This window comes from Lepus europaeus, chromosome 16, assembly GCF_033115175.1.
Source record: "Lepus europaeus isolate LE1 chromosome 16, mLepTim1.pri, whole genome shotgun sequence".
Taxonomy (NCBI): Eukaryota; Metazoa; Chordata; class Mammalia; order Lagomorpha; family Leporidae; genus Lepus; species Lepus europaeus.
In genome coordinates, this window is record NC_084842.1 from 69,501,781 (window position 1) to 69,573,869 (window position 72,089).

Genomic DNA, 72,089 nt, shown 5'->3' on the forward strand with positions numbered 1-72,089 from the left:
AATATTTTTTTTAAAAAAGAGACAGAATAGCTTACATATGAAAAAAAAGATACTCATGCCTTAATGCCTAGAACCTATGAGGATATGGTCTTGCATGGAAAAGGGAACTTTATAAATATGAATAATGTCAAATGCCTTAAAATGAGGCATTTACCAGGTTATCCAGACAAGCCCAATCTATCCACACAAAACTTTGAAAACATAGGATCTTTCCCAGTTTGCCAGATATGATAAGACTGATAGGGATTTGACCACAATGGCTTTGAACATGGAGGAAATGATCCATAAGCCACAGAACACAGGTGGTCTCTAACAGCCAGAAACATCCTTAAAATTACAGTCAATAAGAAAGCAGGGCTTTCAGTCCCTACAACCACAAGGAACAGAATCTTTGAAAAATGAAATGAGTGAGGGAACAGACTCTCTTCTAGAGTCTTCATTCAGAAAGAAACACAATCCTGTTGAATCCTTCACTATAGCCTAAAGAGATCAATGTCAACCTTCTAACCTGGAGGAGTATAAATTAATAAATTTATGATGCTCAGGTCACTATATTGATGACCATGTATTGTGGCAACAATAGAAAACTAGTACAGATTCATAGGCAAAAGTGAGATCTAGATGATTTTCAAGAAGAAAGTGAAAAGCAAAAGAAGAGTCCTCCAGGCAGATTGAAAATGATCAGGGAGCTGAAGAAGAACCAGGAGAAGTCACAGAACCAGAGTAGAAAAGAACTCCAAGGAAGGAGTAACTCAAGCTGACAACAAGTAGTACCAGGCTGGTAGCCTTTGTAGAGCCAATCTTCAAATCTGTGAACTGAACCTGTAAAGCATCAAACCACAAAATGGAATTAATGCTGTCCTTCAACCCCAGGGCCAGTGGACAGAGTCTTACAAACCAAGCTCCTCATTTGTTGGAGATGATCTGACCCTAATTTAAGTCTACAGAGAAATTGTCCACATAGCAAGTAATGACCAGTAGCATTGTCTTGTTTTGTGAACGTGTAGCCTAGTTAGTAAAACTTGTATTTCAAAGCGCTGAAAGTACTATTTGCAAAGCTAAAAGGGAAGTGAGTTTCCTTATTCTCTGAGAGTCCAGTAGTGGAAATGTGTCTGTCAAACTATTCAGAAGCCTGTTAATTACTCTGAATTCTCCTGATTGCTTACAAATTTTGAATGACCATTTAACATTTTATTTAAAACAGTTGCTGTAGACCTACAATGTTTTACAAATATACTTAATGAGATCTGTCTTATTGATCTTTGTAGACAGAGCAATTAACCAATGGTGGGAACATAGTTTGTCAGGAATATTTCTTTCCTGAGTGCATTGATGAATTAATGAGTTTGAATAAATGGGTGAACTCACCACAATTCCCAAAACACAATTCTCTGCATGACTTTCAAAGGCTCCCATCACTATGCATAATATTCATAATATGGGAACTTAATTCTTTTAAAACTTGTAACAAAAAACTACATTAGCATAGAGATAAAATTCAAAGTACTACATGCTCCTGCACACCTCACAGAGCTTTGTTGCAGGAAAGAATTGTTCCCAGAAAGTACCTTATCCTGACAAGGCTGGTTCGGCACACAATTATGATGTATGTCCTTGACTATATTCAAGTTCACAGAACAGTACATGTTTTCTTTTTCTGAAATAGCAGAGCATTGTCTTGCCCCAAGCATCCCTGGGAATATTTGGGTGTTATTTGAAAATCACTTTGAGATTCTCAGGCAGCCTTTTGCAATATTTCCCCAAGTAGGTCTTCAATTGTCTGCTTTGTCCACATTGTCCCATGCCTGCTCCTTTTTTCATATTATGCCCCAACTAAAGGCTCCCCTACAATTAACCTCTGTAAGAGCCTTAGTGCATCAACATAGCTCAGCGGAGTTTCTAGATAGGTAGGGGACTCAGAAATCATTTTATCAAATTCTCCCAGTGAGAAGGTGAGAAAATGGAGATTAAGGAAGTAGATGAATTACCCAGGGAATCAGGCTGATTGGTGGCAGGATCAAACCCCAGTGCTTGCCTTCTCATTCAGAGGTGAGGGTTCTTTCCACAACAGCACAAAGATATCCAAGTTGCTTACAGGATACAACTAAGTTAGGCAAGGCTTACCTTCCTGGCCACCTGCAGATCTTAGAATATTAGGCTGAGAGTTGCAGTTATCTCTTGTAAATCAACCCATAATTTCTTCTAATTTTTGGATTTTTGATTCTTTTAGGTTCTTTCTTTTCTGTATTAATCACCTTTGCTTTACTACAATAAAATACCTGAAAGAAGCTACTTAAGAAGAGAGGTTTATTTAACTCACTGTTTTGCAGGCTGAAAGACAAAACAGCACAGTGCAGGTTCCTGCAAAATCCCCAGGCCACCAGCAGAAGAAAGGCAGATGGAGGGAGAATCACATGGCTAGCCCAGAAGAAAGAGAGAGTGGATGCAGCCAAACTCGGGCTTTCTTAACCAACCCTCCATGAAAACTACCATCTAAAGGCAGCTCCTAATGACCTAAGGACCTCTCCGGAGGCTCTACCCAATACAGTTTCACCCACCTCCCAACAAGGAACCACGCTTTCAACATGGAGTTGGTGAGAGGCAGGCATTCAATGCAGCACTTTCCCTTATCACTTCCATCCACACCAAAACTATACCATCACATTTTTTTCTTTGAATTCATTCATTCATTTGCTAACTGTTTATTTATTCAGGTATTCATTAATTCAACAAAAAGACATAAACCATAGCATATTTGCCAATTTGTTTATAGGCCCTGAAAATTCAAAAGTGAAAACAGAAATACTCATTTTTGAAGTGGAAGGATGTGGTCAGTAAAAGGTTAGGGTTTATTGCCTTTATATGTGATTTTTTTTTTTTGACAGGCAGAATGGATAGTGAGAGAGAGAGAGAGACAGAGAGAAAGGTCTTCCTTTTTGCTGCTGGTTCACCCTCCAATGGCCGCTATGGCCGGCGCATCTCGCTGATCCGAAGCCAGGAGCCAGGTGCTTCTCCTGGTCTCCCATGCGGGTGCAGGGCCCAAGGACTTGGGCCATCCTCCACTGCCTTCCCGGGCCATAGCAGAGAGCTGGCCTGGAAGAGGGGCAACCGGGATAGAATCCGGCGCCCCGACCGGGACTAGAACCCGGTGTGCTGGCGCCGCAAGGTGGAGGATTAGCCTGTTAAGTCACGGCGCCGGCCTATGTGATGATTTTTGATAGCAAAACTGATACCATGTTCCCTGCAAGTTTGGAAGCCTGCATGAATAGAGAAATGGGAAGGTAGTTTTAAATAGGTAAGTATAAATAAGAATTTTACTAACTCATTTTTATTTCCTCAATAAAAGTGACTTAAACATCATTTAATGAATGCAAACAGTTACATCCTAAGACTTCTTTATAATAAGATCTTCCTTGGATAGTCAGCACAATTCAGGCTGGAAAACAGATTTTTGGATTGATTAAAAAAATTTTCTTCTACATTTCAAGCAATCTGTGTACTTCTCATCACCCTTTGTAACAGTTAACTACTTAAATATAAGGAGATAAAGAGAGAGGGGAAGAGGAGGAAAGAGAGAAAGGCAGAGGAAGAAAACAGACATAGACTCAACTGTTTCAGATATGTCTAACCATGAGTACAGCTAGATGCTTCTTCCTGTTCCATGCTCCAATTACTTAACTGACTCTTCTTAAATTACAGGACAGGAAGAGGTTCTCAAAGGTGTACGTACCCCTCAGCCTCTGATCAGGCAAACCTGTTACGAGGTCTCCGGGCTGAAGAGCTGTGAATGTGCTGCGGCCCTCAGGCCTACATCATGTTCTCCTGGGGATGATTCTACCATGGACTGAGCACAGCAGGGACACCAGAGCTTGATCACTACTGCCCAACACTGCCATCTCTGATGGACAACCTGTGCTCTGGGACCCCTATCAGCCTGACCAAGACTCTCGGAGCAACAATCTTACGCTCTGCTTCCATGGTTGCCCACGTCTGTCTCTTTTGTTTCACTGGAGTCATTCCTGCGAATCCTTTAAGGGCTTTTTCTCCTAGTCATGCTCTTGTCCCCCATTTTATTCTAAATTGGAGAAAATGCCAACCACAGAAACCTCTGTGCAAAGATAATTTTAATAATGATCAGTACTATCCTCATCAGTTTCTAAGAACTCTTTTAATAAGTTGTCTTTTTCAAAATTCTGAGAAAAAGACCCCCCTCACCAACAGACATACAGCAAACGTGGTTTAAGAAGAAAAAGGAAAGAAAATTCACCCCTAGACAAGCTTTTGGACACAACACAGCTACTGCTCACCAAAAGGGGAGATGAACAAAAGATGCCAATCTCTTCTGTTTCCTGAGAAATGTTGCAAGGAGCAAGCAGCACAGATCCTTAGACAAAAGGAAAGACAGTAGTTTTAACAAGATGTTCTTGCTTCTGCTTCGCCCCCTTGTCATAATCACATAAGTCACCTTTTATGATGAAATGGCTAAGGTCTTCCAGGAAACATGTGATGCTGTAGGGATAGTGCCATGGCTGGAATTGTAACCCCCAACACCATGCACAAACTCTTATGCTGAAAGCCCTAGGCCCCTGTGTGTCTGCATTTAGGGATAGTACCTTAAAGGGAGTGACTAAAGCCAAATGAAGTTCTAATTCAAGAGGGTGGTGCCATTATAAAAAGAGGAAGAGACAAGAAAATGTCCTCTCTCTCTCCATCTCTCTCTCTCTCTTTCCCCTCCCCCCCATCCTGGTCTCTCCTCCTCAAAGCAGAGGACACAGGAAAAAAGACAGCCACCTGTGAGCAAGAGATGAGGCCTTGGAATGAGACCTACCTTTCTAGTACTTTGGTCTCGCATTCCCCAGAGGACTCCAGACTGTGAGAAATAGATGTCTCTTGTTTGAGCCTCATATTCTTTTTTTTTTTGACAGGCAGAGTGGACAGTGAGAGAGAGAGAGAAAGGTCTTCCTTTTGCCGTTGGTTCACCCTCCAATGGCTGCCGCGGTAGGCGCGCTGCGGCCGGCGCACTGCGCTGATCCAATGGCAGGAGCCAGGTGCTTCTCCTGGTCTCCCATGGGGTGCAGGGCCCAAGCACTTGGGCCATCCTCAACTGAACTCCTGGGCCACAGCAGAGAGCTGGCCTGGAAGAGGGGCAACCGGGACAGGATCGGTGCCCCAGTGGGCTGGTGCCGCTAGGCAGAGGATTAGCCTATTGAGCCGCGGCACCGGCCAAGCCTCATATTCTATGATATTCTGTTATGGCAGCCTGAGCTGACTAGTGCAGATGCTAAGTACAGTTATTAGATCCATCTCTTTCCAAGTGAAATAAGCATTGTCACAAGGCAGATAGATAAGGGCTGCCCTGATACAATCAAATACAGAGGTATAATTTAAGGAAAAGCATTAATTCTTTGCCTTTGGTTAAATTCTCATTAAATAACCATTTAAATTTTTTTTTATTAATTATTCATTTTATTTGAAAGGCACAGAAAAGAGAGACACAGAAATACATCTTCCGTCCACTGGCTCACTCTTCAAATGCTTGTGACAGGCAAGACTGGGCCAGGCCGAAGCCAGGAGGCAGCAACTCCATCCTGGTCTCCCACATGGATGTCAGGGACCAACCACTGGGGCCATGACTTCTGCCTCCTAGGATGTGCATTAACTCAAGCTGGAGTAGGGAGTAAAACCAGACTCAAGGCCGGGCACTCCAATATGGAATGTGGGCATTGTCTTAACCATTGAGCCAACTGCCTGCCATCCTCATTACAAAACTTTTACTAATGTTTTATATTGGTTAACACTTGTAACTTAGGAAAATTTTTTTCTTAAATTAATACCAAAGCAATTACAAATTTTGTCATAACTCATACAGTATCTCAGCAGGAAAAAATGACCAAAAGGAATTGAACTTTCTTTCTTTTTTTTTTTTTTTTTTTTTTTTTGACAGACAGATTTAGACAGCGAGAGAGGGAGAGAGAGAGACAGAGAGAAAGATCTTCCTTTCCATTGGTTCACCTCCCAAATGACCGCTTTGGCTGGTGCACTGCACTGATCCAAAGCTAGGAGCCATTGGTTATGAATGTTCAATTCCGGCCAGTGCTGTAACTCACTTGGCTAATCCTCTGCCTGCAGTGCCTGCACTCTGGGTTCTAGTCCCAGTAGGGGTGCCGGTTCTGTCCTGGTTGCTCCTCTTCCAGGCCAGCTCTCTGCTGTGGCCCAGGAAGGCAGTGGAGGATGGCCCAAGTGCTTGGGCCCTGCAACCTCATGGGAGACCAGGAGGAAGCACCTGGCTCCTGGCTTCCGATCAGCGCAGCACACTGGCCATAGCAGCCATTTGGAGAGTGAACCAGCGGAAGGAAGACCTTTCTCTCATTCTCTCTCTTTCTCTCTCTCTCACTGTCTAACTCTGCCTGTCAAAAAAAAAAAAAAAAAAGTAAGGCATGTGAGAGACGAGAGACAGAACCATATAGATACACAGAATGAAAGGACTCTATAAAGATGACACCAGTTCCCTGTTCATTTTCTTAATAGAAAAATGTTGCAAATACTGCTAAGGAGTACAAGGATAACTAGAAGTGGCTTATACTTCCTAACAGACACCTCTCTTATCACCAAGTGAAAGTCGTGCTTTTATCACTAACAAAGCAGGGTCCACCCAGAAAAGCTCTTGGCTCCTGGATTTGGATCAGCCCAGCTTTAGCCATTGCAACCATTTGGGGAGTGAACCAGCCAATTGAAGAGATCTCTCTCTCTCCTTCTCTCTCTCTCTCTCTCTCTCTCTCTCTGTAACTCTCTCAAATAAATAATAAATAAAATCTTTTTAAATAAAGAAATAAATGAGAATACTGAACCTTAGCTGCAAAGTAAACTGCAGACTCATGCAAAATACTCTAAATGAAGAGAGGTGTCAGATTTCTCCCAAAGGAATGAGCACCTCCATAGGACCATTCTTTTCAGGTGTTGCACCAGAGTGCTCAGCTTTCCTAGAGTAGGACTACTCCATGAAGATGAAGATACCATTATTACCTAATGTTCCCTTCTCAGGCAAATACTGATTCATTGAAATGACTTAGAACCAACTGCGGTGGGTAATTCATTGCCTCTCCAGAGATGCCCATACCCTAATCTCCAAAGCATGTGAATAAGTTACCTTCCAAGGCTTATGTGCTCAAATTAAAGAATCTCATGTGTGAAGTTATCCTGGATAATCACAAATATCCTTATAAGGGAAAGTGGGAGGAAGAAATAGCCAGTGAAGGAAGGGTGATGATGGCAAAGCAAAAGTCAGAGTGTTGGAAGGGTAGCCTCCAAAGCTGGAAGATGCAAGGAATGGATCCCCCCTGGAGCCATAGGAAACACAGCTCTGTAGACATCATGATTCTAGTTCATGAAATTCACTTTGGACTTTTGATCTCCAGAATTGTTAACAGTTTGGGCTGTTCTAATCACTAAGTTTGTGGTAATATGTTACAGTAACAACCAAAAATGAATACACTAAAGGACAAAAACAAGTATTTCTCTAATACAGTTCTGTATGCACAAGCTTTATTTCAGATGTTTGTCAAGTCTAATTAGAAGGTTCCACTCTCTCAGAATCCTAATATTGTTTGTCTGCTAGGAAGCCCAAGAGCTGCATTTTTAATGAATACATCCTCCTTCCCCCAAGATTCTGATTCCAGCATTCTGCCAACCAACCACACCTTAAGCAACATTGAATGAAACCAACTCACCATAAAAGTTTCATGAGGTACAGGAAATCATGATGCTAGCCGGAATGACACTGCAACAAATCTCCCTCAAATTGTCAGCCATTGTCCCCAGAAACGATTGATTGAATTCTGTCCCATGTTACACAGCACACTTTCAGTGTATCTTGTAAATTTATTCATTGTATCCTTGCATTTCAGTAGAACAGGTAGTATTTACTTCACCAAATGTATATTAAGGTATTAGGGAGAGGAGCATATTCTGGTCTTATGGTCACGAAAACTTGAATTAAGTACTCATTTCCATCCCTACCTGGATGAACAGCACTGGGCAAGAAGCCTTCTATCTCTATATCTCAGTTTCCCCATATAATAAGAGAATTTTATTGAACAGTCTCTTAAGTTCCTTTAGTTCAAATACCTTCTAAATTAGTTATCCACTTGAGTTTGTTAAAAAAAAAAATAGGATTTTCTGTTATTTTTTTCTTCATCTCTAATCAACTGTAGTTGTTTACTAAGAAAATCTAAGAATGTAGGGTTTTCTCATCTACTTTTAGATCTTTATTTTCCTGGAAAAATGATATTCTTTTAAAGAAAAGCATGGATACATCCAGAATATGCATGTCTTCAATGAGTTACTTTACAATCACACTCTCCCCTCAAAGTCAATTTAAACAAAAGCATGATGGCAAGGAGCCCAGCATCTCAACATGCAGTCAAGACATTGAGTGCTGGTAGTTGCATCCCTACTCCCCCAGCCTTTACTGCCCTCATCCCAAAAGCAACGGACAGGCACACAATGCAGTATGCACATTTCCTGAAAATGCTGCCAAAGAATATGCTTTTTAGAGCTGGATTTCTGATTGGAGCCTACGCTGGGGATTTGCTGCAGAATCTGTGGTTTTCACCTGCCAACTTTCCACTTCAACCATTACGTATGTAGGACTTGCCTCCTCACCTGCCAAACACATCATTTTCAATTGTTCTGAGGTTCGTGAGCCATCCTATTAATCATCCAGATCCTTTGTTTCCCTCCTCTCCTTCTGGCTGGCCTCATCCTTATCAGTTCTCTGGTTTGGCATCACTTCTAGGGCGATGGAGGTAACAACCTTTCTCTACTCTGAGTTGCTCAAATCAGACCTTGAGTATTTAGCTTATTTTGTAGTGTAAGACAGTAGTTATCACATCTCATTTAAAGAGATGATAATGTAGGGTTAAAGACATGCCCTTTGGAATCAGTAAAGAGGTCAGCTCAAGTCCTGTCTCTGCCAATTGCTATATATGTAGGTTTACAAAACTGCTCAAATTGTCTTTATTCATGGTTTCCTTATCTGTAAAATGAGGATGAGATTATCAAACCATTGTAGATATTAAAAATAAAGTTTGTAAGACACCTGGCACATTTAAAAGCTCAATATGATAGTTGTATTATCATTGCTGTTCTTATTATCCAATTACAATATACACAGAGCTGAAGCATCCAAATGGATAGACTAAAAGTCACATCATATAAGGAAATCTCAGCATGGAGAAACAGCATAGGCTGAAGATAGGACGGCTGTCTTCAAATACTATGCTACTTCTAAAAATTTATAGGAAATATGTTCTGAAAAAACTATGTGTGGATTTCAAAAATGTTTGCATCAAATTAAACATCTCTTAAATCCATATTCTACAAGTTTTTTAAGTATCCCTGTATGTGAAAAATAAAAGATTGCACATATCTTTTGTCTGCTTACTGAAAACAGAATAAAATTCAATAGGGCAATTTCTTCTCAGCATAGCATAACAAATTTCTAACCAACAGAGCTGTGGGAAAATGCAGCAAACTCCCTTAAGAGGTAGTGAGTGCTCCATGGCTGAAGAAAATCAAGGGGAACATGGTTAACCCTTGGATGAGATTCAAGCATGGGATGAACTACTGGATTTTTATGAGTTTTAAATTCCCTTCAAAGTTGAAACTCTGTGGTTCTGTGATACTACTAGCCCCAAAAGCTGATGCAGGAAGAAGACTTATTTAAGGATAAGGGAAATCAATCAATTTGGTCCCCTGCTAGCAATTCCTCAGGGAGATAGATAAGCTAAAAATGTTTACAACATTAGTAAAACTAAGGATTGGGGATTGTAACATTCAGCATCTTCCTTATACCATAACTCTTACATGTGCTTTTCTCAAATTTAGTCCTATAATGCCATATTTATTATGCAAAATTTGAGTAGATTGATACATTATAAGAGACTCTTTAAAATGTAAACTCAATAGCAAAGCCCATTACATGGAATTATGTTTACTTAATTAGCTAAAGGCTTAAAGGTAGTTAAAACAGGTAAACCATCTTCTCTTCAGCTGATCATAAAAATGGACGTGATGAATGATAACAAGTATCCAGGGATTTGTAAAATGTCAAGCGCAGTGAGCTACTGAGTTTTAAGGAAGTGTACATACAAATGTTTTTGATGTCTTAATAAAGGTTATCAAATTGGTCTCTTAGTAGACAGCTCTCTCTTCCTCAAAACAGTTCATCTCATGAAAAGAGGAAATTAGCAGCCTCATAAGTGAAAAGAAATTATAGTAACCACTTTGGAAAACATTCTTTAGGGGAAAAATCCAATAGAAGCAATTAAAACAAACCTAGATTTTACACATGCCTAGTCCTCTGCACTAAGACTGGTGAGATCAGTTGTGAATCTCAGGCTCTGACAATAGTTTTACAATAGATTTTGACTATGCACTGCTAATTTTTTTAATAGTACCACACAGTATGCAAAGGACTTCCACAACTGTCTCACTTTACCCTACTCCAACCCCTATTGAGCTGGGGAAGGTGGAAGACAGAATTTGATAAGCAAGTGTCATCTTCCTTCCATATCTCAGGATCTGTGACCAACACATGGATATGAAACAACACACACTACTGAGAAAACACCCAAAGTCTAATTACCTAAAGATGCTGATAGTATTTTTTGTTTCAGATCATGATTACGTTGAAGTGTTTTCTAACATTTAGAATTTTCAATAAAGACATGATAGTAGGCTATCAATTCAGAAAACCTAGCAATAGCCATTCAAGGACTTTTCTGTTACCAAACCAAACCATGTAACAGAAGAATTCATTCTTCACAGTTTCTATTTTAAGCAAATGAGAGGACTTCAGATGTAATTTGTTGGTGATACGTTGTACATTTCATTTTTAAAAGCCTTTAAAAAGAACGTGTTTGTCATCAACATGAAATAAAAATCTACTTATTATCCCCTGATTCCAGCAGCAAATAGTACTAAACATATCACCTAATAACAGAATCTGAACAAAGCCCTCTGACCACAGAATACATGAGCTGGGCCTCACATCATCTCAGTTCTATTTAGAAGATTAGATTGAAACCAATTTCATCCTTAAACAGAAGGACTAACATTAGACCTTAAGAAAGATAACAAGATAGATGATGAATGACATCAGAGGTAACCAATGCAGCCAAGTAAGAGAACTGGAAATGTCTCAGAGCTATCCAAAATATTACTTTTCCAAATAAATCATAATGTGCAAAAGCCAGCTCTTTGGGAGCTGTGTTTAGCCAGACTCATGACCAAATCTGCCCAGCTGAATGGCTTAATTAGTGGTACCTGGACAGGAACTAACATTGCTGAAATTTTCAGGGTAAGCTCCACTGTATGTTTATGGGATGAGCTGAAATCTAAATCATGTGGTTTTCTCAAAGATATTTTCCTTTTTGAGTTAAAACATTGTGTGGTATGACATTAAATTTTACTGCCACCAGCAATGATAATAGTAGCTAACATTGAGAACATGCCACAGACAGAAATCAGAATTGAGTATCCCATGAAAACGAAAGGGGGGAAGATTGAGGCAGCTGTCTTGAGTTATAAAAAGCAAAAATGGCAAGGCATGAACAACCAAGAAAAGCAAATGTCCACTTTTACAGGATTAAAGACAAACTGGTAGAAAAAGCCGCCGTGGATCTGGGAGAGCTGCAAGACACAGCTGTTGGTCCACAGCAGCAGCGGGACTGGGTAAGTGGGGACACAGGGGAACACAGTCTGCCTGCTCCCAGTTTCAAGGCTCCAAACGCTCTGTGGAAGAATTTACAACCAAGTGATTCACACTGCAAAGCTGATACTTAGCTCTTCGCAATGTGTGCCAGGTCCTGGTGTTTTCTCATTTGCTAACTCAGATGTCAAGAGAAATGGGAAGTAAAGGTCTGATAAGAAGACAAACCACTATATTTAGATATAGATATACCCCTCTGTCTATAGACGGAGTGTCGTGCAGCACAAAGCTGCTTAATCTCTCTTTGCAGACTTCCAAATCCCTGCTCGTTATGCATCCAGTGTGCTTTGCACAAATGCCAATTCCCTCCAATTCAGTCCTGATGTCAAGTGACAAAGGGAAATGCTCCCACTTGAACTCCTTCTCTTTCAGCCTTTTTGCTTCAAGTCTCCCTCAAACAAAGACTTTGCCTCTGATCCCCGGCTTGAGACCACTTTTTAGATGACACGTTGTCTGATGTGGCCAAGCAGTTGAAAAAAAAGACAGTAATAAAATTTTAAAAAGGGCAATGCCTGGATTCCCCCATGATGTAAATTAAAGAGTCACAGGCCCATCAAGGCCCTCCAATGGCGTCTCCCACTGAGTGAGGAGCTGCTGGATTTCCATCTGCGTGTCTCATACCATTGGTGGCTATTGTTTAAATAAATATTACTTTGTATAGCTTTTTTTAAAAATTCAATACATGTTGATGCCTGGTTAAAAGGAAAGAAAATTGCAGTATTAAAAGACTAGTATTTTCAGAGTCTTGTGATGTAAATTGCTAATTTAAAACCCAAAATATTGTTAAAGTGTCTTTATTTAATAGCAGGTGATTGCAAGCTGTAATTTGCAAGCTGTAGATGCAGATGGTAATGTTTTTCCTTCCTTTTCAGCAGTGCGGTACAGTATTTACTGCAGATCTATGCAGACACAGAACAGCCAACTGTGAAAGAAAACACTCTGGAGGAAGATCAACCGCAAAGTTCGTGAGATGAAGATGGGTTTAGAGAACTGCTTGTGCCTCAGCCAAGGCAAAATCCTCTATTCCTGTGCCTGGAGGGTGCCTGTCCACGAAAAGAAATTGAAGGTGCTCTCCATTGGTCTGCTAGACACTTGTAAATCTTAAAATGTGTGTGAGAGTGACACTCAATTGTAACTTGACTTATTTATTCTTTGACTAGATAGAACATAGGACATGTGGTGATAGGATTGCCAGATAAAATGTAGGACACCCACTTACATTGGAAGTTCAGATAAACCCAGGCAATCTGGGATAGACTTATACTAACAATTAAATGGGACATACCTATATTAACAAAGTATTCTTGATTAGTCTGTACTTCAAATTTAACTGGGAATTTTCATTTGCTACATCTTGCAACACTTTGTGGGGTGAAAGTATGTATAAATAAGCTACCACCACAAGCACATGCAACGTGATGTAACTGACATTTGCCAGCATTGTTCTAGATACTTGCCTTCTGCTCGCTCATGTAAATACGGCAACAACTTACCAGGTAGAATGTGTTGTGAAGCACACTAGCAAGAGGGCATAATTAATTGGGGTTCAGAGACCTATGGCAACTTTCCCAAGGTCACACAGTTCACAAGCCTGGATATGGCGACCAAGGTCTCTATTGCTTCACAGATTGAGTTCTTTTTTTGATAAAATGATATCTTTGTTAATTCTTTCCCATTACATTTCAGGAATCTGGAATAAATCCAGTGCCCTTCTCTAGCTCCAGTGGCCTCCTCCTAACTCCTCCACCCCCACAAAATAGCAACCAGCAAACAAGCTCGCCTGCCCTCACCAACTTGCTTGTCCCCCATATTCTCATCAGAGGGAAAATAAAAGTAGTATTTGCCTGCCGAAGAGGAATGACAGTTCTCTTTCTATTCATGTTATCCAAGTATAATTATTCTCTTTTATCATTTTGTCTGTTACCAAAACATTTGGGAAGCTGACTGCTTTGAGCATTTGGCTCTGTAATACATGTACAGAATTCCCAGAAGTGGCAACACAAGAGGCAAGAAGGGGTCTATTGACTGCTTCCTCAGAAGTCATAACTCCCTTCTTTCCTATTGCCCAAGTATAGGTAGCTCAGCCCCTGCATTGTGATTCAGTCAGAGGGCCTGATTGGATTCTAGCGATGATCCTCAAAGGGATAATACCGGCACTGGGAAAATGTTCATTGTGAGAGAGTGATCCAAACATTGCATGACACTTTCAGCCCTGTGTCCTCATTTAAGTGACCAAATGACTATATTGAAGAAAGCACTTGATAAATGACTATGCTGAAGATGGCACTTTATATGTCAAAAACGTCCCTGCCAGGGCCAGCACTGAGAAGCAGTAGGTTAAGCCACCACTTGCAACACCAGCATCCCATATCAGAGAACTGGTTCAGTGCCTGGATACTCCACTTCTGATCCTGCTTCCTCCTAACGCTCCAGGGAAGCCAGCTGATGATGGCTCAAGTACTTGGAACCTTGCCTCCCAGATTAGAGACCCAAATGGAGATCCAGACTCATGACTTTGGTTTGCCTCAGCCCTGGCTGTCGCGGCCTTATGGGGAGTGAACCAGGTGATGGAAGATCTCTCTCTTTCTGCCTCCTGCCTCTCTCTCTGTCTCTCTTGTTCTTTCAAATAAATTATTTTTTAAAAAATCTCTGGCAACTCATAGAATGGGGGAAAATATTTGTAAACTATGGAAATGATAAAGGATTAATATCCAGAATCTACAGAGACCAAGAAACCCAAAAAACAACAAAACAAACAATCCAGTTAAGAAATGGCAAAGGACTTCAACAAGCATTTTTCAAAATTCAAATGGCCAGCAGACACATGAAAAAATGCTCAGATCAGTAACCATCAGGGAAATGCAAATCAAAACCACAATGCTGTTTCACCTCACCCCAGTTAGAATGGTTTACATACAGAAATCAACTAACAACAAATGCTGGCGAGGATGTGGGGGAAAAAGTACCCTAATCCACTGTTGGTGGGAATATCAACTGGTAGAGCCACTGTGGAAGACAACATGAAGATACTTCAGAAATCTGAATATAGACCTACCATGTGATCCAGCCATCCCACTCCTGGGGATTTACCCAAAGGAAATGAAAGCGGCATCTGAAAAATCTACCTTTACCCCCATGTTTATTGCAGCTCAGTTCACAATAGCTAAAATATGGAATCAACCCAGATGTCCATCAGCAGAAGACCAGATAAAGAAATTAGGGAATATGTACGCCATGGAGTACATTTTTTTACGGTGATAAAAAATAAAATGAAATCCTGCTGTATGCAACAAAATGGTTACAGCTGGAAACCATTATACTTAGTGAAATAAGCCAGTCCCATAAAGACAAACACCATATGTTTTCCTTGCTCTGTGGTAACTAACAGAGTGCCTAAAAATCTCTATTCATTTCCAAATACTTCTGTTTTTAGAGGGGCACCTCTCCAGTGGTGAGCCACAGAGCAGTCTGTTGGTCCTCAGCAGTTATTGGAGATGTGGACAAGGTCACTCAGTTCTGGCCAATGAAGCATATGGGAAAATGGGGAGGGAGGCTCCTGGGAAAAGCTTCCTCATAGTAGAAAACAGACCCAAGGAAGGAAGAGAACTTCTAACACCACTAGATGTCATCAGGTCTTCTTCAAGTGGTATCTGGGGCTGCAAAAGCTATTTTTCACCCATGGGGACAAAAAATGGAGAATAAAAAGATGGCAGAGTAGAAAAAGGAATCCTGGTACCACGATGATATCACTGGTCTGCTGAGTGAGCAAATCTTGCAGCTACCCCAGTGCCTGTCAGGAAGGAACAAAACTGCCTTGTTGTTCAAACAGCTTGATTTGGGAGCACATAATCTCTCATGTGATTACTGGAACACTGGGACTTCTGCAGCAAAGAAAAAAAAAAAAAAAAACAGGCAAGATGGAGGGTTGTGAGGTACTAGAAACACCTTGGGCACATTAGGGTGCAACAAGAAAGAGTGGAGCCAGGGAAATGGAACCTGAGCCCCAACTTTATCACTAAATAACTCTAACCTTGACTGTGGTAAATTCCTCAGCCATAGATTCTGACCAAAGAACTATCAGAAGCAGATCTCTAAAGTTAGTGGGTCAAAACCTAAGATATTAGACTTGTAAGTTTGCCAGATATGTCCCAGTTCCCCATGGTCTTCCAATCAGGTCTTTTCACTCATCTCCCCTGTCCATTTCCTGGCCCATGACAGTTCAGGGTCCCATTTAAACCCACTCTTTCTCCTACCTTCTAAGGCCACAATACTGTGTTACATGGGTCTGATACAAATGTCATTTGGACCAAAAATCAGTCTCATGAGCTCTGCTACGAATACAAATGTTTTTGTCTGTACCAAATAATTCATTCAAATTAAAATATAAAAAGCCATTTTCAAGACATTCACAGTTAAAAATACCTATTTTCACTTGAAAGGAGCATCCAGTATAGCTTTAAAATATAGAATGCAATAAAAGCTAACCTTGCACATTACAGTTAATCCTATTCAACTTCTTACTAACATTTATTTGCAGAAAAATAAAAATTACTTGCCCTCATCCACTGAGGGGTATTATATAAACCACTTAAATATAGAATTCTCTAGTGCCATCTAGGGGATCTTAGACCAAGAAAAAGGATCTATTCAGCTGAAAGAGGGAACACAAGCACTGAGAAATCAGCTATGATGGTGAAGCAATTTCTTAAGCATATCCAATAGTGTCTGGGCAATCTTTTATTTTAGTTTGGATAGCCGAGCAAGGTCACATATGGTGCTGCACCTGGGGAATGCATAAGTGAGTAAAATGTATGACATTATGCCCATGTTCTGTAGCCTAATATTTCACAGATATAACCTTGAGAGGAAAAAGTTTCCCTATCGAAATCAATGCCTCTTTTTAAAACCAAAACAAGCAGGATTTGTTAATATTTTTAAACTGTCTTTTCAGTATACCAGATTCCTGTCTACATATCAATAAATAACATGTAAGAATTCTAGTAAGTACCCTTTGAAGCTGAAGAAAGAACAAATAGTAACTGACACTTTGCAAGGATTTTGATTCCATCTGCAGCATCGAGCACAACACAGAGCAGATTGAAGTGATTCCTACGTTTTGCTTTAACGAACCCAGCTCAGCAGCCTTTAGGAGGTACTGACTGATAATATGTGGTGTCCGCCTCTTTCTGATGAACAACATGTCACTCAATTGCAGTAATCTGCATTAACCTAAATAAGCACATTTCTGGGAAAGTCTATATGCCTACTAACATGATGGCCCTGTTCTAGGTACTTTTTTTTTCTCTTTTTTGACAGGCAGAGTGGACAGTGAGAGAGAGACAGAGAAAGGTCTTCCTTTGCCATTGGTTCATCCCCCAATGGCCGCTGAGGCCAGCGCGGTGCAGCCAGCGCACTGCACTGATCTGAAGCCAGGAGCCAGGTGCTTCCTCCTGGTCTCCCATGCGGGTGCAGGGCCCAAGGACCTGGGCCATCCTCCACTGCCTTCCTGGGCCACAGCAGAGAGCTGGACTGGAAGAGGAGTAACCGGGACAGAATCAGGCGCCCTGACCGGGACTAGAACCTGGGTTGCTGGCACCGCAGGCGGAGGATTAGCCTATTGAGCCGTGGTGCCGGCCTGTTCTAGGTACTTTCCACACACATTATTGCAGTAATTGTTCCCCCAAAGGCTCTAATTCTTTTTTTTTTTTTAAGATTTTCATTTATTTATTTGAAAGTCAGTGTTACACAGAGAGGAGAGGCAAAGAGAGAGAAAGAGAGGTCCTCCATCTGATGGTTCACTCCCCAGTTGGCCGCAATGGCCGGAGCTGCGCCGATCCAAAGCCTGGAACCAGGAGCCTCTTCCAGGTCTCCCGCGCAGGTGCAGGGGCCCAAGGAGCTGGGCCATCTTCTACTGCTTTCTCAGGCCATAGCAGAGAGCGGGATCAGAAGTGGAGCAGCTGGGTCTTGAACCGGTGCCAATATGGGATGCCAGCACTTCAGGCCAGGGTGTTAACCCACTGCACCACAGTGCTGGCACCCCAAAGGCTCTAATTTTTACGACAGTTTAATTCCCGTTTTACAGATATGAAAACTGAGGCAAGTATAGGTAGAATCTTCTCCCCAAGAGAACACAATAATGAATCCTATTTAGGATTTCAAATCAATGATATGCTTTACCCTCAACAGCTATGTTTCCTTCACTAAAGTGTAATTTCCAATGCAGCATTTAGATATGAGGGAACTTCAAAAAGTTCATGGAAAATGGAATTAAAGTGTGAGTTTATTTTGGTGCAAAAGAAAAGATTTTTTTTTTTTTTTTGACAGGCAGAGTGGACAGTGAGAGAGAGAGAAAGGTCTTCCTTTTGCCGTTGGTTCACCCTCCAATGGCAGCCGCGGTAGCGCGCTGCAGCCGGTGCACCGCGCTGATCCGATGGCAGGAGCCAGGTGCTTCTCCTGGTCTCCCATGGGGTGCAGGGCCCAACCACTTGGGCCATCCTCCACTGCACTCCCTGGCCACAGCAGAGAGCTGGCCTGGAAGAGGGGCAACCGGGACAGGATCGGTGCCCCGACCAGGACTAGAACCCGGTGTGCCGGCGCCGCAAGGCGGAGGATTAGCCTAGTGAGCCGCGGCGCCGGCCAAAAGAAAAGATTTTAATGCAAAAAGTTTTCATAATACATAGAAAATATATATTATAAAAACTTTGAGGCCGGCGCCGTGGCTCAACAGGCTAATCCTCCACCTTGTGGCGCCAGCACACCGGGTTCTAGTCCTGGTCGGGGCGCCGGATTCTGTCCCGGTTGCCCCTCTTCCAGGCCAGCTCTCTGCTATGGCCCGGGAGTGCAATGGAGGATGGCCCAAGTGCTTGGGCCCTGCACCCCATGGGAGACCAGGAGAAGCACCTGGCTCCTGCCTTGGGATCAGTGCGGTGCGCTGGCCGCAGCGCGTCGGCCGTGGCGGCCATTGGAGGGTGAACCAATGGCAAAAGGAAAACCTTTCTCTCTGTCTCTCACTCTCACTGTCCACTCTGCCTGTCAAAAAAAATAAAATTTAAAAAAAAAAAAAAAAAAAAAAACTTTGGGGCAGTGCTGTGATGCAGTAGGCTAATCCTCCAGCTGTGGTGCTGGCATCTCATATGGGTGCTGGTTCTAGTTCTGGTTGCTCTTCCTCAAGTCCAGCTCTCTGCTGTGGCCTGGGAAAGCAGTAAAAGATGATCCCTGCACCTGTGTGGGAGACCCAGAGGAAGATCCTGGCTCCTGGCTTCAGATCAGCTTAGCTCCAGCCATTGCAGCCATTTGGGGAGTGAACCAGTGGATAGAAGACCTTTCTCTCTGTCTCTCCCTCTCACTTTCTGTAACTCTACCTCTAAAATAATAAAATAAAAAAAATTTGAAAACCACACGTTTCAAGATTCTTTTTACACCAAAATTATTTTTACTCCAAATGTTGAACTGAACTACATGAAATTCTTGATATTCAACTATTTTTGACTTATACAAAAAGCTTACATATAATTGAATACAATATACATATTCTCAAATTCAAGTCTATTTCCTTTTAAGATTGGTAAGATAAAAACTTTGTTAAATACCATTGTGTGTACCTTGAGCTGTTCCTGGTCTCTTAGATACTGCAAGTGCCAATTAATTAAACTGGATCACTTCAAGGAGGACTCAACTCCTCATGTGTTGTGCTTGTCAAGGCCCCAGCTCCCAAACACTGCCTTCAGGTCATATTGATCTGATTTGCCCCACAAGTAGTTTGTGACAGTCGGCACTGGTGAGGCAGTTCCAACACCATTTTTTCTGAGCCACATTGTTTAATGTCTGGCTTAAATAAATGTTCTTTTTGAGTTTGCACTTTTAGCTAGAACACATTTTCTCCCCAGACTGTATATAGCAGGGATCCAGAATGGTCAGGAGTAGGTGATGAATGGATAAATATTTAAGAGTGTCTCTGATAATGAGTCATAGTGCCTTATTTTACAAAAATAAGAAGCACTGGATGTTTAACAATTGCTCTCAAGCAACCCTTCTGTAACCTTCAATGGACCCTGCAAAGCTGTGTACCTGAACATAGATGATCAAGGTTCATTGGTTCCCAAACTGATGGAGTTAATGACTACTATTCAAAGTGTAGTTGGTTTCAGATGAAGATTTTATAATCTACTTATATTTTACCCAAAATATTTTCTCTTCATTCTTGACTTTCTAATATAGGAGTGATAAAAATAATTAATTTTTAAGTATATATAGCCTCTTTCCTTTTTCTAACCCATACTCACTCAGCCACTTAGGAAATATTTTTGCATAGTAGTCAAAGAGGAAGAGATTGGAAAGAGAGAAATGAGTCCACAGAAATTGGTGAGGAGAGCAATTTCATGGGAAACAAATAAAAAAAAAGAAAATAAAAATTGGTGATAGTGGGCAGATGCTGTGGCAAGGGAGGGGATGGGAAGAATAAAGTCAATGCCTTTGACATTATTGATTAGGAATTCAGATAAGGTTACAATTATTTTTATTATTCTAGGATGTTAGACATAGTCCTTTGACTATGACTCTGCATTGAGATGGAGCTCCATGGAGTCCCAAAATTTAAACATATTACATTAGCATGGTGTACACTAAGACTTACTAATGTAAGTTGGTTTTTTGTGGTATCAGTTGGTGAATACCTGACACATCTCCTCTAAAATCCTGGTAGTTATTGCATAATTTGCTATTTGTTATCTGCTTTTTGGTTGCTTTTTGTTTGTTTGTTTCTGCCAGTTCCTTAACAACATCAAAGCAATCCATGTCTCCAGTGATTCAATATATCCCTTACCCCCAAAACCTCCTCACACCATCAATTCTGAGTTCCTTCAAAGAGAAGTACTGTGAACCCAAAATAGGCAAATTTGAATAATAAATAGGATTAAATTTTTACTGGGATTCTATCCAAGAAAATTATTTATCTAACAGTGTTTTACCACATCTGTAAAATTCAAAAATGCTCAGTAAACGAAAATTCCCCAAGGTTCCTCCTCAAAGATGGTGAAATTCAAACATTTGGCAGCTGAAGGTACAGTAATTTGATTTTCTTAACAGCTTTATTCTTTTTTGTATTTATTTATTTATTTTTAGAAAACTTTTATTTAATAAATATAAATTTCAAAAGTATAACTTGGTTGTAGTGGTTTCCCCCCATAACCACCCTTCAACCCGCAAACCACCCTATCTCTTACTCCCTCTCCCATCCCATTCTTCATTAAGATTTATTTTTAATTATCTTCATATACAGAAGATCAATTCAGTATATATTAAGTAATGATTTCAACAGTTTGCACCCACACAGACACATAAAATATAAGGAACTGTTTGAAGACCAGTTTTACTGTTAATTCTCATAGAACACCTCATTAAGGACAGAGATCCTACATGGGGAGTAAGTGCACAGTGACTCCTGTTGTTGATTTAACAATTGACACTCTTGTTTATGGTGTCAGTGATCACCTGAGGCTCTTTTCATGAGCTGCCAATGCAATGGAAGCCTCTTGAGTTCACAAACTCCGACCTTATGTAGACAAGGCCATAATCAAAGTGGAAGTTCTTTCCTCCCTTCAGAGAAAGGTACCTTCTTCTTTGATGGCCCATTCTTTCCATCAGCATCTCACTCACAGAGATCTTTCATGTAGGTCATTTTTTTTGCCACAATGTCTTGGCTTTCCATGCCTGAGAAACTCTCATGGGCTTTTTAGCCAGATCCAAATGCCTTAAGGGCTAATTCTGAGGCCAGAGTGAACAGCCTCATTCTTAATTTGTATAATATTTGATTTTTTTATTTATTTTAATTCTTCTCAACACCTTATATAATTGATGATCACAATCTGTATCATTTTTTTTTGAAATTCACTGACTTCAACAAGCCCCAATTTTACCAGAATATAAAATGACAACATTGCAACATGCCTTCTTCTAATATGGTTTTCTAGTTACTAATGGATACTTTGAGAGGCATATTATTCCTACTATGAAATACGCAAGTTTTAGACATTTACATACTGTGTTTGCTTACAATATTATGCTAAATGTTCCTGATATAATACTTATATTTTCAGGAATGACATCTGAGGTGTGTGTAAGAATACACAGGCATTTTAACTAAAATACCTGATTGGTTCAACTTCTAAATTGTCTGCCACTACTAGTTTTCTGACTCTGTGAATTTAAATACATAACAACTTCTCTGATACTTAGGATTTCACCATAAATTGAATATAATACAATTATGTTAGCTAAAGTAGCATTGTGACAGAAACACTTTAAAATTTCAGTGATTTAATACAACAGGTTAGTACTTGTTCACTTAACTGTTCAGGATGGGTGATTAGCCTGCAACCTTCCACAAAGTGATTCAGGTACCCAGATTTCTTATATCTTGAGGATCTGACAATCCCTTTGCTATCTGCAAAGGGCCAGATGGCAACTATTTTAGGCCTCACAGGCCATATATTATAGCTACTCAACTTTGCCCTTTTGTACAAAAGCAGTCACTAACAATGCATAAACAAATCAACATGGCTGATGCATGTCAGTTTGCATGATTGGAATTAAATGCCTGAGGTAGGCAACTTTATAGAAAAAAAGAGCGAGACAGATTTATTTAGGCTCATTGCTCCTGGAATGTTAAATCCAAACCCCATGGCAGAGGTTTTTAAGGGTCTCCCTTGGTTGTATCACACCATGGCAGGAGTGTCTATATCTATGTGTATGGTCTCTCCTCTTCTCCTTATAAAGCCACCAGTATTCAAAGAGGTGCTACCCTAATGAGCTAATATAGTCCAATCACTTCTCAAAAGTTCCACATCTGAACATCTTGGTCAGATTGGGTGTCTACCTTCTTCATCTCTTTAATATAAGATTTTGGGGATTAAATACCTACATGAGTTGGGGAGGGGACAGTAATATTCAAACCATATAAATTAACTTTCAATAAAATTTTTTAAACAGCTAGTCCTTGACTTATAATGGTTCATATTGTGATTTTTCAAATTTACAGTGCTACAAAAGTAATATGTAGTCAACAGCAACTTCACTTTGAACTCTGAATTTCAGTCTTCCCAGGCTAATATGTGGTGGGATGATGTCTTGAATCCTGAGCAGCAGTAACAATCCACAGCTCCCAGTAGGTCACACAATCACAAGAACAAATAATAATACTCTACATCATACTGTGTTGCAATGCTTTGTAGACTGGTGGTATTAAATGCTTTTCGACTTACAGTAGTTTCAACTTATGTTAGGTTCATCAGGACAGCCCGATCACCAGTCTAGAAGCATCTATATAAATTAAAAAAATAGACCAGATTTAAACTTGCTATAGTTTGTTGATCCATGTCTTAATCTAGTATCCAGAAATACTCCAATTGGTTAGTGGGAGAAAATCAGAACATGAGGGATGGCCAAGAGTTTTTAAAGGGTGAAGCTGAAATGGCATTAATACTTTTGCCTATTCCATTCATAGGAACATGGACACATCTAACTCTAAGGAAGCCTAAAAAAAGTTTGTGTTTGCCCAGGGGAGAAAAAATAGTTTAGTGAACTTATAATACTCTCTGCCAAAGATATTTTCTTCAATGGTTGTAAAGAGGGTCATATGAGATAATGAGTATGTAAAACTACTTTGTAAATTATAATCTGCTATGCAAATATAGACTTCTATTTTTATTATAATTACTACATGCAATATCTCTATGAATACCATGAGGGAGTGGTAACCTCTTTAGAGAGAAAAGAGCTTAAGGGTATAAAAAGCACTTAACATTTTTGGATCAAGCAGAATCTTAGATTATGATTTACAAGCCAGGGAATTACAATCTTTTCCTTCAACTTGGGAGCTTTGAAACACCCTGAGATTCCCTTTCCCTCCATGGCAGAAGCAAGTTTTATACAAACAGAAGCAATTATTGAAGTATTATTCAGGTGATCTCAAAAGTAAGATTGTTTGATGCAAAATGGAAGTTTCTTTATGATACCCTTCGATGCTAGAAACAATAAATTGTATGTACAAAACTGAGGCTATCCATAGTATTAACTAATTAACTAAAAACATTTGCTTAATATGCTCCAAGAGTGCAGCTCTGTGCTGCAGAGATAGGACACATCAGAAAGCTTATAAGCCAAGATAAAAACAATGTGATCCCTTCAATCAGATTTGAAGGTCTCTCTTCTAAACCATTTAATGTTTGCGATAGGGTCATGGTATTTTTGTCAATAGCCTTTTCACAGACTAGCATGAACAGCTCAATTATTCCACTCATTTTAAAAGGTTTCTCTTCTGTTTGTGTCTTTTAAATGATGAAATTAAACATGGAGAAATTGAAATTGCAAAAGATTAGAATTAATTATATCGAATAAGGGATAAATCAAGGATGATTCATTTATTTATCAAATTTTTAGCAATGTGACAAATTGAAGGCACTTCTTATGAGGCAATTAGCCATCCATCACTTGTTATTTCCAACAAAGCAAGTGAATCAGACACTTAAAAGAGCTTGTGAAGAGTTTAGGGAGTATGGGAGGAGGAGTCTAGGGCATTTGCAGAGAGCTATGTTGCTACATAGAAACAATGGTGCCCTACTAGAAGCAGTGACCTGGGCAAGTATCTATGCCTCCTTCTTATGTAAAATCTCTCCACTTCTAAACAGGAGCACTCAATGGATAGAGTATGCATAAGGACTCTTGTCCTCCAGCATAGTCATTAGTGGTCTTCTCATTCACTCTCCATAGAGTCTCCAGTTTAGACAATACATTATATGGATGTGTTGTCTCATAATCTTAATCCTTGGCTTCATGTGCACAACTTGGTGAGATGGCACTCATATCCAAGAGGCCAGAAAAATGAAAATGTGCAAGGAAATGAACACAGAGCAAGCAATATAATCCAAGGGAACATAATTGAAGGACTGGTTGTAGCCATGTCCTTCTGATAATGACAAAAAAAATTCCTCGACAGCAAGGGAATGGCCAATGAGCATTGATTTTTAAGCTGTCACTGCTTAGAAAAAGAAGTGAGTAGTAATTTGAGAAGCTATATGAATTTTAGTCATCTTTGAAAGAAAAAAAAAAAAAAACCTGGACTTTGGCATCTAAAATAACTTCTCTAAGTTTATAAAGCTCCAGAGTGCCTCATTATTTATTAGTAAAACCATATCTCTAACCTTTAATTAACCAAATCCTTAATTTATACCTAGAATGAGTTTTTTTGCATATTTGTTGTCTCCTGATTGATTCCAAGTCCTATTAAGTATAATGATAAAATCTCACATGGCAGGAGGTCAGAGGAACCTTAGACAACATCCAATGCCACGTTCCTCAAGAAGGAATATGCAAAGAGAATTAATGGCTTACTCCAACGCATTAGCGAGTTAGAAGCTTGGACTCACACTTCACCTTGTATTCCTATTTAAAACATAATTGTTCGCCTACTACTGGTTCTGACTTCCTGCATTTCTTTGGGTAGCCTTGATACAGGAGATGCATTCCACTTTACAGGAGGTTTGAAAAAGAGGAAACAAGTTCAACATTCAGCTAGAGAAAAATGACTGCTCACCTCGGCGATCTTTCTAACTTTAGGGATATTGAGAAAACGCTTCAATTTCTTGGTTTCAGTGAAGCAGCACCAGTTAAGAACAAATGAAAAGCTTCCCTTTCTCTAAAACCCATCCCTTCCTGGATTTACCAGAAAAACATCTCTAAACTCCAAGTAAGGGTCCTTTCATGTATTCACTATTGTAGCCTTCAGAATCTCACCTAGTATCTGCTGCTGTAAATGTTTATATATATATACATATACATATATATATATGTACATACACATATATATATATAACTTATATTTATAAGGTGTTTATAGGGGTGTGTGTAAATTAATGTTAGTGAAGAATAAATGAAAATAGTTCACCAAGATAACATGCAGTCAGAATAGATCTATTGTGAAATGTACAGCCATATGTTTACCTTAGCATAGATTAACACCTCCTCACTGCCAGAATTATTACTGAGTTGAGGAACCACTGGAGTACAGAAAGGAGGAACCACTGGAAGCATTGAGAATTGCCTTAGAAATAGAGTCAACATAAACCAAGTAGTAAAGAGGGTCACAGAAAAGTTATTGACACTACAAAAGAAGAGACCCCTTCCTAGGTGAGAATATTAGCATTGCAGAAGTACAGCAAAAAGATGCAAGAGGTAAATGATTTACTATTATTAGAGAAGATAATAGCAGTCTGATAACCTAATAGTGGAGATGGATGCTAATGCCTTTGGACAACAGGAATACTAACTCAAGCTGACTTAAATAATAAGATAATATATTTTCTGATGTAACTGCTAATCCAAGGTAGGACGGATTCTAGGTTGGGTAATTTTGTCTTCACAGATCCAGGTTCTGTACCCTTGGCCTTATAGAGTCTGCAGTATCAGTATAGCTTCTGAATAATAGCATGATGACTGAAACAAGTGTCACAACCAGATAATAATGTCCGCAGGAGGAGGAGAGATGATCACTCCCTGTGGTGCTGTCTCTATTTATGCATGTGTTCTTCATTTATTTTTGAAGACTGCATGCTCTTTATTACTATTAATGAGGCTTGTAATCCCCTGACTATAATTTTCTCCCTGAACCTGAGCAAACATAATTCTTATAGCCAGAGTCCGTACCTCTCCTTCAGCAGCAAGGAAACTTCTCCTAGGAGTTCTCAGAATCTTCTCCCTCACATCTCATTAGCCAGTATCATGTCCCATGGCTACCCCTGACACATTGCTCACAGGCAAATGGGAGTCCCCTTTGTCCCCTTATAGGAGTTGGGATCAGCTTCTTCTGAGGAATATGGCTATGTGGGGAGGAGTGAATGGCTACAAAAAAGCAATGCTAAGGGAGGAGAGTAAGAGAGAACAACTGTATGGGCAGCCATCAGTACTGCCAAGTGACAGCACACATGATAATTGGCAACTTGGTTAGCAACATGACGTGAAGATTATAGGAACCCTAGGAAAAATGTTTCACATGGGCATAGTGCTTGACAGTTTATAAACCTTTCTAAGCTTCTAAAATAAAAAATACTATTATTGGAAAATAGAAGAAGAAAATTTAGACACCATATGAAGGTGGAATTTGACACTATCACAGTGATTATTGTATCAATATTAAATTTCCTATGATTTCTCGTCACTATCACAGTTTCTTTTTCTACTAGTTGTTTCATTGCACTTTGATTCCTCCTTAATATTTCATTTTCACGAGAGAGATTTTCTATCTTGTCCATTAAGGATTTCTGTAGTTCAAGAATTTGTTTTTGAGAACTTCTTAATGTTCTTATCAATTTTTTGAGATCTGCTTCTTGCATTTCTTCTATATCATCATCTTCATAATCTTGAATTGGGGTGTCTGCAGCTGAGGGGACGGCCAAGTAGGGTCAGCAACATTGCAGGCAGAACTGTAGATTTCTTGTTAGAGATGCCACCTGCCTTTACCTGGCCAGCTCTCCTCCCAGGCCAGCCAAGTAATGAAAGTCAACAGAGTGCCTTCCCCTTGGAGGTTCACACCTCCCTTAGGATGTACCCCATGTGAAGAGATAGATAGGTCTGGGCCTCTTAACTTACAAGGCCTAAAGCCCAACAGATTATTATCAAGCCCCTTCTGTCAGGTTGTATTTGTCTCTCAATCAGAAAACTTAATTGTAGCTTAGACAGCACCTTTCTTAGCTCCTCTAATAATGACTCTGTCCTTTGTTCTGGACCCTGTCTAGGGCACTTGGGCCTCATTCCTTTGTAATCATAACCTCTACTCTACCTCCAATGGCTCTACTCCCAACCTGTGTGTACTGATGGTCCTCTTCCCCACTCAATGCTGTATAATTGTTCAGACCTGGTTAATGCCACTCTTAGGATCATTGGTTACTATCCTCACCCTGTCTTTTATGACCTTGTCTAAATATGATCAGAGTCAGCGAACTTGGAAGGATTCCATAGCCTTGGCAACTCATGATGAGAGCCTAAGGTGGTTACTGGCGCCATAAAGTAGAGTGTCAATTTGTTGGGTCAACAACAGGAGCCACTGTGCACTTGCTCCTCATGTGGGATCTCTGTCCTTAATGTGCTGTCCATTGTGATTTAATGCTATAACTAGTACTCAAACAGTATGTTTCACTTTGTGTTTCTATGTGGGTGCAAACTGTTGAAATCTTTACTTAATATATACTAAATTGATCTTCTGTATATAAAGAGAATTGAAAATGAATATTGATGTGAATAGAAGGGGAGAGGGAGCGGGAGAGAGGAGGGTTGCGGGTGGGAGGGAAGTTATGGGAGGGGGAAGCCATTGTAATCCATAAGCTGTACATTGGAAATTTATATTCATTAAATAAAAGTTAAAAAATAAAAAAAAATAAATAAATATTAACTTTCCTGTTAGGTAATCCTAACAGTCATCCCAAATCTTATGGAATAAGCAAAGTCACTAAGATAGCCTGCCGGGCTGAACTTTGGAATGTTCTTTATTTAATGCCCGGAATGTTACTGTTTCTTGACAAAGTCTGAGTGCACTTAGGTTAACTGTGGGCCACGTTTGTCTTAATATCTAAATCTCTAACTACTGATTGGAAATGCAGGGATCTATATGTTCTCAGATGCCAGAGACTACACTTCTGTCCATCAGAACCCCAACTAAATCACACTTTGTAAAATCAAAAAAAATACTATTATTCATCTTTATAGATAAGAAACCAAGGTTCAACTGAGATACAGGTAGTCAGTAGCAGTTGCACATGGGAAATCAAATATCTAATTAATGAAGATTTTTGTCTGATTCCCTGAAAGAAAAATTCCAAGTTACAGAGTTTTGAATAAAAACTTCTGAGAAAATGCCTGATACCATATGAAACCATGAATTCATAGATTTCACTTATCTTAGCCACATTTCTTTCGTTAAATTATACAGTAAATAGATTTCACTCCTAACCACATCATTTTTGATACTTTATTTACTCATTAGTTCATTCATTTATTCAACATATTCTTATATGCAAGACAAATGATCAGATACTTGGGACTAACGTGATGCCTTCACTCCTGAGTTCAGTACATCAAGCAAGATTCAAAGGTAAGTTGTGGCCATATTTCCTGATTCAGAGATGTCATCTATTAGAAAATATGTGAATAACATAGGGGGAGAAGAAAAGAACTGCACTATTAAATGCACATGTTGGTTGTAAAATAAATAAAAATTTCAGAATTGTTCTAACATAGAGAAAAAATGGTAAACTATCAAGCTATCAGTTTGGCAACAACAGCACAATATGAGCTTTATAACAGCATACACACAACACTTTGTGGAGGAACAATGAATGAGCAATCCATTTTTCAAACAGGATCCAGGATCCAGGAGGTTGCATGATACATATGGGCACTGAAAAAATGAGTTGGAGTTTTCTAGATAGAGACTCTAGAAAGAAAGAATGGCATCAATAATACTTTTTGGGGCAAGAAGATATAGTGAACAGTCAACCCACTGTGGCTTTAGGTCACAGTCTCAGTGAGATTGAGAGAGATCCCACACAACTTAGCATGTGCTATCATGAGATTGAGCCACTGGTATCAAATCCTCCAGAATGAGAACCCCAGGCCCGCCATTCATTGACATGGTCACATCACTTCACATTTCTAAGCCTCATTCTCATTCTCTGGACAAGCAGGAGAATACTCAAGATTAGTTCTTGGGAGGAGTTCTCAGGATTTCTCATGGCACTGCCTATGAAGCACATGGTAAGCACCCCAGAAATAGAAGCAGGCTAACGAAAACCAGAAAAGGGCTGGTGCCGTGGCTTAACAGGTTAATCCTCCGCCTTGCGGCGCCGGCACACCAGGTTCTAGTCCTGGTCGGGGCACCGGATTCTATCCCGGTTGCCCCTCTTCCAGACCAGCTCTCTGCTATGGCCCGGGAAGGCAGTGGAGGATGGCCCAAGTACTTGGGCCCTGTACCCCATGGGAGACCGGGAGAAGCGCCTGGCTCCTGCCATCGGAGCAGCGAGATGCGCCAGCCGCAGCGGCCATTGGAGGGTGAACCAACGGCAAAAAGGAAGACCCTTCTCTCTGTCTCTCTCTCACTATCCACTCTGCCTGTCAAAAAAAAAAAAAAAAAACAGAAAAGGACTTGCTTCATTAGTCTTGACGTTTAATGGGCACCTTTGTCAGGTGCCACCCTTCAGATGGATGAGGCAGGGTAGAGAATGGTGACCCTGAGAGTACGAAAGTTGGGGGTGAGTTTAGGGTGAGCAGAGTGGAGCCGAGTGAAGAAGACTAAGAAAAATAAATGTTGTCCCACCTGGTGATTGCTGGAGGAGAGGAGAGGATGTAGAATGTCTCTCAAGGCGTGCAGTGATTTTAAAAGGAGACCAGCAACCACTTTCCACATGAAGACATCTGAAAATGGGAGGCTTCCCATTAGCCTCCTCCGTGGGCTGTGAGAGGGCAAGATTCAGGAGGGCCTCGCCAAAAGAAGGGCCTCTGCCCAATTCCCTGTGCTTGGCTAGGCACTCAGTGTATTTGAGACCCTGAGTGGAGAGCGCAGAGGCTAGCAGGGGCACCGCACTGACACACTGCTGTAAGCACTCATCCAAAATGTAGACACTGAGGGACTGGCACAGAGAACTGGCTGCCCCTCCTCACAACAAGCAGAATTAAGGTTGAATGCTACTGGGCATGAATGGGGATAGAAGACCTGTGTGCACCACTTAATCCAAGACCACCATTTTAGCTGTGAGCCCTGATGTTAAACGAGCCAGATGGACATGGGTGATGCCTCCAAGTCCTCAGTCAGATCCTGGCTCTTGCTGCAGTCAGCCTTGAACAACACCCACTGTGCAAAGTAACACAGCGATAAATGTGGAAACCAGTGGCCAGCAGAACCCCGGTGTGATGCACTGAATGCCTGTGTCCCCTCCAAAATCCAAACATGGAAATCCTGATCTCTACAGTGAGGGTACGATGAGGTGGGAGCTCTTGGAAGTGACTAGGGCCAGAGGGTAAAAGTTTTATCAATGGGATTAATTTGAGGCCCAATGCAATTCAAAGAGGTTCAAAGAAGCTTCTTGCCCCTTCAACTTTGTGAGGAACTAGGAGACAAGGCCCCCAATGTACTGCATCCACCAGTGCCTTGACATTGGACTTCCAGCATCCAGACTGTAAAAATAAATGCCTACTTTATGCTATTTTGCCCCAGCAGTGGGACAGACAGGAACCACAGAGGCAAGCCCTCTTCCCTGCAATCCAGACACCTTTCTGGGAAGAGGAAGAGTAGAAGGGATAGCGCCTTTAAATCTTGTTGAATAATAATCCCAAAGATACTATGTGTTAAACCAAGTAGAACTTCCTATCTCAAAATGATGTTTTCTGACTTATGAAGCAATGAGAAGTTTCATGAGCTAGTACAAGTTCAACCATAGGCTACTCTAGCTCTGTGAATTCTAGTTGTTCCCAGTAGCTGAGTAAATTAAGGTAGGAACACCTAACCTTTATCAAACCCTTCATCTTGCTAGGCATTATCCTAAGCACTACATGGATTATCAAATCTAACCCCCCTAAATGGATAGCTGCTCCTATTATTTCTATTTCACAGCTAAGAAAGCTGAAATGAAGAAGTAGAGTAACTACATGATTCCTAATCCCGTGTGCTTCTATATGTAGTAAGAATAGATCTAATAGTTAAAGGAGAAGTAAGAAGCTATTTTGTTTTGTTCTTTGAGTGGAACACCAAATGTCACATGATGAGGAATGAGTACAAAAACTACCCTAAACATCTCGTATATGTCTCCCCAGTCTATGGGGTCTGCCCATCAGATGATAACCACAAAGTTCCCAGGCAGATGTGTGACAAAGGTTTGGCTGATGCCTGTCTTTCCTCTTCCTGGTGGTGGGTTCTCCTCTTGCTTAGATTATACCCTGGGTGCAGCCCTCAGATTTCCCAGCTATGCAATCTCACAACCTTGTAAACATAGTAACTTTTCTTCTCCACGTCTAATTTTCTGTGTGTATGCTACAGGACTCATAATGCCAGTATTTCAGGATTGTGATAATGACTTGAGCCAGATTATACAGACCACCTAACATCACATCTGGCACAAAGTAGGTTGTAATTTTCAGCATCTTCATAACCTCACTCTAGAAAATAAAATTCCCCTAATACATGAAAGAATTTGGCAAGAATTTGAATGTTTTCCTCTCCCAGGGCACCTTACTAGCAGCACTTTTTTTTTTAATTAAACTATCTCTAAAATAGAAAGGAAGCAGGTGTTTTACCTAGTGGTTAAGATACCCTGGGGATGTCCACAACTCATATCAGAGTGCCTGGGTTACAGTCCTGGCTCTGTTCCCAGTTCTAGCTTCTTACTAATGCATACCCTGAGAGGCAGCAGGTGATGGTTCAAGTGGTTGGGTCTCCATTTGGAGATCTAGATTGAGTTCCCTGCTCCAACTGTGCCCTAATGTGGCTCTGCCCTGCCTGTTGTGAGCATCTGAGGATTCAACCAGTAGATGGATAGCTCTCTCCCTTCTCTCTCTCTCTTTTTAATTTTAAAATGCCTCTTAGAATTTATATATATGTGTATATATATATATATATATATACATACGCACACACAAAAAGAAATCCATTTCAAACAGAACCATGTAAAATTTCCTACACAATGGGTTATTATGTCAATGAAGATAATCCATGGGGCAAAACTTCTTTTCTAAAACAATAAAAACAGGATTTTAAGTTTTGCTTATTTCCATCCTCTTTTTCAGAAAGAATGTGAGGTTGCCAAGAAATGAAGGCAACATATGTTGTGAGATCAAAAATTAAACAGAAAATCAGAAATCAGGAAAGAAATGGGATCAATTTGCTCTTCAAAAAGATCACCCAGAACTGTGACACCTAAGGAGTAACTGAAATCTGAGCATCTTATCAGCCAGGGCACAAGTACTTGTATTGTTACTTGCAATTTATATCTTCATACTTTCACATATATATTTGTTTGCTCCTCACAGAAGTCCAATGAGGAATAACCATTTTCCCTGTAAAGAAACTCAGACCTGAAAATGAAACCACATTTGTTGATCTTGTGGCTTTCGATGGACTCATACTCAGTGACCTGAGAGATCTGAGAGATTATCTAGTCCAATTTTTATAAAATACTTTTAATAATGCATGCATATCGATATGTGTATAAACAGTATTAAATTTAACAAAAAATACTGAAATTCATTACCAGTGGTACTGCTTGACAACACACATGGGCACTTACTTTCAGGTTTGAGACCTCTTTATGACATTAATGTAAATTGAAGATTAAATGATGTATTAGGGGGCTAGCATTGTGGCTTGAAGGGTTAAGCTGCCACCTGAAACACTGGCATCCCATATGGATTCAAGTCCTGGCTGCTCTACTTCTGATACAGCTCCCTGTTAATGGTCTGGGGTAAGCAACAGAAGATGACTCAAGTACTTGCGACCCTGCCACACACACATGTGAGACCTGGGTGAAGCTCATGGCTCCCATGTTTGTCCTGGCTCAGCCCTGGCTTCTGTGGCCATCAAAGGAATGAACCATCATTGAATTAAAGATCTAAAGGTCTCTCCTCTCTCTCCCCCTCCCCACCCTCTAACTCTGAGTTTTAAATAAATAAATAAATCTTTTTTAAAAATCATGTACCAGGACATGATCCAAGCCACTCCTACTTCCTCCTGTATGGTATCACCAGATTCCTATCATTCTCACGGAGGAGTCATGGATTAGGCATTTTTTTTAAAACCTCCATGGTTAAATAATGCTTAACAACACCATCTTCCAGAGGCATTTCTCTTCCAGTCACGATCAGCCTTTTCTAATGATTCTGCTCAGCTAGGATTTTTAGTGTTTTTTAATTGCGTATTTTATGATATTTTAATTTTATGTTTATTCATTATTAATCATCTTTATTATATTTTAATTGTCAGTGTAGCATCTTAAGTAGGGAGAAGGAGCACTTCACAAATAAGAATATTAATTTATATGCCTTAAAATAATAATTGGGATTTTTAATAAAATTACCTTCCTTAATAGGTCTCTGTGGAATGTAAATTCCCCACCCTTTAATGAACTAATGAGATATGAAGTGAATAACATTAAACACTGTGTTCACTTCTTACCAAAAATGTTAAGCAACACTAGTAAACTTCCAAAATATTCCCCAAAGCAAGCCACTTATCCCCTCTGATAAGCCTTGTAAGAGCTGCACGCAGAATGTAAGGTTATCCTCTGTCATTCCGGGATCCCTCAAGATGAACACACTGGCACTGACCATCTCACGGTGATCTCCAAACTACTATGCACCTGACTTCCTGGAGCATCAGGGAGGGTGACCTGTCAGCACACAACCCTGCAAGGCAGAGCGTCATTGCATTTGTAAGTCCTCAAACTGTAGAAGATGCCGTCATCCATCCAAGGATATCACAGAACTCTAGAAACAGGTAAGTCTCACAGTCTCTCGGTATAAGGAGATGACTGAAGGTCGAGTCCTGTAGATGAGGAATTAAAAGATAGGGAGGGGAGCAACTTGATACTGCTTCACAACTACCATGGACAGAGCCACACAGAGGAACAAGGAAGGCAGATCATGCTTGGCCCTGTTATATACAAATTAATTTACAGATTCCTGGATCTGCCATTAAGTTCGCCTATTCTCTGAATAAAACATTGTGTGTATGTCCTTTCGAATAAGTGTATTTTTTTTGTTCTGCTGCCAAGATTTACTTTTAATAGCAGTCACTGATGTGTAGCTGCCTCATCACTTGACAGTTTTAATAATCTGTTCCCATTTTGTAATCAGGGATAGTAATTTTCAGGCCAGTGTGTCTCTTTCTGGGCAGAAGTTGCTGAAGTCATTCTGGATTAACCTAATATTCCTGCAGCATCATTATTAAATAGTGGGATTATAATGATTTTGTGAGCATATCTGTTACTGGTAAGGTCTCAATGTGTTCCTGTAGATCTTATTAATTTTCTGAAGGCAAAACTCAATAAAAATCCCTCAAAAGAAATTAAAAGTCAGTAAATCTTCCTATTTAGGTGCAAGGTTCTTGGTTTTTTGCTTAGTTGGCTGTGGTCTTTGTGATTGTTTAAACTCCTTTCACACTACTTGAGCAGTATTCCTTGGGGTCTCTGAGAATGAACAAATTCTCTTCAAGAAAATCACTGGCATCACTCCGTTTACCAGGCCAGAGTTTGTTAGAGCATGTTACTAAAAGCAACTGGCCAGAAAAATAGGAACAGAGGGCACCATGAATTTTTAATTATTGGTATGTCCTATAGATCCCCCCCCACCCTCACATAGACCTCTTATACTGAAGCTACAGCTCTAGAAAATTTTAGCAAAATTTTGCTAAAATTGTTGACCAATGGGTGGAGGATATTTCTCTCTCTCTCTCTCTCTCTCTCTCTCTCTCTCTCTCTCTCATAAAAATAAACAAACTTTTTTTTATAATTTCACTGTGCAAAATTCCATTATCAAATTCAACTCCCAGGGCCGGCGCCGTGGCTTAACAGGCTAATCCTCCACCTTGCGGCACCGGCACACCAGGTTCTAGTCCCAGTTGGGGTGCCGGATTCTATCCCGGTTGCCCCTCTTACAGGCCAGCTCTCTGCTGTGGCCCGGGAAGGCAGTGGAGGATGGCCCAAGTCCTTGGGCCCTGCACCTGCATGGGAGACCAGGAGAAGCACCTGGCTCCTGGCTTCGGATCAGCGAGATGCGCCGGCTGCAGCGGCCATTGGAGGGTGAAGCAATGGCAGAAAGGAAGACCTTCCTCTCTGTCTCTCTCTCACTATCCACTCTGCCTGTCAAAAAAAAAAAAAATCAACTCCCAGGATGTCAAGAAACTCACCACACAGAGAACCATCATGCACTGACACAGAGAAAGTTCTCACAGCCCTGGTTCCACAGACTCACATTACCAACCAAGAAGCAAAGTCTAACAAGGATGTCAGGAATCACAAAGTTCCTTGTAGTGCAGCAACAAGGGAAGGAATAAATCGACAACAGCACACACTTCTTCAATGATCAGCGTTAAATGTAGGAAGCAAAATTCTCTTTAGCAAGGTGCAACATAGAGAAGCAGTTCCAAAACATTTTTTTTCTGAAAAATATACTACTTTCTCCCAAGAATTAACTATTAAGTTTCAGAGGAAATGATTTATCAAAATGTCTTTTCCAGTGACAGAAATAGATAGGGATGATAGCAACATGGAGTCTGAATTCTGAGATTTAGACTATAAAATCAATACAGTTTAAAAGACATAAAATGTGAAGAACATGCCTTAGAGACAAAATAATTTGGAGTAAGAAAGCAAGAAAATCTAAGCAAATGGTACATAATTAAAAGTACTAACTCTTCTAAAGAATGAGTAAGCCAAAAAGGAGTGGGAGAGGGACACCTTGAAACTAGGAAAGAAGAGTCAGATTGCTGGTGCTGTAGCAAAGAAGGGCCCTGACTTGTGGAGTTAAGCCCTCCAAACCCTGTGCATCTTTTATGGAGAGGAAGCCCTGGGCCAATATGGCCCAACACCATCAAAAATTTATGTCCTAAACCTTTGCCATTTTTCTATTTCTGGGCTGACCAGTCCATCTTCTCATTTTAAAAGCACCTCTGGAATAGATTTGGTGGCATTCTAGTCCAGGTATCTTGGTAGTTAAGTTTATCTCGGTGATTGAATGGGCATTCCAATTGATGCTTCCTTGTTTGTGACTTCACCTCACATGAGTTACTTTTTTGGACTCTAGTTTATGAAATCAAATGGAACAATAATAAAGTCTAACTGAAACCTTTAGTCCTAAAACTGCCTGTGCATCATTTTCCTCCAGTACACATGATAGCTAATGATATTCCTGACACCTGTGCCCCATCCAAGGTGATTCCCTACTCTGATATGATCCAATCAGACAATGCAGGACTCAGCCTTCAGGCAAGGGTATGTGAAGACAACAAATCAGAATGAGTCACGAAAACCTCACCATTGTCTTTTCCTTTCTCTCACCACAATCCCTTCCCCAGACTCAGCCAACATATTTTCTCTCAACCCCATTGAGAAATATTCTGCCTGAAGTCTCTACAAAAAGTCCAACTGTTAACTTTTAATTGAAAAGAGTGGCTGGGACTCAGTATCTCATATGGAATAGGGAACTAGGAAGTCTGAGTGACAGTTTAAAGTACATTCATTAAATATTTATTATTCTCTAGGAAAGTCATTTCCTATAGTTTCTTGGACCTTGAGTGGTTAGAAGCTCTAAGAGATCATCTAATGCTGTCCCATCTATTCTATTATGACCCCATTTATATAGAGCAAGGGCTCTCCAAAGTCAAGAATTCCGTCATGTGTTACTGAACTACCAGAATATATCTAGAAATGCATAATTCTTACCTTTTTTATCACTGTTCAAACATCATAGAGTATATTTTCACAAACATAGATGCTATAGGTCAATCACTTGACAAGCTTTTTTGATGTATCAAGTGACTCACAAGAGATGTCTGAGGCTGTGGCTGGCATAACACAGCAAACTGTTTTTACAATAAACTTTTTTATATAAAAGTAGAATGACTAAATTCTAAGATAATGATGAAAAGTATGGTATAGTAAACACATATGCCAGTGATAGTCACTTATTTGCCTTACCAAGTATTGTGTTCCATATGCAATTGTGTTTGCTATACTTTTAAAATTTTTTACATTTTTATTCAGTAATATATACAGACCAGATTTCATGAGTTTCATAGATATGATTCTAGGAATCTAACAATATTTTGCTCCTCCCCTCACTTCCTCTTTTCTTTATTTTTCTTCTAATTTTTTTGCAATCACATACTTTCAATTTGCTTTGTAATCATGGATTTAATCCTCCTCTAAATAAAAGTTCCACAAATAAAAAGTAGAAAGACCAATGTTTCTCAGGAATTTAGACAGGGGTTGTAAACAATAATCAAATCAGAAAATTCAATTTCATTCAAATGCATTAAGTTTTTTGTACTCTCTATATTATCTACCACAAATCATAAAAAGCATACCATACTTGTCTTTTGGAATCTATCTTATTTCAGCAAACATAATTGTATCCAATTGCATCTATTTGGTTGCAAAAGACAGGATTTCATTAATTTGTTATGGCTGAGTAGTAATCCATAGTGAAATACAACTTCACTGTGGTTTTTATTTTCATTCCCCTGATGACCAGTGGTCCTTAGTATTTTTTTTATATGTCTGTTGTTCATTTGTATCTCATCCTTTGAAATAGGCCTGTTTACATCATTTGCCCATTTCTTAACTAGTTGTTGATTTTGTTATTGTTAAGTTTCTTGAGCTCTTTATAAATCCCAGATATTAATCCTTTATCAGATGTGTAGTTCGCAAATATCTTCTCCTATTCTATTGATTGCCTCTTCACTTTCTTGAGGGTTTCATTTGCGCAGAAGCTCTATAGATTGATGTAATCCCATTTGTCTAACTTGGTTTTTATTTCCTGTGCTTCTGGGATCTTACCCAAGAAGTCTTTGCCTATGTCAATCTCTTGCAATGTTTCCCCTATGTTTTCCTCTAGTAATTTAATAGTCTCAAGTCTTAGGTATAAAGCTTTGATTCATTTTGAGTTGGTTTTTGTTTAGGGTATAAAGTAGGGGTCTTATTTCATATTTCTGCATATGGAGATTCAATTTTCCTAACACCATTTGTTGAAGAGACTGTCATTTCTCCAGAGTGATTTCAGCTTGTTTGTGAAAGATCAAGTTGGTTGTAGCTGCGTGGATTAATTTCTTTGTGTTTTATTCTGTTCTATTTGTCCACATGTGAATTTTTGTGCCAGTATTAGGTGATTTTTATTAAGACTTCCCTGTAGGATGTCTTAAAAGCTGCTATTGTAATGCCTTAAAATCTGATCTTGTGATTTTTATTGTTTAAGAGTGCTTTATTTGTGGTCTCTTGTGTTTCCATATGAATTTTTAGATCATTTTTTCTAGATCTGGGAAGAATGTCTGTGGTACCTTGACTGGGGTCATACTGAATCTGTAAATTATCTTCGATACTATGAACATTTTGATGATATTAACTTTTCCAATCCAGGACTGGCACAGTGGCATAGCAGGCTAAGCCTCTGTCTGCAATGCCTGCATCCCATATGAGCATTGGTTCATGCCCTAACCGCTCTTCTCCCAATCCAGCTCTCTGCTATGTCCTGGGAAAGCAGTAAAAGATGGCCCAAGTCCTTGGGCCCCTGTTCCCATATGTAAGACCCAGAAGAAGCTCCTGGCTCCTAGCTTCAGATCAGCCCAGCTCTGGCTATTTCAGCCATTAGGTTAGTGAATCAGCAGATGGAAGACTTTTCTCTCTGTCTCTCCCTCTCTCTTTCTGTAACTCACTCTCTCAAATAAATAAATAAAATCTTTTTAAAAAATTCTTCCAATTCATAAACATGGAAGAATTTTCTCTCTGTGTGTGTGTGTGTGTGTCTTTTCTTTCTTTCCTTAATGTTTTGTAAATTTCATAGTAGTGATCTTTCATATCTGTGGTTAACTCTATCCCAAGGCACTTAAACTTTTGTGTAGCTACTGTGAAGGGGACTTATAATGAGAGATCTTTCTCATCCATGGCATTGTTTGTGTGTACAATTACTACTGATCTTTGTGTGTTGATTTTATACCCCACAACTTTGACAAATTCTCTTATGAGTTCCAAAACTCTTAGTGGAGTCTTCTAGCAATCCTATATAAAGGATCATGTCACCAGCAAACAGGGATAATTTGACTTCCTCCTTTCCAATTTTTACCCCTGCAATTTCTTTTTCTGGCCTAATGGCTCTGGCTAACACTTCCAAAACTATATTAAATAGTAATGCTGTGAGAGGTCATCCTTACCTGGTTCCATATCTTAGTGGAAACACTTCCAGATTTCCCCAATTCAATATTGTATGCTATATTTTGTATACAGTATGAAGTATAGGAGGCTTATTTCATCAGCATCACCACACATATATGAGCAATGCATTGTGCTACCCATCTACAACAGCCATGATGCCACTGCCTAGAAGGAATTTTTGAGTTCTACCCTAATCTTAGGGACCACCATTACATATGTGGTCTGTCCTTGGCCAAAACATTATTATATGACAAGATATTAAAATAAAATGTAAAGCCATTCTGACCTGCAGTTCTCTGGTTTTCCCCATTCTACCAGGCCTCTTCTTAAATCTTAATTTAATCAACAGCAAATAAAGAACTGAACTCAAAGAGATCATCACAAATGAACTTACAGAATGCAACAACCTCACCAAGTACTAGGATTAGGTATTCCAGTATTAGGATCCTTGCCTGAGTTCAACTGAAGTTGTGGAGGGAAGGAAGTATTAAGGCAACTTTAGCTTTTAGCAAGTTCTGTTAGCATTATTCACTGGTAGAAATAAGGCTCTCTGCCACCATATGACAAACATCCTGCCTGAGAATGAGGCTACACAGAAGGTGAATCTGGTAGCTGGAGACCACATCCTGAAAACATCTCCAGGACACTGGGAAATAGCTGTATCTGAAGCTTGGCATGGCTCTACACTAGAACACTAAGTTACATAGTTGAAGAACAAAAATCTTTTTTTTTACTAAAAGTAGTTTAAACTATTTCATTTGAGACCAGCAAAAGGCTTGATACCACAGTGAAGTCTCCATGTTACCTGGAGATGAAGCAATGGTCAATAGGAGGCTCCAAAATGAGAGCTGCATGGAAAGAGCAGTGGCTAGCGTTGTAATATGTACATAATCATGTATATTGTAATATTAGATATTAATTAAAAATAAGTTAAAATGTAAAATTTGTAGCCTAAAGGGCAAACTTGACTTGGGCTGTACTTTCAATTGCTCAAAGAATGTATTATTCCTGGCTAAGAACACCAGTGCATAGTGGGGATTGATCAAAAGGGTCTGTGTTCCAAGAGCCACATAAAGAATCCATGTGAGCCCACTCTGAGGGGGCCTCCTTAGTATGCACACTTGGTGTAGATGTTTTAGCTTCACTTTTTAGATTCTATAGTAAGCAATATGTTATTTGCTGCTCAGAATACTACCAGTTCAGTTTTTCAATCCATGGTCCAAAAACAAGGTGTGTCCCTAATAATTTCTAGCACAATGATCTTGACAAGTATTTAATTTCTGAGGAAATCCCTTGCCCATCTCATCCCTAGGCATAACACAACTCAGAAAAATCTAGTAATAAACTTCTCTCCTTAGAAAAACACTCTCTGGCGGGCAGAGAACTTCCAAGATTCCTTTGAACTTTGTCTCTTTCTTGTTTGTGATTGGAATAAACTTTGCAGCTAATTATCAACATGAATAATAAATTACTTTGAGCCCAAGAAATAAGTCAGAGGTTCCAAAGAGTTTTATCCCATTTCACATGTGGGTGTTCTTGCAAACATGCATTCCACTTTAAATGTGTCAGCACATTTGGGGATAGAAACTTTTGGTCCTAGTCTGTTCACAGTGGCTCATTAGTGAACAGAGACCAAAAGTTTCTTATCTCTGCTTTTGCATGTTCAGAACTATTGATGAAACTGCATTCTCTCTCTCTCTCTCTCTCTCTCTCTCTCTCTTCTTTCTACACACACACACACACACACAGATTCTTCCCTTGCTTATGTTGTCATAATAGTTAGATCAGAGAAGAGCTTTGCCAATGAGTAATTCTTCCTAAGCCCAAAAGGTGTCTTTTGGTTACACTGCCTTCCCCTCTCATTTCACCTTCAGCTAAAGGTTCTCATGTAAGTGACAAGCCTTTTTATTAACAGATCAAGGCTTTGCAGCTCTTTTCAAGTAGGATTCTGATATTGTAAGGCATGATAAATGTCCAGTTAAAGATGCAGTTCTAACTTCCACAGGGAATGGATCGTGGTAAAACAATGGACATTTTTCATGACAACATTGTGCTATGTTAAAATGATGATGCTCACATATTTGGCATACTTTCGAGGTATCCAATTTTTCTCAATTTTGCTCATTAATGACTGAGAAGTCATTGTGGCAGATAGCATGCTCAGGCTAATTTGGCTGCCCAACTGAATCAAGTGCACTATTCGTGAATTACCAGCAGGTCTGTAGCGAGGCATGAATAATTCTGGCTGATAGCCCTCATATTCCAATCTACACTCTTGCTAGTCTGGGTGGCACTCAGGCAGAGTGACCATAATTGCTTCCTCGTGGGGCCTTCCAGCTCATTCACACTCCTGGTGTGGTCTTCACAGTGGGTAAAGTTCCTGCCTCTTCTGAGCCTCACTGTGGTAGAACAACACCACTGCATTCAGTTGCACTTCTTGAGGAGTGGTAAAACCAGCAAAGGTACCTCTCTTCTCCCTTTTCATCATCTAAAGGGAAGCATTTACCAACAGACAAGCTTAAGCTCTGCAAGCAAAAGAAGTTGGGTTTCTGCCCCAGCCTTCCCAGGTACTCACTCTGAGGACTTTAGCAAATCATTGCAGGTCTCTGATACTCATTTATTCATCTGCAAATGGATTGAATAATAAAAATTACATTGCCAGGTTTCTAGGAAAATTTGTGTCCTGTGACTGATGTTAACTAGAAACCTAGAAAATAGTAGTTAAAGAAGTAGAAGAAAAGCCTAAGAACAGAAACAAAGTACTATTATCAAACTCTGCTACAATGTGGCATCTGTGAGTGGGGCTCTAGGGCTTATAAAATGACTCCAGAAGGTCTCTTGGAATGAACTACCTGGCACAGGGACTTGTTCCTCTTCCCAACAAGAAGAGCTTCCTATAACTCAGCTGCCCCTGTGACCAGTGATTTTCTCCTCCAGTAGGAGGTGCTGCAACAATCCACAGGCCTCAGAGTCCAGCAGCCAGCTTTTCCAACCCTTATAAACAGCAGCATCCAAACCTAATGCCCTTGGTGCCCAAGGAATAGATTTGTCTTTCCCCACACCACACACACTTCACATGGCCACTCTGCCATGTTAAGAAAGCACAAGGATAGGAACTTGGCCCCTGCCTTGAAATGATTGATACAGCAAAGTACCCTGGCCCTAGGTCAGCTTTCTTTAGAGATTGTGGAGTTGTTGTTTTGTTTTTTTTTTTTTTGTTTTTTGTTTTTTGGTTTTTTTTTTTGACAGGCAAAGTTAGACAATGAGCAATGAGAGAGAGAGAGACAGAAAGAAAGGTCTTCCTTCCATTGGTTCAACCCCCAAATGGCCACTACGCCGATCCAAAGCCAGGAGCCAGGTGCTTCCTCCTGCTCTCCCATGCAGGCACAGGGCCCAAGCACCTGGGCCATCCTCCACTGCCTTCCCGGGCCACAGCAGAGAGTTGGACTGGAAGAGGAGCAACCGGGACAGAATCTGGCGCCCCAACTGGGACTAGAACCCAGGGTGTTGGTGCTACAGGCAGAAGATTAGCCTAGTGAGCCGTGGCGCCGGCCAAGATTGTGGAACTTCTTTTCATGCTGATCCTTGTTTTATAAATTCCTCAAGTAAAGCCTGTTCCTTAATCCAAGCCTTGTTGTACTGCAGAATTTGTGTGGAGTCCATATCCCAACAGTCTAACCACATTTTTTTTAAATTTCTTTTTTTATTTTTTTAAAAATCTTATTTAAGTTATACAGGTTTCATGTATTTCATATATACAGATTTAAGGACATAGTGATCATAGCGAAAACTCCACAACTGTTTTTTCAATCAGTCCTAAAGATCTGTCTGTGAGTTCTAGTCATATCATCTATCATCGAATGGATTCTGATTCTTTGTGCAGAGCACGCCACTAACCCCAGGCAGGCAAATTAATTAAATACTAACTGTGCCCTTAAAGCGTTTGGATTTTCCCTCACTATCCTATTTTTGCATACCTTTTGTAGAAAGACAAGTGAATACAATGGATTTAGTAGAACACAACATAAATTTATTCTCAACAGTCTCTATGTTGTCTATTGATTGTAAATTATGAACCAAGCACTCTACTGGCTGCTTTACATATAGTGTTTCTCAAAATTCTCGGACTAATCCTCTGATAAGAATACTGATATTCAGAGAGGTTAAATAGCTTGCCGTATGTCACACAGCTCGTGAGAGATGAAGAAGAGTTTGGAACTTAGTTCTGTTCTCATAATAATAAGTTACATTGCTTCCTAAGCAACCTGCATTGCCAAAGGGGAATGCAGAGCAGATGAATTGGACTGGACTCAACACCAGCACATTTAGTCCATTTTTCTGTAGTCACTGGAACAGTGCCCCCAGGGCCTGAAAGTCTGCATGTGTCTCTCTAAATGACTCATTTATTTTCAGACACTGACTTAGTCATTAAAGAAGAAAGCAAGCCGAATAGTACCAGCACACAAATCACTTTTCAAAGGATCTTTGTCGCCTGATCAACACTCATAGGCTCATATTTAAAGCCCTATTGTATCAAAATGCTGCAAGTGTATGTTGATTTTTACATTGTGAAGAAAGAAGCACCAAGGCAGTTTCTGAAGTTACAGCAAAGTCCAAATGTCATGCAAATGAAATAATTTGTCTTTTTTTTTTTTTTTTTTTACTTTTCCATTAACCCAATTTTATAGACTTTCAAATATTTGCTATTCTTGGGGGCCTGAGGCAAATTGCTCTAAAACAGCTCCCAAAAAGAAAATAAATAATGAATTGTTGTGCTAAATCACTTTAATATGCTTTATAAATGTGATGATCTAAATGTTTGTGTCCCTAGAAAATTCAAATATTGAAACCTAATTTCTAACCTGATGGTATTAGAAAGTAGGATCTTCAGGAAGTGATTTGGCCATGAGGACAGAGACCTCATAAATGGAATTAATGCCTTTAAAAAAGATGCAGGGGAGAACTGCCTTGCCCCCTCCACCATGTGAAGACACACCATCTATGAACCAAAAAGCAGTCTTCATCAGACACTAAATCAATCAAAACCCTGATCTCAGACTTCGCAGCATTCAGAACTATGTGAAATAAATTTCTGTTGTTCACTACCTACCTAGCCAATTGTAATCAGTAACAGCAGCCCAAATGGACCAAGAAAATGATCTTCAGTGGCAAAGATATTGATGCAAAGGAATGAAGTAGAACTCACATTTGTTGATAACCAATTGCACACTGAGCACTCTCTGGGAATAGAATCCACATTGAGTCATCTGAATCTTCTCCCTGATGAGTTTTTCAGAGAAGCTCCATGATTATTTATTTAAAAAATTAAAGAACAGACTCAATCTCATTGCATTTGCTATGGTCCCAGTTGACAATGTGGCTAATATTCACTCCTTTTAAATCAATGCCTTGTCAGGCTTAGTCAAGGTCACCCAAGGACAGTGATTTTTATCCTATGCTCTCTGGCAGTTTTCCAGGACAGACTCTACCCAGTTACGGATCCATTCAGCCTCTCAGAGTGGCTGGGTCTTTGCTTCCAGCTTAAAGCAGTGCTCTCCAGTCACTCTGTATCCTAAATAAATATTATCACCTTCTGTGGGTGCCATGATGATCAGTATTGCTCCATGGAGTTGGATGCTTCCAGCGAGCTGCCTCAGGTTTGAAATGTATGATGCAAAGGAATAACCCTGTGCTGAACCCCAGATACTCCAACTCCCCACTCCCCACAGAAAATCTCCACTTCTTTGCAGCTTTACATTTTGAGTTTGCATAAATTGCACTGTGGAAGAAAGGCCTCAACTTAAATCAAGATCTGAGGAATTGATGTAGGAGCACCATGACAGACCCTCCAAAAATACAAATATCCACGCCCAGCATCTCATGTCTACCTCAAATGCTTCCCTGTGGATTATTCACTTTACATCACACATTACCTGCAGAAGATAACATCCAAGTCCCTGACAAAACAAGAGCCTACTTTCCTGGTGGAAGTCAGGAGGGCTGCAGTTCTTAGGAAGTGACAAGTACCTGAATGGTAGTATCCTAAACTGGCCAGTAAAGGCTCCAAAAGGGAAGCAGGGCGAACCAGAGGCGACTGACATTCCCTAATATCACCCCAGGTTTACTGTTCAATAGATAATATGCCCCATGTGCTCTACTCTTTCCCTCTATGGACCAATCAGCTCAAAGCCAACATGAGCTGCAGCCAACACTGCTTCCCACTTGAGCCTTTCCCATGTGCCCTGCCAGTAGAGCAGATTTTCAATGGCCTCCATCTGTGGGATATCACTCTCCATTCAGGGGTAAATTTCCAATGCAGGGCAACATAATGAGTCCCATTAATGTTGGTATTATTCATGCAGCTAAAATCCACATGCCTCCAGCTAAACATTCCTCTGTAGAGGTTGTAACCCCTGTCCATTCAGAAATCTCTCATTGCAGGTAGGTAATACGTTTGCTTTGTATAGGAGTCTGATGCACTCTAATAGCATCCTCATTATGCCTTTGAATCCTTTGAAACACCAGGGAGTTTTTAAGCATATGTTTAATCACCAAGCCCAGACTTCCATCTTTAAGCATCCTGTTCCCAAGGCAGATGACAAGCTCAGCTTTAGGAGAGTCTTATCTTTTGCAAATATATTATTTCCACATAAAAATAGTGTCATGCATGCTCAATCCTATTGGAAATTTGGGTCAGGTAATGATTTGTTGTGTACAGGACAGAGAGTCTGTTCTGTACCCTGTATTCATTTAACAGCATCTTTTACTTCTACCCAGTCAAGACCAGTAGACCTGCCCTAACTTCTGACCTTCAAAATTGTCAACAGACATTGTGAAATATCTCAAGTTGAGAGGTGGCAGGGTGCTATCCTGGTTGAAAATGAGTAATAGTGGGGAAGGAGAGAATAGATAGCCTATCCTATCCTAAAATCCAAAATATAAAATGCAGCCCACACAGAGAAATCCACATGGGTGCAAGGAAGTAGGTATTTATTGTCTCAGAGATGCCATCAGAAAAGACGTCAAAACAGTAACAAATTTGAGGAATGATTTTAGGTCACAGGATCTGTATCAAATAACTTAGGAATCTCATAGATAGAAGAGGTTATGGAGATCATTTGAAATAAGAAAGTGAAACCAGGTTATGAGATGGTAATTCCTCAATGGTCTCACATTATGACAGAGCCTGAACTGGAATTCAGAGACCAAATTGTAAATTCATTCCTTCTTTCATTCACTTGTTGATTTACTCATCAAAATGTGCTTAATTTATTCATCATTCACATATTTGTATTTTCAATGTAAAACGCTGAGCTCAACTCTAGACACACACACAGAACGATATTTTCCAATAATTGGGATGGAAGTCAAGTGCCTTCTATGTATTCCTAGATGAGACATTTTAGATGTATTGGGTCACTGAATTTTTGCAAAAAAACAAAACCTATGAGGGTGGTACTATTCCCTACTATCCTCTCAAAGGTAATATTGGTAGGTAATATTAGGCACTCTCATTCCATAACTCACATAACAAGGATATAGAAACAGCTTAGCACCGTCACTAGAAACATATCAATGGTCCTCCAGAAACGACTGCTCAACGAGAACAAAGGGAAGGGCTCCCATTCCTTGTTTTGTAGAATATATCCCATTGGCAAGATCTGGCACATGATGTGTCAGAAAAGAAAGGACATTTGTAGCAGCAAATGTACTTTCAAACATGGCTCTGTCCTTTGCTTTGCACCTTTTCAGCTAATTATACAATGTCACTGAGACTTTATCTCACTCTTCATAAGAACTTTTTAAAAAATTTTTTTTGACAGGCAGAGTGGATAGTGAGAGAGAGAGACAGAGAGAAAGGTCTTCCTTTTTGCTGTTGGTTCACCCTCCAATGGCTGCCATGGCCGGTGCGCTGCGGCTGGCGCATCGCGCTGATCTGAAGCCAGGAGCCAGGTGTTTATCTGTTTATCCTGGTCTCGCATGGGGAAGCACTTGGGCCATCCTCCACTGCACTCCCGGGCCATAGCAGAGAGCTGGCCTGGAAGAGGGGCAACCGGGACAGAATCCGGCACCCCGACCGGGACTAGAACTTGGTGTGCCGGCACCGCAAGGTAGAGGATTAGCCTATTGAGCAGCGGCGCCAGCCTCATAAGAACTTTAAGAGATCCATAGAATAACGAGTGTGATTAAAAAATAGGATCATAACTTGAAGTCATCAGTTACACATAGTAAATGTTAAATATTAGCACATTTTTATTTTCCTTTAAGCCTCAGTTTGTTTCTCTATAAAATGGACATAAAATGATAGTTTCTTTGTAAAGTTATTTTGAGGTTTGAGAAAACATAAAGAAATCATGTGCTTGGAAGAGATGAACTAACTAGTGTATTTTCCTCTTAGTATCCACACCTATTCCTGCCCTGCCTACCAATTAACTGGTAAAAATGTTATAGCCTTTAAAGTCAAAGAATTTGACCAAGATTTCTCAATAAGAGAAACAATGACTTGATCAGCCTTTGTCCTGACTGTCAAGGAACAGCTTACTATTTTATTCTTTTTAGTATTTTCTTTTTCTACTTAATACCATTGGTTGAACTCTAATTAACACACAATTATTCTTAGGTGTTTTAATTGAACTGAAAATTGATTGCTGTTAAAAATAAGAGTGGGAATGAGAGAGGGAGGAGATGTATAGTTCAGCACACATTCACTCAGACTTACCCCTAATGGTAGAGCTAGAAACATGACATGGAACTCCAAATCCCATTAAGTTGGCAGCTACCAATGCCATCTTACTAGTTAAAGTGATCAATTTCAGTTCATAATTGACCATAAAGATAAGATTAAGTGTCAAAGGGATCACATAAACAAGACCAGTGTCTGCTAATAATAATTGATAGAATTAAAAAGGAGAGAACAATCCAACATGGGAAGTGGGATACACAGTAGACTCACAGAATGGCAAATGCCCTAAACATCACTCTGGCCTCAGAATCAGCCCTTAAGGCATTCGGATCTGGCTAAAAAGCCCATAAGAGTTTCACAGGCATGGAAAGCCAAGACACTGTCGCAAAATAATGACCTAAATGAAAGATCTCTGTGAATGAGATCCCAACGGAAAAAATGGGCCATCAAAGAAAGAGGTACCTTTCTCTGAAGGGAAGAGAGAACTTCCACTTTGATTATGGCCTTGTGTAAACATGGTCAGAGTTTGTGAACTCAGGAGGGTTCCATAGCCTTGGCAGCTCATGATAAGAGCCTCAGGTGATTACTGACATCATAAATAAGAGTGTCAATTGTTAAATCAACAATAGGAGTCACTGTGCACTTGCTCCCCATCTAGGGCCTCTGTCCTTAATGTGTTGTACTTTGAGAATTAATGGTAAAACTAGTCTTCAAACAGTACTTTATACTTTGTGTGCCTGTGTGGGTGCAGTCTGTTAAAATCTTTAATTAGCATATACTACGTTGCTCTTCTGTATATAAAGATAATTAAAAATGAATCTTAATGAAGAATGGGATGAGAGAGAGAATAGGAGATGGGATGGTTTGCAGGTGGGAGGGTGGTTGTGGGAGGGAAAACTGCTATAATCAAAAAGTTGTAATTTCAAAATTTATATTTATTAAAGTTTAAAAAATAAAAAATTTTAAAAATTAAATAAAGTAAAGGAATGATACAGGTTAAAAAAAAGATTTCTCAGTAAGCTTGTTCTTGTTTATTTTTGGAGGAGGGGTTCCATATACAACTTTATACCATCTTTTTTTTTCACTTCCCATTGTCTACCCTGAGACTAGTCATAAATCCTTCTTCCTGGATGAAGAGAATGATACCCATGTCATGAACCACTTGTGTGAAAGTCCTGTGATGAATTTTATCCTGTTCTCAGCTGAATGTTAAGAACTAAGATGTGACTCATAATGTGGCAACATCCACATAAAAATCCGGATCCTACTGGGTCAGTTCCAATATGCAGGATGGTACCACAGGCTCTGGACTCCAGAGGCATATTGAGTCCTCAGACAGGGTCATCTCCTCAGAAAGCCCTTCGCTGACCACTCTTCCTCAAGTAGAATCCTCCACATCAGTGTGTCTTCATCCCATCATTTATTTGTCTCCATTGCATCTATCATTATCTGAAAATATCAGGATTATTTATTTTCTTATGTATGACCTGTCTCCCACAGCAGAATTTAAATGCATGGGCTTGTTTTGCTACTCTAACTCAAACACCCAGAATGATATCTGATCAATATTAGACTCGCAATAAACATCTGTAGCAACAATGAAGGAATGAGTAAATCTGAGCTCAAATTCCCATATCCTATTACCAGCCTCTCTTGCACCATTGCCTCATGACTCCTGCCCCTACTAATGTCATGTGTCTACCCACCAGAACCTTAGAATCCAAGAAAAACCCAGGGGCTGGCACTGTGGTATAGTAGTTTATGCTTCCGCTTGTCATGCCAGCATTCAAAAAGGGCACTGGTTCATGTCCCAGCTGTTCCAGCTCTTCTAATGGCCTGGGAAGACAGCAGAAGATGGCCCAAGTGTTTTGGCCCCTGCATCTGTGTGGGAGACCTGGAAGAAGCTCCTGATTCCTGTTTCACATTGGCCAAGCTCCAGCAGCTGGTGCGGCCTTCTGGGGAGTGAACCATTGGGTGGAAGACCTTTCTCTCTGTCTCTCCCTCTCTCTGTCTGTAACTCTGCCTCTCATATAAATAAATAAATCTTAAAAAAAAAAAAAAACAGAGTCCTAGCAGGACAGAGGATCATTAAAGCAGACTGAATCTTTCGATGCACATCTCTGGGCACAGTCTGGTCAAAAACCAAAATGTTAGGAGCTCCACAACTTGACAAAGCTCTAATGATCTGGAGCACAGATGCTCCAAAGTCTACTGTGACAGAGTTGATTCCATGCACAGAAAATGCTGAGGCTTTTCTGAGATTTGAGATTGCACTGGAATTCAACTCACCAAAAAAAAAAAAAAAGATTTACTAAGTACTTCTATTGTGTTCATTCTTATATAAGCAAAACAGTGAATTTGTCAGAGTTATTCAGGGATACAGAATTGGTAGGTTATATGTAGATATACACAGAAGGACACCAATTAGAGGAATTGGCTAGGTGGTAATGGAGGCCAGGAAACACCATAGTCTGCTGTCTACAAGCTGGAAAACCAGAAAAGCTGGTGCTATAACTCAATCCAAATCCAAAGGCTTGAGAACTGGATGGGGAAATTGTGAATCCAGCTCAGGTGGGAAGGCCTGAGAACCAGGAGCACCAAGTCCAAGGGCAGAAGAAGATGAATGTCTCAGTTCAGGCAGCAAGAGGGAAAACTCAGCATTCTTCTAGATTTCTATTCAATTCAAACCCCCAACAGATTGAATGTTTGATCACACTCAGTTTACCATTTCAGACACTAATCTCTTCTGGAAAGACCCTCACAGACAGACCCAGAAATGGTGTTTTACCAGATTTCTGGACATTCCTTAGCCAGGTCAGTTGACTTGTACAATTAACCATCAAAGAAACTATGACCCATTTGATGTGGGACATTCTAGCAAATATATTGCCCAAAATGACTTTATTTGCTTCTAGACTCGGAGACTAAAAATAATATGCTCAGTGTTTTGTTTTCAAGGGTGCTTCACTCCAGTTGGCCCTAAGGGGCACCCCCACAACCACTGAGTTGGATCAGTTTACCAGGCACTTCCAGGATGGCAGTCCCAGGAATCACATAACACAGAACAGTCCCCTGGAAATTTGATGGAGTCAACGAGTACCAGAAATGAAGAAAGGGGGCACACAAAGGATAAAAGAAGAATCCAAAACTAAACTTCAGGAGGGGGTTTTTGGCCTGGTGGTTTAGCTACCAGATAAAATATCCATATACCTTATCAGAGTATCTGGGTTTGGTATTCAGCCCTGACTCTTGCCTCCAGTTTCCTGCTAATGCAGATCCTGGGATGCAGCAAATAATAAAAATTTGACTCAAATAATTAGATGTCTACCACCCATGTGAGATACCTGGATTGAGTCACAGGCTCCCGAATTCAGCCCTTGCTCAGCCCCAGCCACTGCAGGCATTTGAGGAGAGAAACAGTGGGTGGGAGAGCCCCCCCCCCCCGTCTCTCTCTCATTCACTTACTCCCCTTCCTAAGCTTTCTCCCTCTTCCTCTCCTCCAATAAATAAAAATAATTTTTAAAATTCCCTGAACTCCACTTCCTTTGGGCAGTGTAATGAAGCCTGAGCACACATTCCATAGAGCCTAATGGACTTGAGTGTTGTCCTCACTTAGCCTCCTCCTAGCTGCATGAACTTGGGCAAAATGTTTAACACCTCTTGGTCTGTTTCTTCATCCATGAAGGAATGGATTTCCCGTGGTAAATATTATGTTGGACTCATGTCATATTTATCATTATTATTATTATTATTATGAGCTTGCGTGGGTGTAGATCTCATATGAGAATAAACCAAGAACCAGTGTCTCCTTTGGAAATGCTGCTTTGAAGGATTAAAAAAATGTCCCATAGCAGAATTACATGAATGTCTCTTTCACTGTGTCTGACAGAGGAAAAGCAACTTCCCCAAGGTGCCTTGGTCCCCAAGGGCCCCTCCTGTACCAGGAGAATCCACTTCCTCCCTCCTGTGCTGTACTCATCTTCCTGCTCCCATCTGTACCAATTAGCAGGAAGCTGATTGCCAGAGACCTGGGAGAGCACTCTGAGAACAGGACTGCCGTTCCAAGAGAGTCGACTTCAGTGCCTGCGCAGATACTGTGGTCAAGAATAAACACCTATCAGAGGAAGAGAAATTACAGCTCTGCTGATTAAGTGACGGAGTCACTGAAAATTAAGAACATGGCATAAATTACTGGCAAAGCACTACCTGTTCCAGATGAAGGTAACTGATTAGGGAGGCTGCATATTATCAAAGTTTATGGAGCTAATCTGGATATTGTCAAAGGTTGTAGAGTAAATGGAAATTTTTTAAGACTTGCAGAGTGAACCTGGATATTGTTAAAGGTCACAGAATGAATCAGAAGCCAGAACCCGAGGCCTTGCTATAACACAAAGGAAAAGAATTTTATTCCCAGTATTTTCTTTATTTTTTAAGGATTCCTATGTTTTCAAAGACATCTTTAATTCCCTATTTATCTGTCTTTGCTTTCTGAATGAATATCATTGGAAATGACTTCAGATTAACATAAAAATGCAAGTTTTTGTCTATAATCAGAATAATTTGAGCTGCAATATTCAGATAAGGCATTTGGATTGTATATAACATATTTCAAATAACAATTCAGAGAACCATCTCCAGAATCCCTTTCTAATCATCCATAGGACTGTATTCTCCAGTTATCACTCACTGCTACATAAAACAATATGATCAAGAGAGCACAGGTAGAAGCTGGCACTGTAGTGCAGCAGGTAAAGCCGCTTGCCTTCCCACATCCCATATTGGCACTGGTTTTTGTCCCAACTGCTTCACTTCTGATCTAGCTCCCTGCTAATGGCCTGGGAAAAGCAACAGAAGATTGCCCAAGTGTTTGGGCCCCTGTAACCCATGTGGGAGACCTGGAAGAAGCTCCTTGCTTTAGCCTGCCCTAGCTCTGGCCATTGGGGCCATTTGGGGAGTGAACCAATTAATGGAAGATATTTCTCTGTCTGCCTCGCCCTCCCTCTCTCGCTCTGTAACACTGACTTTCAAATAAGTCTATTAATCCTTGAAAAAAGAAAGAATGAATGAAAGCAGAGGTGGGGTTGGTGTTGTTACAGAGCAGGTTAAGATGCTGTCTGGGATGTCATAATTCCATATCTACATGATAGTTCCAGTCCCAGCATACCTCTTCCCATCCAACTTCCTGTGTGGCGTCCTGGGAGGCAGCAGATGATGTCTCAAGTTCTTGGGGCCCTGCCACCCATGTGGGAGACCCTGAAGGAGTCTGACCTGTCCCAGTGCTGACTGTTGCAAACATTTGGGGTGTGAACCAGTGGATCTTTATTTTTCATTACTTTAAATTGTTCTAATAGTTTTTATCAATTCTTTATTCTTAACCATGGAGTATGATTAGATTGCAATTTTCCCCAACCACTCTGTCTTCCTGAGAATATTATCTCTGATAGTTTATTGGCCTAGTAATGGGCATGTCAAGCATGATACAAGATGCACTGCAAAGGAAAGCAGAGAACAGAGACTTGGCAAACTCTGAGAGTCGGAGAGAGGAGAGCAGCTACCATGCCTATCCAGTTCTTCCATCCCAGGTCCTAGAGAGCCTAAATGCACTTCTTATCATGTTCAGGAATTTCAGGAGAGAGATCCTGATGGTAGATTCCCATCTCCTTGAGCTAGTTTGAGAAAGAATCTCAGATCCCACAAGTAGCTGGTCTATATGAACCTTGAAATCTCTCCATCATTTTCCTGACAAGTAGCCATTCAGACTTTAGATGATTACCTCTTGTGCCTGGAAACTTACTACCTCCCAACACTGTACAAACCATATCTGAACAACTCTTCCTGACTAAATACCTGGGAGGCAATTGTTGAAAATTAATGTTCCCATCAATCAATCAACCTAAATCCAGGCTGAGGGTGCTGATGAACCCAGAGCAAGAAAAGATCATCACAATTCCCTTATGACTCCTTCCCACAGCCTTCTTCCCTCCAAGCTGGCAGCAGCCCTCACACCAGGGGACCAGGAAATGCAAAGGCCTTTCTACTGCTTTGCTCTATGTCCAAATTTGAACAAGAAAGATAGTAGCAAAGAAAGACAAAAAATTCTACATAAAACTTTACAAAGTACTGCAACCGCCTCCATTGGATTGCGACTAGAGTCATAAAAATTACCATTGTGGTGTTTTTGGCCCATAGTTCTTTATGTAAAATTGATTTTTATCCTCGTGATAGATGTAAAATTTCCATTGTAGAAAGTCCAATAATGTGGAAAAGCACATTAGTGTGGATGGGCTACCCTGGTCCTGGATCACCTTGAAGTGAGGAGGTGAGGGTGTGGTTATTCCAATAGACATGATCATATTCTCTCCTCTGCTGACAATAGAAGAGGTTTCAACATGCTCAACTTGGGTGTCACTCTGGATTCTCCCCCCACCCTGAAGCACTGGCCAGAGTTCCCCCAGCCCCACCCAATACATGTCTCTGGATATTCACTAAAGGAACAGATATTCCACTAAGCCAGAGGCAAAGTTCAAAGATAAAACCCATCAGAGAGAAAAACAATCAGTATTTCCACAAATGCCTAACATTAAATGCAGAAATACAAGAAATAAGAACAAGGAAGACAACATGACTCCCATAAAGGAACACAACACTTCAACATTGGAATGTGAAGATGAAGAGATTGATGAAATACCTGAACATGAATTCAAAAGAATCACCAGAGGATTACTCAGAAGCAATGAGAAGAAAATTCATGAGCTAAAGAAATACAAACATGGGGCTGGTGCTGTGGTGTAGCAGGTAAAGCTGCTGCCTGCAGTGCCGGCATCCCATATGGGTACAAGTTCAAGTCCCAGCTGTTCCACTTCCAATCCAGCTCTTTGCTATGGCCTTGGAAAGCAGAAGAAGATGGCCCAAGTCCTTGGGTCCCTGCACCTACATGGGAGACCTGGAACAAGCTCCTGCCCCTGGCTTCGGATTGGTGCATCTCCGGCTGTTGCAAGCCATTTGGGGTGTGAACCACAGGATGGAAGTCCTCTCTTCCTCTCTCTGCCTCTGCCTCTGTGTAACTGCCTTTCAAATAAATAAATAAATATTTTTTAAAAATAAATACAAACATGACATGGATGAAAAAATTTCCCATGAGATACAGGTTTTAAAGGGAAATCAAACTAGAAATGAAGAATTTCTTCAAATGAAGAATTCAATATGTCAAATAAAAAATGCAGTTGAAAGCCTTAACAACAGACTTGGTGAGGCAGAAGAATATCCAATCTAGAAGACAAATGTCAGAAATTATCTCAGTCAAACAAAAGAATAAAAAGAAAAGAAAAATTAAAAACAGTGTTGGAGATTTATGGAATACTATCAAATGATCCAACATATGGGCCTTAGGAGTTCCTGAAGGTATGGAATAACCAAACAAATTAGAAGGCCTATTGTGTGAAATAATAATAGAAAAACTTCCTAATTTGGAGAAAAAAAAGGGACATCCATGTACAAGAAGCACATAGAACTCATAATAGATATGATCAGAAAAGATCTTCACCATGACATACACCCAATTGCAGGGCACCTGGCTATTTAAAACAAACATCAATGCATCTAAAAGGAGAGACACACTCCAATAAAATAGTGATGAGACACTGTAACACTCCAGTTTCTCCAATCAATAGATCAACTAGACAGAAAAATCAACAAAGAAAGAGCATAGCTAATCTGCACTATAGACCAAACAGACTTAATTGAGGTCTACAGAACATTTCATCCCACACTTGCAGAATATACATTCTTTTCATCAGTGCATGGAACATTCTCTAGGACAGACCGTATGCTAGGCTATAAAGCAAGTCTCAGCAAATTCAAAAAAAAATTTAAATCATACCATGTACTTTTCAGACCACAATTTAATGAAAGTGAAAATTAACTTAAGAATCCCTAGAAAATATTCAAATAAATGGAGACTCAACAACATGCTTCTGAATGAACAGTGGATCATAGAAAAAGCAAAAGGGAAATTAAAAAAGTTCCTCAAACTGAATAAAGATGACAATACAATATATCAAAAGTTATGCAATAAAGCACTGTTAAGAGGTAAGTTTATGGAAATTAGGGTATCTCAAGGATCTAGGAAAACAAAAAAAAATCAAATGCAAAAGTAGAAGGATAAAAGAAATAATATTAATGAATAAATAAAAAATTGAAAGAACAATACAAAATACCAGTGAAATGAAGAGCTGATTTTTTTAAGAAATAAACAAAATTTATATACCATTGGCCCAACTAACCAAAAAAAGAGGGAGAAGACCCATATTGATAAAAAAGTAGAAATGATAAAGAAAATGTAATATTGAATATCACAAAAATAATCATCAAGAATTACTAAAAACAGCTATATGTCAAAAAATTGGAAAAATCAGAAGAAATGGATAGACTCCTAGACACATACAATCTAGCAAAATTGAGTCATAAAGATAAAACCTAAACAGACCAATATCTAGACAGAGATTCAATCAGTCATTAAGACCCTCCCAACAAAGAAAAACCTAGCACCAGATGGTTCCACTGCTGAATTTTACCAAACTTTTAAAGAATTAACTCCAACCCTTCTAAAAACAAAATTGAACCATGAAGATATAGAAAGCCTAAACAGACCCATAACTGACACAGAAATTGAAACAGTAATAAAGGCCCTCCCAACAAAGAAAAGCCCAGGACCAGATGGATTCACTGCTGAGTTCTACCAGACATCTATTCAAAACAATCAAAGGAGAGGGAACCCTCCCAAATTCTTTCTATGAAGCAAGCATCACCTTAATCCCTAAGCCTGAAAAAGATGCAACATTGAAAGAAAATTACAGACCAATATCCCTGATGAATATAAAAGCAAAAATCCTCAATAAAATTCTGGCCAACAGAATGCAACAACACATCAGAAAGATCATCCACCCAGACCAAGTGGGATTTATATCTGGTATGCAGGGATGGTTCAATGTTCACAATCAATCAACGTGCTACACCACATTAACAAACTCCAAAAGGAAAACCATATGATTATCTCAATAGACGCAGAGAAAGCATTCAATAAAATACAACACCCTTTCATGATGAAAACTCTAAGCAAACTGGGTATGGAAGGAACATTCCTCAATACAATCAAAGCAATATATGAAAAGCCCACGGCCAACATCCTATTGAATGGGGAAAAGTTGGAAGCATTTCCGCTGAGATCTGGTACCAGACAGGGATGCCCACTCTCACCACTGCTATTCAATATAGTTCTGGAAGTTTTAGCTAGAGCTATTAGGCAAGAAAAAGAAATTAAAGGGATACGAATTGGGAAGGAAGAACTCAAACTATCCCTCTTTGCAGATGATATGATTCTTTATTTAGGGGACCCAAAGAACTCTACTAAGAGACTACTGGAACTCATCGAAGAGTTTGGCAAAGTAGCAGGATATAAAATCAATGCACAAAAAAATCAACAACTTTTGTATACACAGGCAATGCCATGGCTGAGAAAGAACTTCTTTTTTTTTTTTTTAACTTTTATTTAATGAATATAAATTTCCAGTGTACAGCTTATGGATTACAATGACTTCCCCCTCCCATAACTTCCCTCCCACCCACAACCCTCCCCTCTCCCGCTCCCTCTCCCCTTCCATTCACATCAAGATTCATTTTCAATTCTCTTTATATACAGAAGATCAATTTAGTATAAAGATTTCAACAGTTTGCACCCACATAGAAACACAAAGTGAAACATACTGTTTGAGTACTAGTTATAGCATTAAATCACAATGTACAGCACATTAAGGACAGAGATCCCACATGAGGAGCAAGTGCACAGTGGCTCTTGTTGTTGACCCAACAAATTGACACTCTACTTTATGGCGCCAGTAACCACCCTAGGCTCTTGTCATGAGTTGCCAAGGCTATGGAAGCCTTCCAAGTTTGCCGACTCTGATCATATTTAGACAAGGTCATAAAAGACAGAGTGAGGATAGTAACCAATGATCCTAAGAGTGGCATTTACCAGGTTTGAACAGTTATACAGCATTAAGTGGGGAAGAGGACCATCAGTACACACAGGTTGGGAGTAGAGCCATTGGTGGTAGAGTAGAGGTTATGATTACAAAGGAATGAGGCCCAAGTATGCTAGACAGGGCCTAGAACAAAGGACAGAGTCATTATTAGAGGAGCTAAGAAAGGTGCTGTCTAAGCTACAATTAAGTTTTCTGATTGAGAGGCAAATAGAACCTGATAGAAGGGGCTTGATAATAATCTGGTGGGCTTTAGGCCTTGTAAATTCAGAGGCCCAGACCTATCTATCTCTTCACATGGGGTATATCCTAAGGGAGGTGTGAACCTCCTAGGGGAAGGCACTCTGTTGACTTTCATTACTTGGCTGGGCTGGGAGGAGAGCTGGCCAGATAAAGGCAGGGGGCATCTCTAACAAGAAATTTACAGTTCTGCCTGCAATGTTGCTGACCCTACTTGACCATCCCCTCAGCTGCAGTGGTCACTTTGGAAGTTGGGCTGAGTGAAGGGCTTTTCAGCTTAGAGCCAATAAGATCTGTGGCTCTGACCTGGGCATCCTTCGACTCCAGGGCAGGTCCATTTCCAGTGATCCAACTCTTGGCAGAGCTGCCAGGGCTCTTCACAAGCTGACTTCTGCTGAAGCCCAGGCTTACCACATTGAAAGCCACTGCAGTGGACTGGCCTGTTGGGCGGGTCTCCTGATGCTCTGTTAAAGCAATGTGTTAAAGTAATCTAAAAAAAAAAAAGCAATTGAAATCAATTGGCAATCTACAAAAAGAGTTAAAGATTTTAAAAGCTATTATTAGAATTGCTATATTGGTCTATTATGCTATGTTATATGTGTGTACATATTGTATGTCCACATAGGAAATTTTATTAAGAGTTTTATTTTAAATGGCTTATAGATAAGATTGTCCATAAATTTAAGCTGCTAAAATCAATCAAAGATACATTTTAATTCGTGTGACCTGAATCTGTGTATCATATGTTTTAAACTTGTTGGTAGAAAGAAACTAAAAACATTTTAGATGGTTGTGCTTAAGTTTACTGGCTAAACAAACTACACCATGTTAGATATTTAAGAGGTGTTTTCAAATACATGATTCTTAAAATTTATAGAAGGCATTGGACCTTCTGGTAAATGTTTTCTTAAGTTGTTATCTAATGGTTGAAACGGTTTGCTAAGTATTCATGTAACATTGCTATTGTCAGCAAGCGATCTAGGACTTGCTCCCTCATTTCTCTATTCTAAGCCCAACTTATTCTTTCATTTCTCTATTCTCTTCAAGGTAGGAAACTAATTCTATTATGAAGGAATCTGTAGGACGCACAATTTAATCTTTAGACCTTATAAAAGAGATGGCTAACATTTTTCTATAATAGCATAGCCAAAATAAGAACTTAAATAATAATCTCATAGCTAGATTCACTTCGCCATCAGCAAAGTATACAGTAAGTAGAAAAAACCTCCCTTTCAGACCAAAGGGAAAGAAAGTTTTAAAGTGAGAATATAATTTTCCTCATGGGCATTGTCTACCTTAGAAAAACTTCTACAGAACATGCCTGTGACTATAGACTTGTAGTTCAGGCCACCGAAGATTAGAGATGGGATACAGGCACTCCCTTGACTTGCATCCTCTGGTCTGCTTTAACACAAACCAGGAGGAAAAGAAAGCTAGGCATCAGAAGCAATGGGTGGCAGGCCTATTAATGGCTGATCTGTACAGTGATCTGCCCTCAAGGAGAAAGAACTTCTAAGATCAATTCCATTCACAATAGCCACAAAAACAATCAAATACCTTGGAATAAACTTAACCAAGGACGTTAAAGATCTCTACAATGAGAATTACAAAATCTTAAAGAAAGAAATAGAAGAGAATACCAAAAAAATGGAAAAATCTTCCATGCTCATGGATCGGAAGAATCAATGTCATCAAAATGTCCATTCTCCCAAAAGCAATTTATAGATTCAATGAGATACGAATCAAAATACCAAAGACATTCTTCTCAGATCTGGAAAAAAAATGATGCTGAAATTCATATGGAGACACAGGAGACCTCGAATAGCTAAAGCAATCTTGTACAACAAAAATAAAACCAGGAGCATCACAATACCAGATTTCAGGACATACTACAGGGCAGTTGTTATCAAAACAGCATGGTACTGGTACAGAAACAGATGGATAGACCAATGGAACAGAATAGAAACACCAGAAATCAACCCAAACATCTACAGCCAACTTATATTTGATCAATGATCTAAAACGAATCCCTGGAGTAAGGACAGTCTATTCAATAAATGGTGCTGGGAAAATTGGATTTCCATGTGCAGAAGCATGAAGAAAGACCACTACCTTTCACCTTACACAAAAATTCACTCAACATGGATTAAAGACTTAAATCTACGACCCGAAACCATCAAATTATTAGAGAACATTGGAGAAACCCTGCAAGATATAGGTATTGGCAAAGACTTCTTGGAAAGGACCCCAGAAGCACAGGCAGTCAAAGCCAAAATTAACATTTGGGATTGCATGAAGCTGAGAAGTTTGTATACTTCGAAAGAAACAGTCAGGAAAGTGAAGAGGGAACCGACAGAATGGGAAAAAATATTTGCAAACTATGCAACAGATAAAGGGTTAATAAGCAGAATCTACAAAGAGATCAAGAAACTCCACAACATCAAAACAAGCAACCCACTTAAGAGATGGGCCAAGGACCTCAATAGACATTTTTCAAAAGAGGAAATCCAAATGGCCAACAGACACATGAAAAAATGTCTGGATCACTAGCAATCAGGGAAATGCAAATCAAAACCACAATGAGGTTACACCTCACCCCATTTAGAATGGCTCACATTCAGAAATCTATCAACAACAGATGCTGGCGAGGATGTGGGGAAAAAGGGACACTAACCCACTGTTGGTGGGAATGCAAACTGGTAAAGCCACCATGGAAGTCAGTCTGGAGATTCCTCAGAAACCTGAGTAGAACCCTACCATACAACCCAGACATCCCACTCCTTGGAATTTACCCAAAGGAAATTCAATTGGCAAACAAAAAAGCTGTCTGCACATTAATGATTATTGCAGCTCAATTCACAATAGCTAAGACCTGGAATCAACCCAAATGCCCATCAACAGTAGACTGGATAAAGAAATTATGGGACACGTACTCTATAGAATACTATACAGCAGCAAAAAAAAAAAAAAAAAAAAAAAAAAAAAAACACAGTTAAATCCAGTCATTTGCAACAAAATGGAGGAATCTGGAAAACATCATGCTGAGTGAATTAAGCCAGTCCCCCCAGAGGGACAAATATCATATGTTCTCCCTGATTGGTGACAACTAACCAAGCACCAAAAAGGAAACCTGTTTAAATGAAATGGACACTATAAGAGTGACTTGATTGACCCTTGTCCTGGCTGTTGATGTACAACTTAATACTTTATCCCTTTTAGTATTTTTTTGTTCTACTTAATGCTATTGGTTGAACTCTGTAATTAACACACAATTATTCTTAGGTGTTTAAATTTTAACTGAAAAGTGATCCCTGTTAAATATGACAGTGGGAATAAGAGAGGGAGGAGATGTACAGTTTGGGACATGCGCAATTGGACTTGCCCCAAATGGTGGAGTTAGAAACGTGCCAGGGGATTCCAATTCAATCTCATCAAGATGGCATGTACCAATGCCATCTCACTAGTCAAAGTGATCAATTTCAGTTCACAATTGATCACACTGATAGGTCTAAGAGTCAAAGGAATCACATAAACAAGACTAGTGTCTGCTAATACTGATAGAATAAAAAAGGGAGAGAACAATCCTACATGGGAAGCATGATACACAGCAGACTCATAGAATGGCAGATGTCCTAAACAGTACTCTGGCCTCAGAATCAGCCCTTAAGGCATTCAGATCTGGCTGAAGAGCCCATGAGAGTATTTAGGCATGGAAAGCCAAGACACTCCAGCAAAAAAAAAAAAAAAAAACTAAATGAAAGATCTCTGTGAGTGAGATCCCAGTAGAAAGATCAGGCCATCAAAGAAGGAGGTACCTTTCTGTGAAGGGAGGAGTGAACCTCCATTTTGACTATGACCTTGTCTAAATAAGATTGAAGTCAGCGAACTCAAAAGGTTTCCATAGCCTTGGCAACTCATGACAAAAGCCTAAGGAGATTACTGATGCCATAAACAAGGGTGTCAATTTGTTAAGTCAACAACAGGAGTCACTGTGCACTTACTCCTCATGTAGGATCTCTGTCCTTAATGTGTTGTTCAATGTGAATTGATGCTATAACTAGTACTCAAACAGTATTTTACATTTTATGTTCTGTGTGGATGCAAACTGTTGAAATCGTTACTTAATATATACTAAATTGATCTTCTGTATATAAAGATAATTGAAAATGAATCTTGATGTGAATGGAATGGGAGAGGGAGCAGGAGCTGGGAGGGTTTTAGGCAGGAGGGAAGTTATGAGGGGGAAAAATCCATTGTAATCCATAAGCTGTACTTTGGAAATTTATATTTGCTAAATAAAAATTTTTAAAAAAGAAATGGGCAAAAGACATGAACAGGCCATTTTCAAAAGAGGAAATTCAGATTGCAAAATGTTCAGGATCACTAGCAATGATGGAAATAAATAAAAACTACAATGAGGTTTTACACACTCCAGAAATCAATGAACAGTAAATACTGGCAAGGATGTGGGAGAAATTCACTCATCCACTGTTGATGGGAATGTAAACTAGTTCAGCCATTGTGGAAACAGTATGGAGAAAATAGATCTTAAATAGATTTACCATATGACCCAGCAGTCACACTCCTGAGAATCTACCCAAGGAAAGTAAATCAGCATATGATAGAGTTATCTGAACCTCCATGTTCATTGCAGTTCAATTCACAATAGCTAAAATATGGAATCAACCCAGATGTCTATCAGCTGATGACTAGATAAAGAAATTATGGCATGTATACACTATGGAATATTATTCAGCCATATAAAAGAATGAAATCCTGTCTTTTGTAACAAAATAGATGCAATTAGAAACCATTAAGCTAAGTGAAATGAGCCAGTCCCAAAAAGACAGATACCATATGTTTTCCTTGATCTGTGGTAACTAATAGAGTACAAAACAAAGTATATGAGCAAAATTGACATTTTGAGGTTCAATGATTATTTACAGCCCTTTGTCTCTACTGTTGAGGAACAGTGCGATTTTTTTCTTACTATTTGTTGAATTATTTACTTTGTGTAGGATAATCTTGTAAGTATAAAATAAACTGAAAGTAGATCATTGTAAAAGTTAAAAGAAAGAATAAGAAAGGAAGCAGAAGGATGATGGGAGCATGTGAGAGAGAGAAGAAGGTAGGGTGGGAAGTATCACCATGCTCCAAAGTCTGTGTATATGAAATGCATGAAACTTGTTCACATTAAAAAATAATTTAAAAGTTGAATAAAAGAAAGAAGTACTAAACGGCAAAGGATCAGAGAGGAAAAGCTCACAGTCTAAACATAAGTGGTCAAGGCAAGTTTCCTGAAAGCATCAGTTCTTGAATAGTATTGCTCAGGTTGCAAGACACAGCATACACTATTGTTTAGTCCTCAGAATTGACTAAGATGAACAAAGCCTCAACATTTTTCTCAGCTGTACTAACTAAACTTTAGACAGGCTTCTTCCTGTCTCTATGTCCTGGCCTCTCTTTTCTTAGAGTATTTACATTGCAAGACCTGTAGTTACAAATTCTCTCTCAGCACCTTTGAGATGAAATTCTACTTTAAAACTTCTTGCCAGTTTCGCAGCCAAGAAAGTCTTTCTCAAGGACTAGAGAAAGGCAGAATCCCTATCTCCCAGTTTCTGTACAAGGGTAGGTACTGAGTTTCAACAGGCACCCGGTTGCAAGTAGTAAAATACCTCCCGTGGGGAAGACTCGAAAACATTCATTTTTCCTTTGGGTGAAGCCAATCAGCAAATACTGATGACCTGCAATCCGGACATCCCAACTTTTCAAACTCTTCAACCCTTCTTTCAGTTCATCTCAGACTGAATTCTGATCTCTCCTCCTTGTTCTGTAGCTTTCAAAATCGTGTTCCTTGACTATTTAACTTTATTCAGTGCAAGTTTTGTTTTGATACAAGGAAACTCTAGAAGGTGTCACTTCCTATCGAGTAGATACAGAAAACATAATAGAAAGAGAAGGGACTCCTCAGAAAATTCGTGAACACTTTGAGTTGATATTGGTAACGTGTCTGAGTCCTCTTTGAATTCATACATACTTCATTGATAGAATACGCTGAGATTAGCTAGTATGGCTTAATTATATTAATGAGAGTCTTGCTGATGATTGGCTGCTCCTCTAGGACTTCTTCCCCTACAAAATGGGACTACTAATAATGGTAATAATACCTATATACAGGCTCGTTATGAAAGTTAAATAAGTTGGTAAATGAAAAGTGGCAGTTTCTGTCACACAGAGACTGCTGGTCTTATTAATATAATTTTCATAGTTTTTATAAAAGAGCACTAATTCAAGTCAGAAAAGACTGGGATCAAATTTATTACATATTGGGTGAGTAAATTAGGCAATTAAATTCTGTCCTTATAGATTCCTGAAAGGCTTAAATTAAATTGGATATACAATGCAAACAGTTCACATAGGTCCAGTGGAATGCAGCAATAAAACAGTCACCCTAACACAGGTGCTGCTGTGAAGGATTTTGCAGATGTCACTGAAGTCCCAAATCAGCTGACCTTAAAACATAGCAATTATATGGAGGGGCCTGCCTGAATCACAAAAGCCTCTTAAAAGTAGAAAGTTTTCTCTGCCTGGTTATTCAAAATATGAGAAGGATTCAATATGTAGTTTGAAGATGGAGAAGGCCACTTGGAAAGAACCTGGGAGCAGTCTCTAGAAACTGAGAGTGTCCCCCCTCAACTGCACCAATAGTCAGCACGAAATTCACTCCAACACCCCATGGAAACCACATCTCAAGGAACCAGGCTCTGCCAACAAGCTAAAAGAACACAGAAGTATATTCTTTTCCATTCCTACAGATAAAAGTACAACTTCCCCAATATCTTCATTTTAGCCCTGTAAAACTCTAAACAACTCTACCAAACCCATCCAAACTTTTGACCCATTGCAAGACAATAAATGAGGGTGATCTTAACCAATATATTTGTTATAATTTATTATGTAATAGTAGAAAACTAATACAAACCTTTAGTAATGTGTCAGGTTTTCTACAATCACCCAAAACTCTTTTTTTGCCACTGTCAACCACAAATCATAGGTGGGTAATGGGGCAGCAGCCATGCAACTCAGCTCTTTCCTTTGTACCTACACACTCTGGTCAAAGGTCACAGTGTTGCATTATCCCCCAAAGGACACCCTGGCCAGACAAGGCATTCTGGTTAAAAGTCTAAGGCAGCCTCAAGAGTTCCTCTGAAAACATACTTTTTTTAAGCCTCAGCACCAACGCACTAAAGAAATCAGACTGTTTTCAAAATTGAGAAACGCAGACAAGTCCATTTGTACCATTTTATTGACATTTCCGACCTTGCTGGAAAAGTATGTTATGTTTTGCTATAAAAATTATCAGAGAGTGCAGCTTGCTGAGTGATATTTTATATTACAGGACAGAGCACTCAAAACCACTCTTCTCGAAGGAGTGCTGTTGCCACTGAAAATCTGTAGAATCTCAATGAGATTTACTTTTTCACCCCTAGCATCAGGTCTACAATGCGAACTGGGCCTCATTGTTACCTAGAACCTTCATTGTGTGATATTTCTTTGACTGTATCACTCCAAGTTTAGGTGCAGGTGTGTGTAAAATACTGAAATTATTTATTTTATAAGAAAAATTTGCACATACACATACAAATACACATATATTAGGGTACTTCACAAAGTTCATGGGAGTGCAATTAAAGGATAATTTTATGGGGTTGATGCTGTGGCATAACAGGTAAAGCTTCCACCTTTGGTGTCGGCATGCCATATGAGTACCAGTTTGAGACCTGGCTGATCCACTTCTGATCCAGCTCTCTGCTATGGCCTGGGAGAGCTGTAGAGGATGGCCCAATTGCTTGGGCCCTTGCACCCACATAGGAAACCCGGATGAAGCTCCTGGCTCCTGGCTTTACATCAGCACAGCTATAGCCATTGTGGCCATTTGGAGAGTGAACCAGCAAATGGAAGACCTCTCTCTATATATATAGATAGATAGATAGATAGATAGATACATATATACACACACATATATATATACATATATGCATACATATATACACACATATATATACATACACACACACACACACACATATATATATATACACATCTCTCCCTCTCTGCCTTTCAAATAAAGTAAATCTTTTAAAAAATATAATTTTATGTTGGTGCAAAAAATTTTGAAACCCATACATTTTTTTCCTAATATATATTTTCCACAAATTTTTGAAGTATGCTTGTATATCATATATATGATAGATGTATGGATAAATTGATAGTAAGATAGGCTAGATGATAGGTAGATAGATGGTAGATAAATAAATAGGTGATAAATTAGATAGATAAGTAGATAGATGATAGATGGATGGACAGGCAGATATGATATGATATATATTATTTCCTGAAAGCTCTTGGTGGATACTAGGAATATTTGTGAACACTAAGGGTGTTCTCAAAATAAAACCAAAAATCAAGCCAGGAGTAAATAAGTAAATAAGCATGCCTCTGGATTTACAGCATTTGTTTAGTCCCCTTGTCCTTGGGTAGAAAATATTTACTTTTGGGAAAACTGTGCTACATATCCTTACTCTCTTCTTTATTTTTTTAAAGATTTTATTTATTTATTTGAGAGGTAGAGTTACAGACAGTGAGAGAAACAGAGAGAAAGGTCTTCCTTCCATTGGCTCACCCCTCAAATGGCCACTATGGCTGGAACTACACTGATCTGAAGCCAGGAGCCAGGTGCTTCCTCCTGGTCTCCCATGTGGGTGCAGGAGCCCTAGCACTTGGGCCATCCTCCACTGCCCTCCCTGGCCACAGCAGAGAGCTGGACTGGAAGAGGTGCAGCTGGGACTAGAACCCGGTGCCTATATGCGATGCCGGCCCCTCAAGCGGAGGATTAACCAAGTGAGCCATGGTGCCAGCCCCATATATCCCTATTCTCTATGATGACTATTAGTTATTCATAATTCAATTGGGCATTTACTCATTTAGAAACAATTACAGGTGCTGGGAACACAAGTTTTTTGGTTTTTGGTTTTTGTAAAAACAGTTGGACAATTAGGGCTCAATTCCTGTTCCCCTACCTAATAGTTACAAATCTTGGACAAGTCAGAAAAATATCTAAACCCATCTTTCATCGTGTATAAAATGGGGATAATAATAACATAATGAGGGTATTGTAGAGAGTAAAGGAGATGGTCTATCTAACTCCATTCAGGGTGCAGTAACAAAATACCATAGACTAGGTGGCTCATAAATGACAGAAATTTATTTCTCACAGTTGCAGAGGCTGGGAAGTTGTATATAAAGATGCCAACAGCAGGGAAGGGCCTGCCCTTGCTGTGACCTCACGTGGTAAAGGTAAGGATGCTCTTGGGGACTCTGTTAGAAGGACACTGATCCAATCAGGAAGACTATGTCCTCATGATATAATCATATCCAAGGGCTCCACTTTCCAGTAACATCATATTGGGATTAGGTTTCAGTATATGAAAGCAACAGAGAGTCTATAAAACCTGATACATTTGGAGACATTTCTGGCTGAACACTTGCCTTGCTGGCATCTTTAAAAGTTGTAACCAATGTTATTTTTTCTTTTAATTCAAAGTAAATGAGTTCACTATCATAGAAATGTCATAAATCTAATGGAGAAATCTGCAATTGACAAAATTCATAATGATTTACTTTCAGGTTTGCTTTGTTTCTAGTTCTGATAGCACAGGGTTTTTTTTTTTAATAATGTCTTTCAAAGCATAGCATAGCTTCAAAATGGTTATAAGTAGTAAGATTGTGCTTTTGTTTCTAATTCAGAATCAGGCTGAAATGGATTAAAATGGTTTTTTAAAGACTGCTCATCAGGCTAGTAATAATACAACAAGTATGATGATAATATACACTTCTCATTTACAAACATTTTAGCATACTGCAAAATACTGCCCAGTATTCAACACTAATCATGTTTTGCCTGTTATTCCTAGATTTTGAGAAAAATTTAGAATAGAGAAGAAGACTTCTAGCCTTTGCTCCAAACTATTTGTTATAAAGAATCAACTCAATTCATATCTGAATCTTTTCCTCTGTAATAATAATTTATTTGGTGTGATTAAAAGTACTTTTAATCAACACAATTATACTATTAAGAGAGACATCAAAATAAACTTCCATAAATATGTGAGTTGTCTCTATAAGCTAATTTTAAAATAAAAGTAAAATTGAGGAAGATAATTATTCAAATAAATGCACTTAATTCTTTAAAATCCCAACTAAAGTGTATATTCTTCAAAGCAGTATCTTCATTGTATTTTTCTTGTTTCTGTGGTTCCCATTCAACATATCGCTACAAATACAGTGGGCACTCAATACATTTTTATTGAATAATTGATTGAACTCATGCAACAGGTTGCCACTCGTGTTTGAGACTCAGCTATAGTTATTGAACGCACAGCAGTGAATCAGGACAGAGCCCCAACACAGTGAAGGAAACAAATGATACTTCAATAACCAAAGCTCTAGGACTGATTTGGTCATCTAATGAGACATGGAGCTTTCAGAAATTCCTATTCAATGTTCTTTGCACTTGAGAATATTTTTTGTTTTATTGAGCTAGACCTTAAAGCAGCATTTTTCTGTGTTAATATGCTATTTTATCTAAACAGAGAATGTGATGGCTCATATAGCAGTTTGGCAAACAATGAAAAATGTAAAAACTGGGAAAGAGAGCCCTTTTGTTTCCCCTTCACCAGAGCACTAAAGATAACTTTAGGCAACTGGCTATCAAGACTGCATGCTGACCCTGCAAACACTCCTGAGGCCTCCAATATCAGCCAGGCACTGAACTGGATGTGGACAACAAAAATAAATTCAGCCCTAACCTCAAATAGCTTATAGATGGGTAAAGAAAGATCTTTCGGTTTTTTAAGTATTACATTAATTTTTTGATTCATTTTCCCTGTTTATAGTCTCTATTTCAAAAGGACATGGTAAGATGAAGCTCCAATGAGATGATGTATGTCAAAGAACAATTCCAGAGCCTGGGGTCCTATAATTGCCCTACTAGTCCTGGCCGAAGATAGCTGGAATTGGAATCCCAAGATGCAAACACTTGCAGTGCTAAGAAAATCAACTTTTCCCAAGAAATGGGTTGCAATGATATTGTGCTTTGTGACAGAGTCTGCAGAGGAGGGATCCTGGGAGTTTTATTTTCCATATGAAGAATTTGGGAGGATAATGTAAGAGCTAAAATATCTTTGTCTGAACTCAGGTTTTCAATTTCTACTCCAATTAGATACACTCTTTTTCATTTTCTTTGCACTTATCCACCCTCCTAAGGTATCTCTTTAATCCCTTCTCCAATGAGCAGCTTAAGTGGTCCCTGTGCACTAGATTGCCAGGAGACAGTACAAAGAGGCAACCCTGCTGAGACTGGATAGCTGTGAAGGAAGAGCTGCCCTCCCCTGGGAGATAAGACAAGAGCTGGGAGGTGGCCAGAGCATGGGGCCACCGGGCTAGGCACATAGCAAAATACACAGTCTTGAAGAAAGGAAGACTCTTTTTCCAAATCTGGAACCTGGCACTGGTCACTGCTAAAACCCTGCAGGTCATACAGAACCACATTCTCCCTAGATTCTCCTCATCTCATCAGCAATCAAGCACTAAGGATGTTGCCATCTAAATACTGCTCACAGCTGCACCACCCACTCCCCTGCCCCCGCTCTGACAAAAGCTGGAGCTCCTTGACTTCATTCTTTACCATCAATTCTTCAGCCTCTGAACACGCTCCCTTGTAACTCAACATGGTTTACAAAGCCCTCCATGGTCTGCCTCTTGCCTCAATGTCCAGCCCTGTTTCCATAGCACCACCTTGCACTTCAGCCTCCAGCAACTCTGCACTGCTCACAGTTCCCCGAACACCCCAGGCTGCTCTTTGACCTGAGATGTCTCCCCAAACTCCTACCCATCCTTGGAGAATATAAAGTGACATGACCTCCAAGTCACCAATGCACCCAGGTGTGCCTGGGAGATTTTAGGCTTTATCACTGAAAGTCCCACATCCCAGGAAGTGTCCCCTCAGTCCCTGTCTTCTCCAGGCCTTCTTGTCTCTGGTCACGTCAGTCACGGCTCCTCTGTGCTCCCAGAGCTCAGATCTGCCATTACCATGTTGTAGCACAATTACATGATCATATATCCTGATCTAACTACTCTCTGTGTTCCTTAAGGACAGGATCTACATTTATTTAAATTTCTCCTTTTCTGTTTCCCACACAGTGTGGTTACATGAAACACAACAGGGACCTAATCAGAAAGGCAAGGAGGGAGAGAGAAGAAAGACAAAGGAAAGAGCAAAAGACTAAACGTTTGCTGTAAGAAAGCATGTTGTTGAACTCTGACAAAGACATCGTGGAATTCTCAGTCGCAATGGGAATTTTGCATTGTTTTGTTTTTCTTTATTTGAGAGACAGAGAAGCAGAGGTCTTCCATCCACTGGTTCATTCCCTAAATGCTCACCAAGCCAGCAGCAGGCCACACTGAAGCCATGAGCCTGGAACTCAATACAGGACCCATGTGGGAGGCAGTGACCAAAGTACTTGAGCCATCACCTGCTGCCTCCCTGGGTACACATTAGCAAGAAGCTGGAGAGAAAGTAGAGCTTGGACTCCAACCCAGGGGTTCCAATAAGTGATATGGGCATCCCATGTAGCATTTTAACTGCTGTACCAAATGCTCACCCCCATGATATGCATTTTGATGATGTAATACCAGTTAATTTATTTTCTTCTCAAAGTAAACCTCTTTCTATACAAATATATGGAAGTAAAATCAATGTGCTATCCATAGAATATGTTTTTCAGATATATGTTAACTGGAGACAAAATAAGGATAAATGCTAAAAGGATACCATAGTAAACAAGCATCAGCTTTATTTTTAAGATTGATTTATTTATTTGAAAGGCAGAGTTATAGAGAGGCAGAGAGAGGTTTTCCAGCCACTGGTTCATTCCTCAAATGGCTGCAATGGCCAGAGCTGGGCCTATCTGAAGCCAGGAGCCAGGAGCTTCTACTGGGTCTCCCACACAGGTCCAGGGGCCCAAGCACTTGGGCCATCTCCCACCACTTTCCCAGGACATAGCAGAAAGCTGCATGAGAAATGGAGCAGCCAGGACATGACCTGGCGTCCATATGGGATGCCAGCACTGCAGGCAGTGGCTTTAACTGCTATGCAACAGTGCTGGCCCCACAAGCACCAATTTTAAAAGTCTCAATGCAAAAGAAGTTTATTTTTTTAAGATTTACTTATTTATTTGAAAGGGTTACAGAGAGAGGGAGACACAGGTAAGGGAGGGGGGAGAGTGGGAGAAAGGGAGGAGTGGGGGAGGGAGGGAGAGACAGAGAGAGAGAGAATGAATCAGTCC